Raw genomic sequence first — 72,089 nt, forward strand, 5'->3', positions numbered from 1 at the left:
TAGTCGCTACTGCAACCTCACCACTTTACCCCTTCCTTTCCCATTAAGCTTTGCTAGTCTTGAAACCCATGGTAATGGGATTACTGAGTCCTCGTGGCTCACAGATTACTACAACAACAGTTGCAGGTACAGGTTATGCGATGATCATGACGCGAGAGCGATGTTTACTTGTTTTGGAGTTCTTCTTCTGCTTCTTCTTTGATCAGGGGATAGGTTCTAGGTCGGCAGCCTGGGCTAGCAGGGTGGATGTCGTTTGTTCTTCTGTTTGTGTTTCATCCGTAGTCGGATGTTGATCTTATGTATGATGTATTGTTGTACCCTTGCGGCATTGGTATGCCTTGTATGTATCCCCAACTATTATGTAATGATATCCACCTTGCAGAAGCATCTTCAAGATGCGCTTCTATCCTTGGTGGGACCTTCGAGTTCCTTTAGGATAGGGTCGTATCTTGGGCGTGACAAGTAAGGATGCAGATGTGGTCTTGTGGTGAGAGACCGCTTCTCCACCATCTCCATGCTAGCCAAGTTATTGCATCTACCTCCATCGATGATGACGTGAATAGAACGTTCCTTCACAGCTCCCTTTGTATGGAACAAATTGTGCCTCTAGTTTTGCTGAGCTTGTGTACCTGCACACTTGCTACGTCTTGAGCTTGTGTTGGTTTTCCTCGAAGAGGAGAGGGTGATGCAGCAAGTGTAGCGTAAGTATTTCCCTCAGTTTTGAGAACCAAGGTATCAATCCAGTAGGAGGCTCCTCAAAAGTCCTATGCACCTACACAAACAAACTGAGAACTCGCAACCAACGCAATAAAGGCGTTGTCAATCCCTTCACGGCCACTTGAGAAAGTGAGGTCTAATAAAGATAGTATGATAAGATAAATATATTTTTGGTATTTTATAAGATAGATGCAAAAAGTAAAGATGCAAATAAAAGTAGATTGAAAGCAAATATGATAAGAGATAGACCCGGGGGCCATAGGTTTCACTAGAGGCTTCTCTCAAGATAGCATAAATATTACGGTGGGTGAACAAATTACTGTCGAGCAATTGATAGAAAAGCGCATAGTTATGAGATTATCTAGGCATGATCATGTATATAGGCATCACGTCCATAACAAGTAGACCGACTCCTGCCTGCATCTACTACTATTACTCCACACATCGACCGCTATCTAGCATGCATCTAGAGTATTAAGTTCATAAGAACATGGTAACGCATTAAGCAAGATGACATGATGTAGAGGGATAAACTCATGCAATATGATATAAACCCCATCTTGTTATCCTCGATGGCAACATTACAATACGTGCCTTGCAACCCTTTCTGTCTCTGGGTAAGGACACCGCAAGATTGAACCCAAAGCTAAGCACTTCTCCCATGGCAAGAAAGACCAATCTAGTAGGCCAAACCAAACTGATAATTCGAAGAGACTTGCAAAGATAACTCAATCATACATAAAAGAATTTAGATAAGATTCAAATATTATTCATAGATAAACTTGATCACAAACCCACAATTCATCGAATCTCGACAAACACACTGCAAAAAGAGTTACATCGAATAGATCTCCACAACAAAGGGGGAGAACATTGTATTGAGATCCAAAAAGAGAGAAGAAGCCATCTAGCTAATAACTATGGACCCGTACGTCTGTGGTAAACTACTCACAACTCATCAGAGGGGCAAGGATGTTGATGTAGAGGCCCTCCATGGTCGATTCCCCCTCCGGCAGAGTGCTGACGAAGGCTCCAAGATGGGATCTCACGGATACAGAAGGTTACGACGGTGGAAATTATGTTTCGTGGTGCTCCTGGATGTTTTCGGGGTACGTAGGTATATATAGGAGGAAGAAGTATGTCGGTGGCCGCCCAAGGGGCCCACGAGATATGGGGCACGACCTCCTGTCTCATGGCTTCCTCGGAAGCTTCTTGACTTGCACTCCAAGCTCTCTGGATCATGTTCGTTCCAAATATCACGCTCCCGAAGGTTTCATTCCGTTTGGACTCCATTTGATATTCCTTTTCTTTGAAATACTGAAATAGGCAAAAAAACAGCAATACGGGCTGGGCCTCCGGTTAGTAGGTTAGTCCTAAAAATGATATAAATATGTAAAATAAAGCCCATAGACATCCAAAAGGGGTAATATAAACAATAAAAAATTATAGATACGTTGGAGACGTATCAACACTCAAAACACATTGAGCAACTAAACTTTCATACATGTGAGCGACTTCAGCAGCCATGTATTGCATCTCCTGTTCAGAATCATCTCCACCATGTTCTTCACTTATAATAAGAGCCAAAGTCTCCTCATCATAGTCACTAGCAGACTCATACCCACCATCCTCAGTAGCAATCATCGCTTAGATGGGCATTCTCTCGCATAATGACCTCCACCCTTGCAACGATGACAAATAATATCATGTGTTTGCCCTGTTGATGCCATGGATGAAGGAGAGCTTTGTGCAGGCCCGAAAGGTGTGCTCTTGGCAGATAGTGGTGGTTGTGTCTACTTTCTTGTATCACGGTTGGAGGTGGCAGCTGATGGAGGTGTCAGCGTAGCAGAACAAGTGGAACTAGAGGATGCACACGGTGTCCATGATGAAATTCGACCTGCAGAAAAGTTAGTCCGCGCCAATGCTTGTCGATCCTGCACTTCACGTTCAGCTTTGCAAGCAAGATGGAATAAACGAGTGATATTGTTATAGTCCCTGTACTCTAAAATAGTCTGAATCTCTCTATTTAATCCACTAATAAAACATGCAAGCATAGCTTCTTTATCCTCAACAATACCACATCTAATCATGCCAGTTTCTAATCCGTGATAATATTCCTCTATAGAGTTTTTTTCCTTGTCTTAAACGCTGCAATTTTTGAAGTAATTCACGTTGATAATATGGTGGAACCCAATGAGTACGCGTAGCAGTTTTCAAAGCAGCCCAAGTAGCTGGAATAGAATATAATCTACAACGTTCAGACCATCAAACAGAAGAAAAACTAGTGATTCACAAACAACAACAGCAACACGTCTCTCCTCAGGATATTGTAAGCATGTGAAACATTGTTTAGTTTCTAACTCCGAGGTAAGATAGACATTAGGAATGTATCTACCCTCAAACGGGGGAATATTCAATTTCAGTTTAGGAATATGGTCATAATCTCGTACCTGAGGTGGTGGTGCAGCCCTACCGTTGCGATTATATGCATGAGGACGACCTGGTGGTGCTGGTGCTGGTGGGACATAGTTCTAATTTTGATCAACCCCATCCTCATAATTTTCCTCCTCCTCTCACTACAAAAAAAGACACATCCGTGACATTTTGGCCCAAATGAACAAACATATGTCATGCTTATGACACTTCTATGTTGATAATTGTGACAAAACCCGGTATCATCATAGATGTGGTGGGCTCCTACTTCTATGACAACAAATCATGACAAAAAATGGGCTTTTCATCCTGGGCGGGCAGGAGATTCACCTGCATGACATTCTTTGGGCCGTCCATGACAGAAAAAATCATGGTAGAAGCGAGGGCGAGGAAAATTCCGGGGATTTCCCGGTTATGGTGGGGTGGTCGGGGCCGAGCGATGCACGGAGGTTTGCGCGTTTCTCTCATATACGGAGGTTTGCGCGTTTCTAACTGAACCCGAGCGAGGCGTTCACTTACTAAACCCGAGCGATTGCACTAGCTATGTTACCGAACCCGAGCGATCGATCCCTTAGCTGTTCACAAAAACCGAGCGATTCCTTCGTTACTGCTGCTAACTGAACCCAAGCGATGATCGCTGCTGCTACTGCTTACTGAAGCCGATTGAACCTGCTACCTCTTGATGAACAGTGAACATGGGGGTTGGTTGAACGAGTCGAGACGTACGTGGTTGGGGTTGGATGAACTGTTCCAGGTGGGGGTTGGATGAACATGACCCCGTGGTAGTAGGTCGTTGCCGCTGGATGAACAGGACCCCGAGAGGAGGCCGCCACAGTTGAGATGGTTGGGGTGGATGAACAGGACCCCATGGAGGGCTGGTTGAATAGTAGCCGGTGGAGGACATGATGAACAGTTGCCCGTTGATGAACAGTAGTTGGCGGAGGCAGGAAGAAGACGCGGTGGATGAACAGTGCAGGTGGAGGTTGAAGGAAGCCGACAGTGGGTGAACAGTAGCCCGTGGAGTCCCGTTTTGTGGTACGCCGCACCCCACCTGATGAATAGGGCCCTCGTTTCGACCGTAGTGCTCCAACACAGGTCCATTTCCTCCGTTTTGCGGTACGCCACACCCCTCCTGATCAACAGTACCCCGTTTCAACCGTAGGAGCTCAAACACAAGTCTGTTTCCTTCGTATTGCGGTACGCCTGATCCCGTTTCGGCTGTTTCGTCCAAGCCGGTTGGCTCCCGTTGAACAGGACGCATTTCGACCCAGTCTGTTGCCTCCCAATTGACAGGATGTTGTCTCTCTGTTCTGACCCAGCCGGTTGGCTGTCCGATGAATAGGACCCCATTAATGTTGTCCTTTGCCTCTCCATGTACACAAGTCCTGGCCATACATATGTGCAAGTAGGCGTTCGAGACCCCACCTGTATGTACATACATGGCCGTATTTTTTGCATCTCGCTATATGTACGTGTACACGTTTTGACTGGACTGCCTGAACTGCTACGTCGGGGGCTCTACTACTACACATGCCACTGCTTGCTCGGCCATGGTTCATTGTTGCAGAGAGACCGATTGACCAGTATGTACGTATACATTCATGACCAGACAGACAACCCTATGTACGGTTTAACCGGGTGGGTCCCAGCTATCAGGGACGATAAGGAGGCACTTCCTTGCATGCGAAGATATAATTTGTGGGTCTCAGCTGTCAAGGGGAAATGTTTTTCGGCAAAATATAGAGGCCCTTCCGGTGGATCCCCGCTGTCAGGTGGAGGAATAATTATTTTACGCATAATAAAGAGGCACTTACTTGCTGCGGGCCGTGGACCCAGCTGTCAGCCTCTCCATGTACAGTCCTCTTCCGATGGAAGTCATTCCTTGACCACATTGACCATGCCGCACCGAGAGCACCAATGCGGTGGACGACGGCAAGGCCTAAGAAGGGGACGACATGGAGCTGGGGAAGACGAGGTAGTGCATGCCCACGCGGGGGGGGGGGGGAGTATGAGGGTTGACTGGTTCAGCTGTGGTGTGAGGCTGCCGTCACTGCAGAATAACGGGGTTTGTGGGTGAGTAGAGCAATGGCCTGGCCAGTGGTTGAAGTAGGAGGGGTCAGTGAGGCCTGTGCGGCAGCACAGCCGGCCACAGGAGGCAGGAGCAGGCGACATGGCCTGGGATGGTTTGGGCGGCTGGAGTAAGAAGACCAGAGGTTGAAGAAGCATGACGACTGTTCGATGGACATCATACGGTCATCGCAGCTAGAATCATTTATATTGACTAAGTTGACAAAACCCTGCGTCCGCGTCAACTTAGTAGGCCGACAAGTCAGCCTCCAAATATGGTGGGTCCCACCTAACAGCGGGGTTATTCATTTTTTCCGTAATAAGGAGGCACTTCCTTGCGTGCGAAGATATAGCTGGTGGGTCCGAGCTGTCAGCGGGAGGAACTTTTTTTCGTGAAATACAGAGGCGCTTGCAATGGGTCCCTGCTATCAGGTGGAGGAATCATTATTTTGTGTGTAATAAGGAGGCACTTCCTTGCGTGCAGCCGTGGACCCAGCTGTCATCCTCTCCACATTTGACCACGCCGCGTCGAGAGCACTAGGACGGTGGATGATACGTCTGCAACGTATTTATAATTTTTGATTGTTCCATGCTGTTATATTATCATTCTTGGATGTTTTACAATCATTTTATAGTCATTTTATATCATTTCTTGGTACTAACCTATTAACATAGTGCCTAGTGCCAGTTATTGTTTTTTGCATGTTTTTTACATCGCAAGAAATCAATATCAAATAGAGTAAAACGTGGCGAAACTTTATGTGGATTTTTTTTTGGACCAGAAGACGTCCAGTGGGCCAGGAATGCACCTGAGGGGTGCTCCGAGGGGAGCACAAAACACCAGGGTGTGCCTGGGGGCCCAGGCACACCCCGGTGAGTTGTGCCCTCCTTGTTGGCCTCCTGCACCGCCTCTTTGCTCTATAAATACCCCAATATTCCAGAAACCCTGATGGATTCGATGAAAATCAATTCCAGCCGCCGCAAGTTCCAGAAACACCAAATCCAATCTAGACACCATCATGCAGGGGTTCATCATGTCCATTGGTGCCTCTCCGATGATGCGGGAGTAGTTCTTTGTACACCTACGGGTCTGTAGTTAGTAGCTAGATGGCTTTCTCTCTCTCTTGATTATCAATACAATGGTATCTTGGAGATCCATATGATGTAAGTCTTTTTGCGGTGTGTTTGTTGGGATCCGATGAACTTTGAGTTTATGATCAGATCTATGTTTTTATCCATGAAAGTTATTTGAGTCTTCTTTGATCTCTTATATGCGTGATTGATTATAGCCTCATATTTCTTCTCCGATATTTGGGTTTTAATTGGCCAACTTGATCTATTTATCTTGTAATGGGAAGAGGTGCTTTGCGATGGGTTCGATCTTACGGCGCTTGATCCCAGTGACAGAAGGGGAAACGACACGTATTTATCATTGCTATTAAGGATAACAAGATGGGGTCTATTTCTACATAAATAGATCTTGTCTACATCATGTCATCATTCTTATTGCATTACTCCATTTTTTCATGAACTTAATAGACTAGATGCATGCTGGATAGCGGTCGATTTGTGGAGTAATAGTAGTAGATGCAGGCAGGAGTCGGTCTACTAATCTTGGACGTGATGCCTATATAATGATCATTGCCTGGATATCGTCATGATTATTTGAAGTTCTATCAATTGCCCAACAGTAATTGTTTTCCCACCATTTGCTATTTTTCTCGAGAGAAGCCACTAGTGAAACCTACGGCCCCCGGCTCTCTTCTCATCATATCTGCCTTTGCGATCTATTTTCCCTTGCTTTTATTTCTAGATCTATTAAACCAAAAATACGAAGATACCTTGGTGCAATTTATTCATTCCGCGATATATTTATCCTATCTACCACAATTATCTCACATTATCTTGCCTACTTGAGGCGCCGTACCCGAAAGGGATATACAACCCCTTTAACACGTCGGGTTGCGAGTATTTGTTATTTGTGTACAGTTGTTGTTTACGTGGTGTTAGGAGGTTCTCCTACTGGTTCGATAACCTTGATCTCATCACTGAGGGAAATACCTATTGTCGCTATACTGCATCATCCCTTCCTCTTTGGGGAAATACCGACGTAGTTTTAGCGGACATCAAAAGGAATTTCTAGCGCCGTTTTCGGGAAGGATCTTCAACATCAAGCAGGTTCTAATCACAAATCTCATCTCCTCGCAATTTATATTATTTGCTATTTGCCTCTCTTTTCCTCTCCCCACTTCACAAAAAATTGTTGTTTTATTCGCCTTCTTTTTCATTTGCCATTTTCTCGTCAGATCTGTTTTTGAATGCAATCTTGTTGTGAAGTCATCATACTCAAGAGAACACCAAGTTGTGTGATTTCTCCAATACCAACAACAATGATTTTATCAGCACTCTGATTGCTCCTCCCGCCACTAGTGCGGAGTCTTGTGATATGAATATTGCTTTGCTGAATCTTGTTATGAAAGATCAATTTGTCGGTACTCCTAATGAGGATGTCGCGTCCCATCTTAACACATTCGTGGAATTATGTGATATGCAAAATAAAAAAGATGTGGACAATGATGTTGTGAAGTTGAAATTATCCCCATTTTCTTTGCGAGATCGTGCAAAAAATGGTTTTCTTCTTTGCCTCGCAATAGTATCTATTTCCCTTAGAACACAGATCATGAATTTCAAGCAACTTGAACATGAGCATGTTGCACAATCTTGGGAAAGGATGAAATTGATGCTAAGGAATTGCCCAACTCATGGGTTAAATCTTTGGATGATCATACAACATTTTTATATGGGATTGACTTTTGTTTCTCGTAATCTTTTAGATTCCTCTGCGGAGGATACTTTTATGGTAATTACTTTTGGTGAAGCTACTAAATTGCTAGACAATATTTTGGAAAATTACTCACAATGAATACTTTTATTGAAGAATGCACTTTAAATCTGCACTTGGCGGATTCTACTATTAAAAATCCTATGGGAAGAATTAATGATGTTCTTATTCTTGCAAATAGGAATTATGTGCCCATAGATTTTATTGTTCTTGATATTGATTACAATCTGTCTTGTTCAATTATACTTGGTAGACCATTTTTACGTACTATTGGTGTCGTGATTGATATGAAAGGAGGCAATATTAAATTTTAATTTCCACTAAGGAATGGTATGGAACACTTACCTAAAACAAGAATTAGGCCACCATGTGAATCAATCATGAGGGCATCATATGGATCTAGAACTAAAGATGACAAAACTGAGATCCAACACGTTATGCCTAGCTAGGGGCGTGAAACGATAACGCTTGTTGGGAGGCAACCCAACTTGTATCTTTTTGCTTTTTGGTTTTCTTGCTGTTTTCAATAAAATACCCAGTTATACCTCTGGGTAGATGTGTTTTTGTGGTTTAAATTAGTGTTTATTCCAAGCAATGCCTTTGGGATGATGTGGGTGAAAGTTGATTTGATCTTGCTGAAAAACAGAAACTTTTGCGCTCACGTAATTATTTTTCATTTTTATCAGAAGAGTGCTTGTGAGTTTATTCTTTTTGCAGAAGATTAATAAAAAAATTATTCACATCTTCCTAATTTTTCAGAATTTTTGCAGTTGCAGAAGTACTCAAAGTAGTCAGATTGCTACAGACTGTTCTGTTTTTGACATATTCTGTTTTCTTTGCGTTGTGTGCTTGTTTTGATGATTCTACAGTTTTTGTTGATGAGTTTTTGCCATAGAAATGTTGTAATACAGTATATATAATGCAAAAATAAAATACGAATAGTTTTTCAACAGTACTTATAGTAGTGGTTTGCTTTCTTATACTAACGGTTCTCATGAAGGTTTTGTTGAGTTTTGTGTGATTGAAGTTTTCAATTTTTGGGTGATCTTACGATGGATGTAGGAATACGGATTAGCAAAAGGCTAAGCTTGGGGATGCCCGAGGCAGCCCAAGATAATATTCAAGAATTAGCAAGCAACTAAGCTTGGGGATGCCCCCGAGTGGCTTCCCCTCTTTCTTCTAACAACCATCAGTATTTCACTTGGAACTATACTTTTATTCGTCACATATTATGAGTTTTGCTTGGAGCGTCTTGTATGATATGAGTCTTTGCTTGATTTGCTTTGTGTTTTAGGTCTTGAATCCTTGTTGGATACACCTTTTCGAGAGAACAAAAAATTATGCTATGCTTGCTCCTATGCTTCGCTTAAATTTCTAGAGCCATGGAATTGCTCTAGTGCTTCACTTATATCTTTTTGAGCACAGTGTGCTTTGTTATTTTTGAAGAAATGCTCTCATGCTTCATTTAGATTTATTGGGAGTTAGTAAAATTGTAAGAAAGTCTCTCTTGCTTCACTTAGATTATTTTTGAGAGAAAGAAAGAAAAAATGTGCTCATGTTCTTCAGTTAAATTTATTTGAGCTTATCAAAAGCAACATATGAAAATAGTCCCAAAGTGATAGATATCCAAGGAGGATATAATGAAAACTTTCATGAAGATCATTGGACAAAATAAACTTGATTCTTAGTAATGGTTTTGAGATATGACGATATGATATGTGAGTCATGTTGATGAGTAATTGTGCTTTAGTAATAATATTGATTTTAAGGTTTGTGATTCCCTATGCAAGCACGAAAGTCAATAGTTATGCAATGAAATTTATATCCTACTTGTGGTACATTATTCGGTGTTACTTATGCTTAATGCTTGATTATGAGATTTTTCGCTTTTTGGTTGGTCGCTTCTCAATCTTTTTGCTAGCCTTCATTTTTCACTAAGTATGATCACTACTTGTGCATCCAAAACCCTTTAAACCACTTCTGCCATACGAGTCCACTATACCTACCTATTGTTGGAAATATGCCCTAGAGGCAATAATAAAAGTGTTATTATTATATTTCTTTGTTCATGATAATAGTCTTTTATTCATGCTATAACTGTATTATCCAAAAATCGTAATACACGTGTGAATACATAGACCACAATATGTCCCTAGTGAGTCTCTAGTTGACTAGATCGTTGTGATCAACAGATAGTCATGGTTTCCTGGCTATGGACATTGGATGTCGTTGATAACGGGATCACATCATTAGGAGAATGATGTGATGGACAAGACCCAATAATAAGCATAGCACAAGATCGTGTAGTTCGTTTTGCTAGAGCTTTTTCAATGTCAAGTATCTCTTCCTTAGACCATGAGATCGTGTAACTCCCAGATACCGTAAGAGTGCTTTGGGTGTACCAAACGTCACAACGTAACTGGGTGACTATAAAGGTGCATTACAGGTATCTCCGAAAGTGTCTGTTGGGTTGACACGGATCGAGACTGGGATTTGTCACTCCGTATGACGGAGAGGTATCTCTGGGCCCACTCGGTAATGCATCATCATAATGAGCTCAAGGTGACCAAGTGTTTGATCACGGGATCATGCATTGCGGTACGAGTAAAGTGACTTGCCGGTAACGAGACTGAACGAGGTATTGGGATACCGACGATCGAGTCTCGGGCATGTAACGCACCGATTGACAAAGGGAATTGCATACGGGGTTTGATCGAATCCTCAACATCGTGGTTCATCCGATTACAACATCGAGGAGCATGTGGGAGCCAACATGGGTATCCAGATCCCGCTGTTGGTTATTGACCTGAGGTCGTCTCGGTCATGTCTGCATGTCTCCCGAACCCGTAGGGTCTTCACACTTAAGGTACGGTGACGCTAGGGTTATCAGGAAGACAAGTATGTGATTACCGAATGTTGTTCGGAGTCCAGGATGAGATCCCGGACGTCACGAGGAGTTCTGGAATGGTCTGGAGGTAAAGATTTATATAAGGAAAGTTGTTAAACGGACACCGGAAAGTTTCGGTGGCATACCAGTATTGTACCGGGGCCACTGGAAGGGTTCCGGGGTCCACCGGGTGGGGCCACCCCTCCCCGGGGGGCCACATGGGCTGTGTGGGAGAGCGAGCCAGCCCCTAGTGGGCTGGGCGCGCCTCCCCACCTAGGCCCATGCGGCTAGGGCAAGGGGAGGGGAAACCCTAAAGGGGGCGCCCCCCTAGCTTGGGGGGCAAGCCACCCTTTTTCCCTCTCCCTTTGTCCGCCGCCCCCCTCTAGGGTTTCCCCTAGAGGGCCGGCCCCCTTGCCCCTCTCCTCCTATATATAGAGGGGTGAGGGGAGGGCTGCTGAACACAAGCCAAGGCGCAGGCCCTCCCCTCCCCAACACCTCTCCTCCTCCGTACGTGCTTGGCGAAGCTCTGTCGGAGTACTGCTGCACCAACAACACCACGCCGTCGTGCTGCCGTTGGAGCTGTCTTCCTCAACCTCTCCTTCCTCCTTGCTGGATCAAGAGGAAGGAGACGTCGCCCGTACCGTACGTGTGTTGAACACGGAGGTGCTGTCCGTTTAGCACTTGGTCATCGGTGATCCGAATCACATCGAGTACGACTCCATCATCACCAACCCCTTGAACGCTTCCGCACTCGATCTACAAGTGGTATGTAGATGCAAACTCACTCCCTTGACTCGTTGCTTAGATGAACTCATAGATGGATCTTGGTGAAATCATAGGAAAAAATTTAATTTTCTGCAACGTTCCCCAATAGTGGCATCATGAGCTAGGTCTGTGCGTAGTTCTCTTTGCACGAGTAGAACACAATTTTGTTGTGGGCGTAGATCTTGTCAACTTGCTTGCCGCTACTAGTCTTATCTTGCTTCAGCGGTATTGTGGGATGAAGCGGCCCGGACCAACCTTACACGTATGCTTACGTGAGACCGGTTCCACCGACCAACATGCACTAGTTGCATAAGGTGGCTGGCGGGTGTCTGTCTCTCCCACTTTAGTTGAAGTGGATTCGATGAAAAGGGTCCTTATGAAGGGTAAATAGAAGTTGACAAGATCACGTTGTGGTCATTCGTAGGTAAGAAAACGTTCTTGCTAGAACCCAATTGCAGCCACGTAAAAGATGCAACAACAATTAGAGGACGTCTAACTTGTTTTTGCAGCAATTGTCATGTGATGTGATATGGCCAGAAGTTGTGATGAATGATGAATGATATATTGTGATGTATGAGATCATGTTCTTGTAATAGGAATCACGACTTGCATGTCAATGAGTATGACAACCGGCAGGAGCCATAGGAGTTGTCTTTATTTTTTGTATGACCTGCGTGTCATTGAAGAACGCCATGTAAACTACTTTACTTTATTGCTAAACGCGTTAGTCATAGAAGTAGAAGTAGTCGTTGGCGTGACAACTTCATGAAGACACGATGATGGAGATCATGATGATGGAGATCATGGTGTCATGCCGGTGACAAGATGATCATGGAGCCCCGAAGATGAAGATCAAAGGAGCTATATGATATTGGCCATATCATGTCACTACTTTATGTAATTGCATGTGATGTTTATTATGTTTTATGCATCTTGTTTACTTAGAACGACGGTAGTAAATAAGATGATCCCTTACAACAATTTCAAGAAGTGTTCTCCCCTAACTGTGCACCGTTGCTAAAGTTCGTCGTTTCGAAGCACCACATGATGATCGGGTGTGATAGATCCTTACGTTCACATACAATGGGTGTAAGACAGTTTTACACATGCAAAACACTTAGGGTTAACTTGACGAGCCTAGCATGTACAGACATGGCCTCGGAACACGGAGACCGAAAGGTCGAACACGAGTCATATGGAAGATACGATCAACTTGAGAATGTTCACCGACAATGACTAGTCCGTCTCACGTGATGATCGGACACGGCCTAGTCGACTCGGATCGTGTAACACTTAGATGACTAGAGGGATGTCAAATCTGAGTGGGAGTTCATTCAATAATTTGATTAGATGAACTTAATTATCATGAACTTAGTCTAAAACCTTTTGCAAATATGTCTTGTAGATCAAATGGCCAACGCTCATGTCAACTTGAACTTCAACGCGTTCCTAGAGAAAACCAAGCTGAAAGATGATGGCAGCAACTATACGGACTGGGTCCGGAACCTGAGGATCATCCTCATAGCTACCAGGAAACAATATGTCCTAGAAGGACCGCTAGGTGACGCTCCCGTCCCAGAGAACCAAGACATTATGAATGCTTGGCAGTCTCGTGCTGATGATTACTCCCTCGTTCAGTGCGGCATGCTTTACAGCTTAGAACCGGGGCTCCAAAAGCGTTTTGAACATCACGGAGCATATGAGATGTTCGAAGAGCTGAAACTAGTTTTCCAAGCTCACGCCCGGGTCGAGAGATATGACATCTCCGACAAGTTCTATAGTTGTAAGATGGAGGAAAATAGTTCTGTCAGTGAGCACATACTCAAGATGTCTGGGTTGCACAACCGTATGACCCAGCTGAATATTAACCTCCCTGATGAGGCAGTCATTGACAGAATCCTTCAGTTGCTCCCACCAAGCTACAAGAGCTTTGTGATGAACTACAATATGCAGGGGATGGTAAAGACCATTCCTGAAGTATTTTCTATGCTGAAGTCAGCAGAGGGTGAAATCAAGAAAGAACATCAAGTGTTGATGGTCAATAAGACCACTAAGTTCAAGAAGGGCAAGGGTAAGAAGAACTTCAAGAAGGACGGAAAGGAGGTTGCCGCGCCCGGTAAGCCAGTTGCCGGGAAGAAGTGAAAGAATGGACCCAAGCCTGAGACTGAGTGCTTTTATTGCAAGGGGAAGGGTCACTGGAAGCGGAACTGCCCCAAATACTTAGCGGGTAAGAAGGCCGGAAACACTAAAGGTATATTTGATATACATGTAATTGATGTGTACCTTACCAGTACTCATAGTAACTCCTGGGTATTTGATACCGGTGTCGTTGCTCATATTTGTAACTCACAGCAGGAGCTGCGGAATAAGCAGAGACTGGCGAAGGACGAGGTGACGATGCGCGTCGGGAACGGTTCCAAGGTCAATGTGATCGCAGTCGGCACGCTACCTCTACATTTACCTACGGGATTAGTTATAAACCTTAATAATTGTTATTTTGTACCAAGTTTGAGCATGAACATTGTATCTGGATCTCGTTTGATACGAGATGGCTACTCATTTAAATCCGAGAATAATGGTTGTTCCATTTATATGAGAGATACGTTTTATGGTCATGCCCCTATGGTCAATGGTTTATTCATAATGAATCTCGAGCGTAATGTTACACATATTCATAGTGTGAATACCAAAAGATGTAAAGTTGATAACGATAGTCCCACATACTTGTGGCACTGCTGCCTTGGTCACATTGGTGTCAAGCGCATGAAGAAACTCCATGCTGATGGACTTTTGGAGGCTCTCGGTTATGAATCGTTTGACACATGCGAACCATGCCTCATGGGCAAGATGACCAAGACTCCGTTCTCCGGAACAATGGAGCGAGCAACCAACTTGTTGGAAATCATACATACCGATGTGTGCGGTCCAATGAGCGTTGAGGCTCGCGGAGGATATCGTTATGTTCTCACTCTCACTGATGACTTGAGTAGATATGGGTATGTCTACTTAATGAAACACAAGTCTGAGACCTTTGAAAAGTTCAAGGAATTTCAGAATGAGGTAGAGAATCAACGTGACCGAAAGATAAAATTCCTACGATCAGATCATGGAGGAGAATACTTAAGTCACGAATTTGGTACACACTTAAGGAAATGTGGAATCGTTTCACAACTAACGCCGCCTGGAACACCTCAGCGTAACGGTGTGTCCGAACGTCGTAATCGCACTCTATTAGATATGGTGCGATCTATGATGTCTCTTACCGATTTACCACTATCATTTTGGGGATACGCTCTAGAGACAGCTACATTCACTTTAAATAGGGCACCGTCTAAATCCGTTGAGACGACACCGTATGAATTGTGGTTTGGGAAGAAACCTAAGCTGTCGTTTCTAAAAGTTTGGGGATGTGATGCTTATGTCAAGAAACTTCAACCTGAAAAGCTCGAACCCAAGTCGGAAAAATGCGTCTTCATAGGATACCCTAAAGAAACCATTGGGTATACCTTCTACTTAAGATCCGAGGGCAAGATCTTTGTTGCCAAGAACGGATCCTTTCTGGAAAAAGAGTTTCTCTCGAAAGAAGTAAGTGGGAGGAAAGTAGAACTCGATGAAGTACTACCTCTTGAACGGGAAAGTAGTGCAGCTCAAGAAAATGTTCCTGTGATGCCTACACCAACTGAAGAGGAAAATAATGATGATGATCAAGGTACTTCAGATCAAGTTGCTACTGAACTTCGTAGGTCCACAAGGACACGTTCCGCACCAGAGTGGTACGGCAACCCTGTCCTAGAAATCATGTTGTTAGACAACGGTGAACCTTCGAACTATGAAGAAGCGATGGCGGGCCCAGATTCCAACAAATGGCTAGAAGCCATGAAATCCGAGATATAATCCATGTATGAAAACAAAGTATGGACTTTGACTGACTTGCCCGATGATCGGCGAGCGATAGAAAACAAATGGATCTTTAAGAAGAAGACGGACGCGGATGGTAATGTCACCATCTATAAAGCTCGACTTGTCGCTAAGGGTTATCGGCAAGTTCAAGGGATTGACTACGATGAGACTTTCTCTCCCGTAGCGAAGCTTAAGTCCGTCCGAATCATGTTAGCAATTGCCACATACTATGATTATGAGATATGGCAGATGGACGTCAAAATGGCATTCCTTAACGGTTATCTTAAGGAAGAACTGTATATGATGCAGCCAGAAGGTTTTGTCGATCCTAAGAACGCTAACAAAGTATGCAAGCTCCAGCGATCCATTTATGGGCTGGTGCAAGCATCTCGGAGTTGGAATATTCGCTTTGATGAGATGATCAAAGCGTTTGGGTTTATGCAGACTGATGGAGAAGCCTGCGTTTACAAGAAAGTGAGTGGGAGCTCTGTAGCATTTCTCATATTATATGTAGATGACATACTCTTGATGGGAAATGATATGGAACTTTTTGACAGCATTAAGGCCTACTTGAATAAGTGTTTTTCAATGAAGGACCTTGGAGAAGCTGCTTATATATTAGGCATCAAGATCTATAGAAATATATCGAGACGCCTCATAGGTCTTTCACAAAGCACATACCTTGATAAAATTTTGAAGAAGTTCAAAATGGATCAGTCCAAGAAAGGGTTCTTGCCTGTATTGCAAGGTGTGAGATTGAGCTCGGCTCAATGCCCGACCACGGCAAAAGATATAGAAGAGATGAGTGTCATCCCCTATGCTTCAGCCATAGGATCTATTATGTATGCCATGCTGTGTACCAGACCTGATGTAAACCTTGCCGTAAGTTTGGTAGGAAGGTACCAAAGTAATCCCGGCAAGGAACACTGGACAATGGTCAAGAATATCCTAAAGTACCTGAAAAGGACAAAGGACATGTTTCTCGTTTATGGAGGTAACGAAGAGCTCGTCGTAAAGGGTTACGTCGGCGCTAGCTTTGACACAGATCTAGATGACTCTAAGTCACAAACCGGATACGTGTATATGTTGAATGGTGGAGCAGTAAGCTGGTGCAGCTGCAAGCAGAGCGTCGTGGCGGGATCTACATGTGAAGCGGAGTACATGGCAGCCTCGGATGCAGCGCATGAAGCTATTTGGGTGAAGGAGTTCATCACCGACCTAGGAGTCATACCCAATGCGTCGGGGCCGATCAAACTTTTCTGTGACAATACTGGAGCTATTGCCCTTGCGAAGGAGCCCAGATTTCACAAGAAGACCAGGCACATCAAGCGTCGTTTCAACTCCATCTATGAGAATGTTCAAGATGGAGACATAGAAATTTGCAAAGTACATACGGATCTGAATGTCGCAGATCCGTTGACTAAACCTCTCTCGCGAGCGAAACATGATCAACACCAGAACTCTATGGGTGTTCGATTCATCACAATGTAACTAGATTATTGACTCTAGTGCAAGTGGGAGACTGTTGGAAATATGCCCTAGAGGCAATAATAAAAGTGTTATTATTATATTTCTTTGTTCATGATAATAGTCTTTTATTCATGCTATAACTGTATTATCCGAAAATCGTAATACACGCGTGAATACATAGACCACAATATGTCCCTAGTGAGTCTCTAGTTGACTAGCTCGTTGTGATCAACAGATAGTCATGGTTTCCTGGCTATGGACATTGGATGTCGTTGATAACGGGATCACATCATTAGGAGAATGATGTGATGGACAAGACCCAATATTAAGCATAGCACAAGATCGTGTAGTTCGTTTTGCTAGAGCTTTTTCAATGTCAAGTATCTCTTCCTTAGACCATGAGATCGTGTAACTCCCGGATACCGTAAGAGTGCTTTGGGTGTACCAAACGTCACAACGTAACTGGGTGACTATAAAGGTGCATTACAGGTATCTCCGAAAGTGTCTATTGGGTTGACACGGATCGAGACTGGGATTTGTCACTCCGTATGACGGAGAGGTATCTCTGGGCCCACTCGGTAATGCATCATCATAATGAGCTCAAGGTGACCAAGTGTTTGATCACGGGATCATGCATTGCGGTACGAGTAAAGTGACTTGCCGGTAACGAGACTGAACGAGGTATTGGGATACCGACGATCGAGTCTCGGGCATGTAACGTACCGATTGACAAAGGGAATTGCATACGGGGTTTGATCGAATCCTCGACATCGTGGTTCATCCGATTACAACATCGAGGAGCATGTGGGAGCCAACATGGGTATCCAGATCCCGCTGTTGGTTATTGACCTGAGGTCGTCTCGGTCATGTCTGCATGTCTCCCGAACCCGTAGGGTCTACACACTTAAGGTTCGGTGACGCTAGGGTTATCAGGAAGACAAGTATGTGATTACCGAATGTTGTTCGGAGTCCAGGATGAGATCCCGGACGTCACGAGGAGTTCCGGAATGGTCTGGAGGTAAAGATTTATATAAGGAAAGTTGTTAAACGGACACCGGAAAGTTTCGGTGGCATACCGGTATTGTACCAGGGCCACCGGAAGGGTTCCGGGGGTCCACCGGGTGGGGCCACCCCGCCCGGGGGGGGCACATGGGCTGTGTGGGAGAGGAAGCCAACCCCTAGTGGGCTGGGCGCGCCTCCCCACCTAGGCCCATGCGGCTAGGGCAAGGGGAGGGGAAACCCTAAAGGGGGCGCCCCCCTAGCTTGGGGGGCAAGCCACCCTTTTTCCCTCTCCCTTTGGCCGCCGCCCCCCTCTAGGGTTTCCCCTAGAGGGCCGGCCCCCTTGCCCATCTCCTCCTATATATAGAGGGGTGAGGGGAGGGCTGCTGAACACAAGCCAAGGCGCAGCCCCTCCCCTCCCCAACACCTCTCCTCCTCCGTACGTGCTTGGCGAAGCTCTGTCGGAGTACTGCTGCACGAACAACACCACGCCGTCGTGCTGCCGTTGGAGCTGTCTTCCTCAACCTTTCCTTCCTCCTTGCTGGATCAAGACGGAGGAGACGTCGCCCGTACCGTACGTGTGTTGAACGCGGAGGTGCTGTCCGTTCAGCACTTGGTCATCGGTGATCCGAATCACGTCGAGTACGACTCCATCATCACCAACCCCTTGAACGCTTCCGCACTCGATCTACAAGTGGTATGTAGATGCAAACTCACTCCCTTGACTCGTTGCTTAGATGAACTCATAGATGGATCTTAGTGAAATCGTAGGAAAAATTTTAATTTTCTGTAACGTTCCCCAACACCTATATGCGGTATTTCCGTGCCGTTCTAAGCAAATTTGCATGCGCCATCTCTAATTTTCAAAATAAATTTCTCTTTTGTGTGCTCGTACCGCTCACGAGGCGGTGAGGGGTGGACAATATTTTCCATGCTAGATGTGTTATTCTCACGATGAGTGTTTATTCACTTGTCATTGCACGAGAGTATGGCAAAGGTATTAGGGATGCCCAGTCCCGAAATGAAAAATGAATTTACTTTATGTTATCAAATAATAAATTCCTTGGAAAGTGTTGGTATGGAGGGCACCCGTGGATACGGTTAGCCATGGAAAGTGAAAGTAATGGTGGAAAAATGAATAAACTTTATTTTCGGTTTGGGAACCGCCTATGATGTATCTAGCATGGAAAGTGTTGGGAGCTCTCAGTCATTTTCGTTGGTGGGAAAAGTATGCCTTCCAAAATGTTTTTATCTCTCAATTTTCGCTTTGAGCTCTAGCACCTCTGCAAATCCCTACTTCCCTGTGCGAAGCGCCTTTCTTTTACTTTATGCGATTTTTATTTTGAATTTGAGTCTCCATCTTCTCTCATAAAGCACCAACTAAGGGGCACTATGATCGTATTTGAGCATTGGGTGTAGCTAATATTCGAGTGTGTTTCATGAATGGATCAATGGTTGAGCATAATGGGCTAGGGATAACTTGCTTTAGTGTTAATATTTTGAAAGACATGGATGCTTGTCGGTATGCTTGAGTATTAAAGCCTTCATGTCAAAGCTAGACTATTGCTTTGAACCATATAAAAGTCCAAATGTCCATGCTACCAAGAAAACAAAATGTGATGAACATGTTAGGCAGCATTCCACATCAAAAATTCTGTTTTTATAATTTACCTACTCAAGGAGGAGCAGGAATTAAGCTAGGGGATGCTGATACGTCTCCAACGTATCTATAATATTTTATTGTTCCATGATGTTATATTATCATTCTTGGATGTTTTACAATCATTTTATAGTCATTTCATATCATTTTTCGGTACTAACCTCTTGACATAGTGCCCAGTGCTAGTTGTTGTTTTCTGCATGTTTTTTACATCGCAGGAAATCAATACCAAATGGAGTCCAAACGCAGTGAAATCTTTTGTGGATTTTTTGTGGACCAGAAGACATCTAGTGGGCTAGGAACGCACCTGAGGGGAGCTCTGAGGGGATCACAACCCACCACGGCGCGCCTGGTGGCCCAGGCGCGACCCGGTGGGTTGTTCCCTCCTTGTTGGCCTCCCGCACCACCTCTTTGCTCTATAAATACCCCAATATTCCAAAAACCCTAGGGGAGTCTATGAAAATCAATTCCAGCCGCCGCAAGTTCCAGAAACACCAGATCTAGTCTAAACACCATCACGGAGGGGTTCATCATGTCGATTGGTGCCTCTCCGATGATGCGTGAGTAGTTCTTTGTAGTCCTACGGGTCCGTAGTTAGTAGGTAGATGGCTTCCTCTCTCTCTCTCTCTTGATTATCAATACAATGGTCTCTTGGAGATCCATATGATGTATGTTGGCCCAGAACCGACGCCGAGTACATTCCAGCAACGGTGATGACCGACAACGAACGACGAAGCAAAACCACGCTGGCCACTAAACCGCTCCCGATCAATCCTGCCACTGGCCGGTGCACGTATACGGCAAAAGCAGCACACCTGATTGATTATTCCGGCGGAACACTTTACGTCCGTGGCTAACCTAAGGTAGCTACAAATCGACTTGATCGATTCTGATAAAAGGAGGTCACGCACGCACACAATACTTTGGATTGATAGCTAACAGGATTGTGTCGAGCCTGTGGCTTTCTTTATTGCTTTTCCAGCTCACGGTACAAAGTACAGGGGTAGGCTACATATATATACTACTATCAGCTAGCCTATACATGTCCTAATCGGTGATTGAGTCCTGGTCCGAGCCGTCTTAGGAGACTATGTTTAATTCCAACAATGTAAGTCTTTTTGCAGTGTGTTTGTTGGGATCCGATGAACTTTGAGTTTATGATAAGAGCTATGTTTTTATCTATGAAAGTTATTTGAGTCTTCTTTGATATCTTATATGCATGATTGATTATAGCCTCGTATTTCTTCTCCGATATTTGGGTTTTCTTTGGCCAACTTGATCTATTTATCTTGCAATGGGAAGAGGTGCTTTGTGATGGGTTCGATCTTACGGTGCTTGATCCCAGTGACAGAAGGGGAAACGACACGTCTGTATTGTTGCTATTAAGGATAACAAGATGGGGTCTATTTCTACATAAATAGATCTTGTCTACATCATGTCATCGTTCTTATTGCATTGCTTCGATGTTTCCATGAACTTAATACACTAGATGCATGCTGGATAGCGGTCGGTGTGCGGAGTAATAGTAGTAGATGCAGGCAGGAGTCGGTCTACTAATCTTGGATGTGATGCATATATAATGAACATTGCCTGGATATCGTGATGAGTATTTAGAATGATGATATCCTGGAAGAGCTCAGAATGTTGATGATGATCACGACACATTTGTCGAGAGATTTCATGAAAATGTAATCGATCGACGATGACATCAAGTCAAAGGAATGATGAGGCGAAGGGTTATTGGAACCGCGGGTATGACACAAACTCGAAATCAAACTTGTTGTTCAAGGTGAAATGATATGACAAGGAAGATCAATATAAGCTTAGCTCATCGTTCAAAATTGTGCTCCGGGACCAAGGACCAAATAGCACAGTTAAAATTTAGCACGATAATTATATAGACGATCAGGCTAGGAATGACTTGAAGGATTATTAAACTCATAAGCAACGGAAATTATTTATAGTTATTGAATCGGAGTGCGGGATCGATTCACTTATCAGAGTGATCGGTTGACAAACAACCCAGAACCCATGAAGTGACAATGACAGGGAAAGGTAGTCTGCATCAAAAGTTCATAAGATATGGTGCAATGGCATGATATCCTTGAGATACCCGGGGTAATACTCGAAGGTAGATCATATTAGAGGATGGACATGTGTATTGATATGCAGAAGGCAAGTACTTCATCTTGTCCGAGAAGTGGGATTAAAGAAGAACAATCTTGGTTGGAACCATGATTGCAAAGCACCAAACTACAGTTACAAGATGAACTTATAAGAAGGGGGTAGTTATTTTTATGAGAAGCTTCCATGATAAGATCTGGATCGTGTCCATGGGCATGAACACAAAGTTCAAGGTCGACTCCCACTTCTCCAATACACAACTTTTCATCCACTTCTCGATTTCGAAGAATTTGTAGTGTTGAAATTTTATTTGACGAAACGCTAGTAGAGTATAACCTGCATAATCTTCGGGTTCACACAGGTTAGGGAAGGAATAGGTTCAACCCATCGTAGCATCTTAGGAACATACACCACAATCTTCAAGAGTAATTAACACAAGCTCGAAGGTAGAGCAGGGTTGTCAAGAGAAACGGATACAAACTGCCAAAGGCATTATGTATCACGGGAAGAATTCGTAAAGGGTTCGGAAATACGAAGGGATTATCAGATCGTAACCCACCAAAGGATTAGGTGGTCAATGATAACCCACAAGTATAGGGGATCGCAACAGCTTTCGAGGGTAGAGTATTCAACCCAAATTTATTGATTCGACACAAGGGGAGCCAAAGAATATTCTTGAGTATTAGCAGTTGAGTTGTCAATTCAACCACACCTGGATAACTTAGTATCTGCAGCAAAGTGTTTAGTAGCAAAAGTTGTATGATAGTAATAGTAACGGTAGCAAAAGTAAAGATAAATGTTTTTGGGTTTTTGTAGTAGTTGTAACAGTAGCAACGGAAAAGTAAATGAGCGAAGAACAATATATGAAAAGCTCGTAGGCAATAGATCAGTGATGGATAATTATGCCGGATGCGATTCCTCATGCAATAGTTATAACATAGGGTAATATAGAACTAGCTCCAATTCATCAATGTAATGTAGGCATGTATTCCATAAACAATCATACGTGCTTATGGAAAAGAACTTGTATGACATCTTTTGTCCTACCCTCCCGTTGCAGCAGGGTCCTTACGGAAACTAAGGGATATTAAGGCATCCTTTTAATAGAGAACCGGAACAAAGCATTAACACATAGTGAATACATGAAGTCCTCAAACTACGGTCATCATCGAGAAGTATCCCGATTATTGTCACTTCGGGGTTGTCGGATCATAACACATAATAGATGACTATAGACTTGCAAGATAGGATCAAGAACACACATATATTCATGAAAACATAATAGGTTCAGATCTGAAATCATGGCACTCGGGCCCTAGTGACAAGCATTAAGCATAGCAAAGTCATAGCAACATCAATCTCAGAACATAGTGGATACTAGGGATCAAATCCTAACAAAACTAACTTGATTACATGGTAAATCTCATACAACCCATCACCGTCCAGCAAGCCTACGATGGAATTACTCACGCACGACGGTGAGCATCATGAAATTGGTGATGGAGGATGGTTGGTGATGACGACGGCGATGAATCCCCCTCTCCGGAGCCCCGAACGGACTCCAGATCAACCCTTCTGAGAGAGATTAGGACTTGGTGGCGGCTCCGAGTCATGAAAAGCGATGAAACTTTCTCCTTGATTTTTTTCTCCCCGAGACGGTATATATGGAGTTGGAGTTGAGGTCGGAGGGTGTCCAGGGGGCCCACGAGATAGGGGGCCGCGCCCTAGGGGGGCGCCCCCCTGTCTCGTGGACAGGCCATGGGCCCCCTGGCACTAATTCTTTCGCCAAAAAAATTCTTATTAAATCTGAAAAGTGCCTCCGTTGATTTCCAGGACATTCCGAGAACTTTTCTTTTCTACACATAAAACAACATCATGGTAGTTCTGCTGAAAACAACGTCAGTCCGGGTTAGTTTCATTCAAATCATGCAAGTTAGAGTCCAAAACAAGGGCAAAAGTGTTTGGAAAAGTAGATACGTTGAAGACGTATCAACTCCCTCAAGCTTAAACCTTTGCTTCTCCTCAAGCAATTCAGTTGATAAACTGAAAGTGATAAAGAAAAACTTTTACAAACTTTGTTTGCTCTTGTTGTTGTAACATGAAAAGCCGGCATTCAAGTTTCAGCAAATATTATGAACTAACCATACTCACAATAACACATAGGTCTCACAATTACTCATATCTATGGAATAATTAGCTAGCGAGCCATAATAATAAAACTCGGATGACAACACTTTCTCAAAATAATCATAGCATGATATAACAAAATGGTATCTCGCTAGCCCTTTCTGAGACCGCAAAACATAAATGCAGAGCACCTTTAAAGATCAAGGACTGACTAAACATTGTAATTCATTGTAAAAGAGATCCAGTCAAGTCATACCCAATATAAACCAATAATAATGAATGCAAATGACAGTGTGCTCTCCAGCGGGTGCTTATAATAAGAAGGATGATGACTCAACATAAAAGTAAATAGATAGGCCCTTCGCAGAGGGAAGCAGGGATTTGTAGAGGTGCCAGAGCTCGATTTTAAAATAGAGGTTGAATAACATTTTGAGCGGCATACTTTTGCTGTCAACGCAACAACTATGAGATGGCTGTATCTTCCATACTACATGCATTATAGGCAGTTCCCAAACAGAATGGTAAAGGTTTATACTCCTCCAACCACCAACAGGCATCAATCCATGGCTTGCTCGAAACAAACGAGTGCCCAACATACAACAGCACTGGGGGAGTTTTGTTTAATTATTTTGATTTGCTTTGATCTTTTTGGATCATGGGACTGGGCATCCCAGTTACCGGCCCTTTCTCATGAATGAGGAGCGGAGTCCACTCCTCTTGAAAATAACCCACCTAGCATGGAAGATAAAGGCAGCCCTAGTTGAAACATGAGCTGCTCGAGCATACAAAACAGAATTTCATTTGAAGGTTTGGAGTTTGGCACATACAAATTTACTTGGAACGGCAGGTAAATACCGCTTATAGGAAGGTATAGTGGACTCATATGGAACAACTTTGGGGTTTAAGGAGTTTGGATGCACAAGCAGTATTCCCGCTTAGTACAGGTGAAGGCTAGCAAAAGACTGGGAAGCGACCAACTGAGAGAGCGACAACAGTCGTAAACATGCATTAAAATTAATTTACACCGAGTACAAGCATGAGTAGGATATAATCTACCATGAACATAAATATCATGAAGGCTATGTTGATTTGATTCAACTACATGCGTGAACATGTGCCAAGTCAAGTCACTTGATACATTCAAAGGAGGATACCATCCCATCATACCACATCATAATCATTCTAATAGCATGTTACCCATACAACAGTGTTTGGATAAGTGATCAAGAAACATTTAGCATTGCGCCTCTAATGTTTTTAATGATGGTCGGAGTACCATAGTCATGCTTTGGGATAGTATTGACATGGTCATCAGGTAAAGGTTGGACCTTGGGAATACAAAGGATCCATTGGGAATTTCTAGAACATCTCATGCAATTTTATCAGGAAAAAGATGAGGATGTGGCCAATGGGTTCAACAGCAATCCATCAACAAGTCAAAAAGGACGTATTTCTAGAATTATATGAACAAGTTTGAGTTGGGGGGAGGCAAGAATGTTGTCGATGATAACACCAATCATTGAGGGGCAAGGATGGTATTTCTCATTAGGAATTTGATTGATATCATGGAAGAGCTCAGAATGTTGAAATGTAATCGATCGGTGATGACATCAAGTCAAAGGAATGATGAAGCGAAGGGTTATTGGAACCACGGGTACGACACAAACTTGAAATCAAACTTGTTGTTCAAGGTGAATTGATATGACAAGGAAGATCAACGTAAGCTTAGCTCATCATCAAAAATTGTGCTCCGGGACCAAGGACCAAATAGCACAGTTAAAATTTAGCACGATAATTATATAGCCGATCAGGCTAGGAATGACTTGAAGGATTATTAAACTCATAAGCAATGGAGATTACTTAGAGTTATTGAATCGGAGTGCAGGATCGATTCACTTATCAGAGTGATCGGTTGACAAACAACCCAGAACCCATGAAGTGACAATGACAGGGAAAGGTAGTCTGCATCAAAAGTTCATAAGATATGGTGCAATGGCATGATATCCTCGAGATACCAGGGGTAATACTCGAAGGTAGATCATATTAGAGGATGGACATGTGTATTGATATGCAGAAGGCAAGTACTTCATCTTGTACGAGAAGTGGGATCAAAGAAGAACAATCTTAGTTGGAACCATGATTGCGAAGCACCAAACTACAGTTACAAGATGAACTTATAAGAAGGGGGTAGTTATTTTTATGAGAAGCCTCCATGATCAGATCCGCATCGTGTCCATGGGCATGAATACAAAGTTCAAGGTCGACTCCCACTTCTCCAATACACAACTTTTCATCCACTTCTCAATTTTGAAGAATTTGTAGTGTTGAAATTTTATCTGGCAAAATGCTAGTAGTATAACCTGCATATCCTTCTGGTTCACACAGGTTAGGGAAGGCATATGTTCAACCCATCGAAGCATCTTGGGAACATACACCACAATCTTCAAGAGTAATTAACACAAGCTCGAAAGTAGAGCAGGGTTGTCAAGAGAAAAGGATACAAACTGCCAAAGGCATTATGTATCACGGGAATAATTCGTAAAGGGTTCGGAATTACGAAGGGACTATCAGGTCATAACCCACCAAAGGATCAGGTGGTTAATAAAGGATCTGAGGGGAGTATCGGTACTCAACTAGAGGAAGAAAGAATGTGAAGTCATCGGATTATGAAAACATCTGACCAATTCAACGCTTTAATCCAAAATAATTATGATTTCCATAACGGAGGATCAGAAGCAGACGTTGTGATCAAGGATTTATAAGTTGAATAGACTTAGGGGCACAATTTGATGGCAATTTGATTGGCGAGAACCATCTCATGTTTGGTAAGACGTCTGAGCCGAAGGGAAGAATTCAAGTTGTGACTGATCATTCCGAGCCCTCACGAACACATCAAATCAAATGCTCAATATGACAATGACAAAGGATGCCAACGAAGATTACTAAGACATAAGGAATTAACCATAAAGTAGGAAGGCAAGAACTTCAGGAGCAATAGGCTGCTTAGGATTTCCATAATACCAAATAGTATTTTGAAGACCATTGTGAAATGCCTGAACAACTGGGGATGAATGGATCACCGGTACGTGTGAGGAATTATTCATAGGTGTATTCATGTGAAAAGGAGCTGAAAGACTAAGGCACAATGGATTTTCAGAATATTCGGAATATCGGACAGTACTTTAGGGTATCTTGTAACAACAAGAGCAACTGGGGGTGAATGTAAGAATGCAAAGTGTATGTAGTTATTCACAAGTACTTATCGGAGGTAGGGAATTGCAAAGGCGACAGGGACAAAGTCTCGAGAGAACATCGGAGAGTTCTGGAATCTTCTGGTGCACCAAGCAATCATCTGGAGTGAGGGGCTCTCCGGGAAGAAGTATTTACGAGAACACAATGTTAGAGTTTGCAAAATCATTTAACCCGAATAGAAGAGAGATTAGAATCCCAGAGTAAAGGCGAGGAGTAAAATATCCTAACACCACCCAATGGCAACGTGGGCACATAAGTCGCACAGCCATGTTAGTAAAAGCTTTTCAGTGACTAGACTCAACTTTGGCCAAGGAGTTGGAAAGTGGGCTACCTACAGGCAGTCGGCTCTGATACCAACTTGTGACGCCCCCGGTTCAATCATACACTAATCATACACGCAAATGTGTACGATCAAGATTAGGGACTCGCGGGAAGATATCACAACACAACTCTAGACACAAATTAAAATAATACAAGCTTTATATTATAAGCCAGGGGCCTCGAGGGCTCTAATACATAAGCTCGAATACAAACGAGTTAGCGGAAGCAACAATATCTGAGTATAGACATAAGTTAGACAAGTTTGCCTTAAGAAGGCTAGCACAAAAGCAACATCGATTGAAAAGGCAAGGCCTCCTGCTCGGGAGCCTCCTAAGTACTCATGGTCGCCGGCGTCCGTCTCGCGGTAGTAGTCACCCTCGGGGTAGTAGTAGTCGTCGGCGGTGGCAGCGGTCTCAGGGGCTCCGTCATCTGGTTGCATCAAATGGATATGGGAGGAAAAGAAAGCAAAGAAAACGTGAGTACTCATCCGAAGTACTCGGCAAGCAAGGATCTACACTACATATGCAACATTATCAAAGGAAGGCTGTATATGTGGACTGGGCTGCAGAAATGCGAGAATAGAGGGGAGAGCCTATTCCTATCGAAGACTAGCATCTTCAGCATCTTCAGCGGTCTTGCAGCATTAGAAGAGTAAAGTAGTAGTAGTATCATCAACTTTGCCAAGAGATCCTTCCTTGATTTCCTGCGAGAAAGCAATCCCAGAGCCATACTATCCATTTCTCATCCCAAGTATCCAGTTCTAGTTTTATCGATCGGGATACAACTCCGAATGTCCGTTACCGTAGGACAAGCTATCGATAGATGTTTTCTTCCCTGCAGGGGTGCACCAACTTGCCCACCACCCTCGATTAACTCCGTCCGGACACACTTTTCTGGGTCATGCCCGGCCTCAGCCAAACGATACCCCGCAATCCGACCTAGGCCTAATAGAGAGGTCAGCATGCCGGACTAAACATATGCCCCCAGGGGTCTTGGGCCATCACCCGGGAACTCCTGCACGTTGTGTGGGCGGCCGGTGAGCAGACCTAGCCCCCCTTATACAAGGCGAGGTGTTCCCGTCCAACCGGGCACGCACCGCTCAGTCGCTGACATCTATTGAGCTTCGGTTGATGCATACGGTGCAAAACGCCCATACTATGCCCACGTGATGGTTAGTGCTATCAAGCCAAAGGCCCCTCGGATCAAATATCCAAATTAGTGGATTAGGAGCGCGCGGTAACAAGAAGAGACTCACGATCGATGTGACCCCGTCTCCCCGTCTTGTGGACCTGCGGCAAGGACTAAGAACGCCCGACCACGCCACATAGTTATCTCGCGGGCACCTTCCAGGTCAACCCGACTCCACATCACTCGCATCACATGCTCGCGCGGGTACCCCTCAGGGCCAACCTGTCTTTATCCACTTTAATCAGTAACAATAGTAATGTAAAGACAATCTGGGTGGCTACCACATCAAGAAGGAACCCGAGGCATCACCCTCATTGGATTCCCACCTGATGTAAACATCAAGGTGAACATAAGAGGAAATCACCCTCGAGGTTCACACTTGAGGTGTTGCATGAGAGCATCGTTATCGGAAGTGGAAAAGGAGGAATCACCCTCGATGACCACGACCGGGTAACTACGCCACATAGTTAGCATCAGAAGTGTTAACGAGGTATCACCCTCAGCACTCGATAGTAACGTTGGGGCATCATACACCTAAAGGGAGTGTTGTGCGGTGCCGGGGCCTGGTCTTCAATCCCGTTGATCGGGTCTTTTGATAATCCAGCGGGGCAGTTGGGTCAACATGTGGTCTCTGATGGGTCTCTAACCAGCCTATACTAAGCAGTTTAGGATAAACAGGTAGGTAACAATAACAGGTTACAAGATCAGGCCATGCATCAGAATAGGTAAAGCAGTAGCAGCAGCAACTTCTAATGCAAGCATAAGAGAGAAGAAAATAGGCGATATCGGAATGTTCAAAGGGGGGTGCTTTCCTGGAAGCTCTGTTGCAAAGTAAGAAGAGTCATCGGTGACATAGTCAATCATAGGGGCAACATCGATCTCGGGGTCTACTAGAGATAAGAGGGGGAAGAAACAATAAATATAAAGCAAACAAAGCATCATAAAGCATGACATGACAAAAAGCAGAACGAGGGTCGACCTAACAAAGTGATGCACGATATAGGTGAAGGGGGAATTCAACCGGGAATGTTTTCTCGGTTCCAAACCTGTGTGAGACAGATGACCGGAGGGGGACTATTCCATGTTCAGCATGCTAGGGGCATGTGATGGATGAACTGACCGCGTATTAGGATTCGTTGGATTTATCGGAGCAACTTTCATATATAAATTATTTTTATCCGAGTTATAAATTATTTTATATGAACTTCTAAAAGTTTTATTGATTTTTTTGGATTTAATATTAACTCGATAACAAACTGGATATGCCATGGGTACACCAGAGTGGGGGGTATGGCAAGTGGGCCAATCAACAACTCAAAGTTGAATGGGTCTACTAGTGAACAGTGTTTGTGGGTCCACATGTCACATGCTATACCTATATCAACAAATAGATAAAACAAAGCTAATTAATGGAGGACCAAACGTCATCTGATATTAGAATAATTTAGCACTAACAAACCTATCTCTAATAAGCAAGGGCCATCCTAATTGCATAACCAACCTCACGGGTGTGCACACAAACGCACCCATGCTTGGGCGGGGCAAGCTCTCTGTACTCTCATGGGTTTCTTCACCTTATAAGCCAGTTCAGTTTCATCAGATATATTTCTTCAGCAAATAACTTTGCAACTACGGCCAGAGCGACAGCAAACAGCAGCAGCAACAGCTAAGGAATAGCAGCAGCAGCAGCAGTAGGAAGAAGCAGCAGCGGAGCGGGAGGAGTAAAGCAGCCAAGCACACGGGCGTGCGAATGCGCACGCATGCACGGGCGATACAGCGGCGCAGCGGGTGGGGCGAGGCCAGCCGGTAGGAGCTGCTCCAGGAAGTGGCGAGCGGGAGGGGGGCGACGCGCCGTGGTGCGTGCTAGACGCGGCCTGACCGCGGGGCACACAGGGAGCAGCTGCGCACAGCAGCACGTCAGAGGATGGCCGGCACACAGCACGCACATGGGGAGGCATGGGAGGATGCTCATGAGCAAATACAGGACTGCGGGGGCGTTCGCAGGTGCGACCTCGTCCAGTGGAGCCCACGAGCGAGGCAGACAGGTCCTAGACGAGCACGGCTAGGTCCAGTTCACGGCCATGGCGGGCGGTAGCTACGGTTATGAGCGGACGTGCTAAGGGCCCGGATCTGATAGGGGAAAAGGGTGGAAACGTACGAGGGCCTCACCACGAGTCTCCTGTAGTGGACGGCAAGCTCGGGAATGCACTGGTTGCGGTGAATCTGAGGCGGCGGTGGTCGGCTCCGAAGGTTGAAGACGATGAAGCTGGCGACGAACCAGCGCTTCCCATCTCGCGTTCTTTCGCGGAGAGATGAAGTGGAGCACGGCGGACCTTCTGTCCCGAATAGCATACAACCCGAAATTTCTAGCCAGATTCAAATTAATTTAAAAAATAAACATACCTTAATGTAAAATCCAATGAAATTTTATCCGCACAACAACAATGAAATTTAAAATATCAAAATCACAAAGAAAAAATTAATTTGGAACTCATTGTCTATTCGCTGTATTTTTCATTTTACAACCCATTTCTTATTACTTATAGCCCATTTTTCTGGGCAAGCCAAATGCATCCCTCCTCGTCTTGAAAGATTTTAGGCCCAGCAGGGCGTAGAAAAGCAAGTAGGCCTCCATTGGTTATTCTGCAAAAAACAAAATAGTTGGGCTAGCCATTTTTAGAAAGAAAAAAAATTGGGTTGGTCATGTGGTAAACATATATTTTTTAGAGGATGTGGTAAACATATATGAAATAAAAGCCTAGGCTAGACGGGCCACAACTCCCGCACAACCCAGTTCATACCCTGCTCCGTCCCGAAAACTAAAAAATAATAATGCGCGAGCTGCTGGGTCCCGGGTGTCAGCCGCTCCTTGTGCAGTTATCTCGCTTATTGACTATGCTGACAGTGGTGTGCGATCTAGATGTCAGGAAACCATCAGGGGGAACCATTTTTTCTTGTAATAAAGGAGGCACTTGCTTGCCTACTGCCATGATCCTGGTGAGTCCCTACTGTCATCCTCACCATGTACAGTTATCTCCTTATTCCTCTCATTTGTTGACCATGTTGACAACACCAGAGGGCGTCACCGCGGCGAGTGAACCAAGGAGGAGGACGATGGTGAGGCCTAAGATGGGAACGAATAGGAGCCATGGAAGATGCGCAGAGTTTTAGGGTGCGATGTGGCCGCGCTGCATGCGCGGCAGCACAGCCAGTCGTGGGAGATGGGAGCAGGTAGTCCCGCCGGTGCTAGTTTGGCTTTGGCGGCTGGAGGAAGAATAGACTGAAGAAACATGATAGACGTTGAATGTCAATCCAACAGTCAAGGTTGGCACAATCATTTGTTGACTAAGCGAACACCACATAGCATACTTTTTTATAGGAAGAAAAGAAAATTTGGGCTCGTTCTCGAGAAAACATTCCTGAAACTGCCACCGTTTGATCTTGTGTCGCAACTAAAACTGCCAGGAAAATGCGTTCTTTTGCCGTCCTTCTCCCAGGGAACGTTCGCCACATAACATTCCCGAAAATGAAAGACTTGAGAAGGCGTATAGAACAAACTAGTGTACCAGTAAAGAGACATTGCAAAGTTTTAGAAAAAAGAGAGACGTGCTCCTATGGCTGGTTCGAATCCAAAACTAGACTATGACTATAAATAGTGCTATGCTACTCTGGAACTATGAAACTGACATATCCAACATTCGCTTGTCCTCTTCTCTAGTTACTCTCCCTAGCATCAAAAGCTCCGGCTGCAACAACCATGTCCGCTGCGGCTCGACTACCTGCTCTTCAGTAGGCAACAACCAGATATGCGCCAAGTCGCCACCCGTACCATCCCCTTGGGTCTCAACACACCCCCGCCGACACACTCACCGCAACCGGTTGCTCATCGCAACCCGTTGTAGTTGGTGTGGTGCCACTGCTGCAAATCACACAGAGCCATCCGTCGCATCTCAACTACAATCCACAACCTTGGCCGAGTCTTCTACAAATGCCTGAATCATGGGGTAATAATATGTTTAAGTGTTTTTCGCCTACTTTCAGTTGCTGATTGTTTAAATAGTTTCGTTGATGATCTTCCAATTTGATTCGTGTAGAAAAGGGGAGATTTGTGTGATTTGTATTTTTGGGAAGTTGCTGATGTGGGGGAATGGAACTACGCTGATTATTTGGTTAGCTGAGGAATCCCAATACCAGCAGGTTGGGTTGTTGGACAATTAAAGCAATGGCAAAAAAGGAAGATGCAGAGCAGAAGGTTAAAGATGTAGTTCATCTGATCATGGCCAAGCAACAGCTACTGAACGACCTTGACAGCAATGAGAAGATGAAAGAGCTTGTGAAGATAATGGGCAAGATTATTGTGCTCTGTAGGATGATTATCTCTCTATTTGCAGTCTATGTAGCACTCATGATGTATTTTAGTGGCTATGACATGAGCACTTTGCTGAAACTAGTAATGAATGAAACCTGTTTAGCAGGCTGGGCATAGTGTTATGAACATTTAATGATTTCTATTAACGGAAATCGGGGGGTATCCCCTTTTACTCATAAATAAATAAATAGCAGAGGCCCTTTTGCTAATAAATAAAGAAATTAGCAAAGGCCCTGTCGCGCTAGCTTTGTTCCCATTCGAAGATGTCGAGCAAATTGCAGTCCAACAGCAAACTTTGTCATCAAATACAAGTTTCACAGCCAAATATGAGTACAACTAAACAACAATGTCATCATGTTTTAGTCCACATACAATCACCAAACACAAATCAACATACATAATAAGTGATGTTCTCACAACAAAATACTAAACAACAACTTCATCAGGTCTCAGTTGTCATAGCAAACACAATTTCACATAGTAGATAAAAATTCGTCTTCTCACAGGCAAATATGACAAAAGCAATCTAATCATCATCCGCAGCAGCAGCGTCAACATCTTCGCCATGTGTATCACTCGGAATCGTAATTCCCCCCAGTGTCATCTTCTTCTTCATCCTCAATGTCCTCAAACGTTGGCGTCTTATTGATCAACTCTCGTATGTCCACAGCTCGATAGGCAATCTTTTTGCTAGCATCATTGACGTGATTGTTCTCAAAGATATTAGGAACATCTGTGGAATCTTCTACATCAGGAGCAGCGTAAGCATCATCTTGTTGTGCAACTTCATTAAACTTTCCTCTGCTCAAACCTTTGCAATACTGTACAGTCATCGCTACATGCATATGTATCTTCCAACAAAAATATCTGTGTTGCTTGATTTGCCAAAATAAAAGGCTCGTCGGTCTGGTACGCTGCCTTGACATTGATGGATTTGAAATAATCATCAGCTCTGGGTTTTGCGACCCTGGAAAACAGGTTATACCAATGACAGCACAACAAAACCACACACCGATGAACCTCGAAACTGGAGATATACTGCAACTGGACAATGTCTATTATGTTAGCATAAATTTCAGTTGTCTCTTTGTTGTACGTATCCGTGCTCATGATGGCACTATTTTGTGCCTTCTTGCCTTCGTCGTGTGCAAGGGTGTTGTAGCACACATCTCCAACAACGCAAGATTCATAATGTCTTACCCGAGTATCAGGACCCATTGCTAGTGCGTAAATGGGCAACATTAACTGCTTACCCATCCTCCCACATCTTCTTAATCTATGGTTAGAGAATAGACAAGCTGATCATCTTATGTACTCAATATATTAAAAAAACTGGCAGTGCAATTCAAAAGCTTACATGGCTCTTGAACCATTTCGCAAATCCTACCATATCCACTTTGTCAATGTTTCTTGGATTTTGCGGCAGTAACTCCTTTTTGTAGACGTTGCACAACATAGTGATCGTGTCAAACATCTAAATATATAATAATGTGCTGCAAGTTTAGTAGATTACAATGTATAAGTTGCAATACTTAGCACTTACTCAATATAAGGTAGAATCTCAGGTTAGTTATTCAACACATACCAAACCATTTTGTCCAAATCTTTAGGTGTATCATCTTGCCGACTCTTCCCTGTAACTCAACAAAAAATCAAACACATTGAACTGGGGATTGTCTTCACCCACATCTTTGCTAAGGTGATCAGTTGTTTCAATGTATTTTGAGAAGAATGTCAACGCTTCTGTAGCAATGTAGGCCTCTGCAATGGAACCCTCAGGTCTAGCTATGTTCCTAACATAGCCATTGAAAGTGCGTAGCCACCTTTCAATAGGGTACATCCAGCCATACTGTACTGGACCTCTAAGTAGTGCCTCATCAAGTAGATGAATAGCCAAACTCACCATCACATCAAACAAGGTTGGTGGATATATCTTCTCAAGGTCGCATAGGATAGTTAGTATCGTCTCCAAGACGCTCCAAAGCAACTATCCTGCTATTTCTACTGCAGAGTTCCCTGAAGAATTGTCCCAACTCTGCAACTGCTCTGTATAAGTCAGGGTGGCCCAATCCTCTAAGGATAACAGGTAAAACCCTTTGAAGTAGGACGTGGCAGTCATGAGTTTTCAACCCTTGTACCTTGTTTCTATCTTCACTGGCTCTCCTTTCATGGTTGGGAGTAAATCCATGTGGGAATCTCACACGTGACAAGATCTTGCAAAATTCTTTTCTTTTTACCTTATACAAGCACTACTGCAGGATGCTACTAACATGACACTCCGATTAGAGACCCTTCAAGAAACTGTGTGCGATGCAATAATCGCAAACGGTGGTGTAAGAAAACCGTAAAAAATCTGCAAAACGTTTGCGATGACGGATGAATCAAACACGGTTCAGATTTTAGTTGCGTGTGTGATGCAGGGCATACAGTTCAGTTTAATTAAATGTTTGCGATGAGGAGGAACAAAAGAAATGGGCAGCCAGATGAAGGCGTGTGCGATACACAACATATGGTTCACTCGGATGAACTTTTTGTGATTAGGCAACACAAAAGAAACGGTCAGCCAGATCAAGGTGTGTGTGATATATAGCATGTGGTTTACTCGAATGAACTGTTTGTGTTGAGACAAGAGAACAGAAACGGTTCAATATAACAAGATGTGTGTGATACGCGGCAAATAGGTCTGTAATCAGAAATGTGTGCGAAGACCGATAATAACATAGACGGTTGCTGCTAATATGACGTGTGTGTATTGTGTGGTGGGATTGCATACAGAACAACAACACACACACACACACACACACACACACACACACTTATAAGAACATGGTTACATAACCAAATTAAACATCCAATTACATAGGTGGCTACTACAAACATGGCATTCACACACACCAAAGTAAACTATTACATACATAATTTCACAGGTGGCTACTACACACATGACACTTCCACAACCAATAAAGTAAACTATATATTACATGCATGATTAACTAGCATAAACGATCATCTGATCATCATCTAATTCTTATGATGCTTGCTCTGCTTGTGGCTTGATCCGAGCTCATCGATTTGGGTAACGAGGCACTTCCTCATGTCAACAATCCGCTCGTGCATCTCGTAGCATATATACATGTTCTTGGATGCGAACCTGAGGTGAGGTTCATCCATTTGCCACATCAAGGCCCTGTGCCAGGATACAGGACTTCTCTGGTCGTCCCGCTTCATCTTTTCGTAGTAGGGGTCGATGATGTATGAGGTGTGTTCAACCAGGGAGTCCTTCTTTGTGCTGCCCCAGACCCTGTAGTGCTCACGGATTTCGACAAGGTTCTTGCAGGCTAAGCCCGTAACTATGAGCGCTTTTACATCGTCGGTGGTTTCCACCATGGCAAACTTGTAGTCGATGCTGTTGACAAACCTGTTGAAACGGTCGCAAGGCTCTATGGCCATGTAGTAGTGGTAGATGAGGACATGATGGTGCACACACAACTGCGCACAGCAACCTTTTGATCTATGCTAGGACTATAGGCGGTGTACAGGAGGTCGATGGCAACCACCTTGTACTTGCCTCAAGCAAGCAATTGCTCAATGCTGTTTGATGTAGTCGTCCACCATGGCCGAGTCGATGGTGTACACCACCGAGAGATCTGTCTCCCTCGTGTGGGTCTCCACTCTATGCTCGCCGAACTCCATTGGAGCGCCGCTAGACATCCCCTCTCTATGTGTCGTCGTGGGTGTGCTTGTTGTGTTGTGGGGCGCGATCGAAAGGTTGAAGAGACTAAGGTTATAATGGCCGCCAGAATTAAAGGGGAAGCCGGACAGCCTAGAATATCGATCGGCATGCCCTGATGGCAGTTCTAATTTGCAGCGCGTAACTCCATCATGCCACACATAACTGCATCACGCGGCAACGCGCGCGACGCAACCGCATGCATATGGGGCCCCCGACGTGATCATGCGCAGGCCCAACCGCTGGCAGAGCACGTGCGGAGGGACGCGAGCAGAGCGCTCCGTGGTCGCCTCAACGGTGAGCAACCATATATATATATATATATATATATATATATATATATATATATATATATATATAGCAGTTGAACACGCAAGGAAAAGTTGTCCACAACCCGAGCGGGCCAACGGACGCGAGTAGAGCGCGCCATGGCGCCTAACAGCGAGCAACCATATATATATATGCATATAACAGTTGAACTGTTTGTATAAAATAAGCATGACTGCTTAATCTATGAATGAAATCTATGCTTAATTACTAAATTTTAGTTGCAAAAATTAGGTAGTGCTATTGATTTTTAGCTGCATATGTTGACAAATCACAATGTTACAAGGATTGACAAACGACAATGTTACTAGATCAACAAATGTCAATCTTTCCAGTTTGACAGATGGCAATATACCCAATATGACATATGCAAATCTTACCAAATTGTCTGTACGTGGTTGCACATGGGTCATCCGAAAAAACTGTTTGCGTTGAAGGAAGGTAGAAATCCTGCTTGCCAAATTTTCTCTTGGCTTAGCACCGAAATCTCGCTTTGCATACCTTATTCAATCTGAAGCGTTTGCGTTGAAGAGATGCACAAATCCTGTGCAACAAATTTTCCCTTGGCTTACTGCGAAAGACCATAGCTTTCACTTTGCATACAGGTGTTCTATCTAAAACGTTTGTGATGAAGAGCTGCACACATCCTGCTCGGCACATTTTCCCTTGGCTTACTTGGGAAGTTGTCAATGTACATACGGGTGTTCTATCTAAAACGTTTGTGATGTTAGAGTGGCAGCTAGTTGTTTCAAAATGACTTTGTTGACTGCTATTCGAGTGCACCTTCTCTCAAAATGAACACGAAAATTACCATAGCATGTCGGGTGCCATTCCATGATAGCATGCCAAGTTTCATGAATTTCAGACGAGTTTTGGATCTACTAGAATTTAAAAAGAAAGTGTCTCAACGTTTTGCCGGCAGTCAATAGTGCCCTGGTGTTTGAAATTCATTCCCATTTCTTGCATGGGACCTAAGCATGCACCCAAGGACACATATTTGATTTTTTAACCAATTTATATGCACTGGAGCATGTGCATGTAGTTCAAATTTGAATTATGCACATAAAATGCCTAGAAAACACAGTTAATATATAAAAAATATCCAAACGAACCCCGAAAAATTCCAAAATTTAACACAACACTCTTGTTGTTCTATGTTGACACTAGAAAGTTTTTGAAAGCAATAACAGGCAATGGGTATCGTTTCGTCCCCAAAGGTGGCATGTTCCCTACCGAAACCATCAAGCTTGTTGTGAGAAGCTCTGATTTGTGAGAATACCCAAAACTGCCCCAAATGGGACAAAAAGTTTACCATGGCATGTCGGGTGCCATTTCATGATATCATGCCAGGTTTCATGAATTTCGGACGAGTTTTGGATTTACTAGAATTTAAAAACCAGGTATCTCAATGTTTGCGGCCGAGCGACGGTGGCAGGGTGTTTGACATTCATTCCCATTTCCTGCATGGGACCTTAGCATGCAACCAAGGACACATATTTGAATTTTCAACCAATTTATATGCATTAGAGCATGTGCATGTAGTTCAAATTTGAATTATGCACATAATTGCGTTGAAAACTTAATTAGTGCATAAGAAATGTGCTAACAAACCCAGAAAATTTCCAAAATTTGACACAACACTCATGTTGTTCTATGTTGACACTAGAGAAAAAATTGAAATCAAGAAGAGGCAACGGCTATCATTTCGTCTAGAAAGGTGAAACGTTCCCTACCGAAACCATCAGGCTTGTTGTGAGAAGCTTATACCCAAACCTGCCCCAAATGGGACAAAAAAATTACCACGACATGTCAGGTGCCATTCCATGATAGCATGCCATGTTTCATGAATTTCAGACGAGTTTTGGATTTACTAGAATTCCAGTGAGGCCAAGCGTCCGGGTGCATCAATAAGTCACCGGAGTTGGTTCCTCGGGCAGGGAACCTACTTAATGACGCACTTGAATTTTATTGCCAGCTTTCAGTTCATAACACTTAGACATTTTTCTCCAAAGGTCCGCATTAAAATAGGAGTGACCATCTTTATCAAGTTTTACGCAAACCGTCATTGTAAGTCCATGTTGCGTTGTCAATATGACATCCTAGGAGTCATCAACAAATTAAAGCCTAAGATTTCCTTCTACTCCTGTTCTTGCAAAGCAAGGGATGTACTGCTTGAAATGAAAATTAAGATCATAAATTAGATATATTGAAATAACATAGCAAGATGCAAATGTGGGAGTAACTGATAGAACAAATCAATATATAGATGAAAGCAAAGTAGAAAAGTATATAATTAAAAATAGATAACATAACAAAGATTTGATGCAAATATATAGATAATGTAGCAACGGACGGTATATGTTCACATATTTAGGCCATGTCGATCGTGGTAGGTTGAGATTGAACATACTGAGCGCTCCTTGAAGTCATCTGGAATGGTGAGATAGAACTTCGTTTCCGACTGGCCGCGACCACACTTACCGATTTGTGCTTGCACTATGGACACATGAATGAACACCCACAAATCAGCTAGAACAAAAATGATTCCACGGCAACTTTCGCCGGTTGATTAACAGTGACAGACTGATTGCAATAAGAGATGACTGAATGTTTCACTAATTTCATTACCTTATCCATGAGAAAAATCCCCGGGCCAATCCTGCAGAAAACCCCAGTCCACCAGAGTCTAGAATGTCGGTGCAGATAGGCGATGGAAAGCGGTAGGGGCGAAATCCCGTGCCATTGGAGCGCGACCTCCGCCCGCTGACAATGGTGCCATTGAGCTTAGGGTGGCCGCCACGATAGAAGTTGGTGAGGTGCAGAGTTGCGGAGGAGCCCGCGGCGAGTGGGTGGGGATGAAGGGGGCGAGGGTTTTATTTTTCCTTTTTCATGTGTGAGTGAACGCACACGATTCGTAGAGGCGACGGAGATGAATCATGTGCAATAGTAAATCACCGAGAGTGAATGGGAATCCAAATTTCCTTTGTCCTTTGTCCATCATTTTTTTCTACAATGAACATAAACCCTGCTAATCATGGTGTTCAAATTTGGCACTTTTGCGGGTTCATTTACAATATTTAGGGGATTATGTGTATTTTCTACGAATTAATGCACATAATTCAAATTCAAACAATCGGAAAAGTTGCACGAGAACGGTCTAGAAAACCATGGTCGTGCTATTTAGTAATTTGTCATGCCTTTTACAAGGAATGGGTAGTTATTTCAAGGAAATGTGTGGCCTCACCATGCCCTGGTAAAAAACTTGAGAATGTTTGTCTTACGTCGCCATGCACGCCATTCATAAATCAAACCATCACCTAGGAAATTTCATGGTTTTGAAGGGAATCAGCAAGATTGAAGGGGCCGAGAATCCAAATTTCCTTCCTAGCTTGTTATTAAGATTTTTCTACAATCAACATACCCCCTCGAATGCAATGTGCTCAAATTTGGCCTTTTTCCGGGCTCATTTACCATATTAGGGGATTATGTTCATTTTCTAGGCATTAATCCACACAATTCAAATTCAAACAATCGATGCATGATATGGTGCACATGAACGGTCTGACAAAAACCATACTCGTGGTATTTAGTGAATTCTCAATCCTTTTACAGGGAACGGGCAGAGATTTTAAGGGAATGTGTGTCAATAGTCAACCAAAATGCTTCATTTACTGGGTTAGCCACTATAGAAAAATGAAATACGTGCTTGAAAAGCATGACGCCTAGCATGGTGCCATCATGGTATGGCCTCACCGTGCCCTGGTTAAAAGCTGAGAAGGTTTGATTAATGTCGTCATGCACGCCCTTCACAAATCGAACCATCACCGAGGAAGTTCCATGCTTTCGAGAGGAAAATCACCAAGATTGAAGGGGAATCCAAATTTCCGTCCTAGTTTGTCATTCAGTTTTTTCCAATGATCAACATACTGCCTCAGATGCAACGTGTTCAAATTTGATATTTTTTCAGGCTCATTTACCATATTTAGGGGATTATTTGCATTTTCCAGGTATTAATGCACATAATTCAAATTCGAACAATCGGGGTGCATGAAAAGGTGCACAAGAACAGTCTGGAAAACCATCCTCGTGCTATTTTGTACACTCTCATGCCTTTTACAAGGAATGGGTAGATATTTCATGGAAATGTGTGGCAATAGTCAACCAGAAATGCGTCGTTTACTAGGTTAACAACTATACAAAAATGAAATACATGCTTGGAAAACATGATGCCTAGCGTGGTGGCATGGTATGGCCTCACCATGCCCTGGTAAAAATTTGAGAATGTTTTTCTTATGTCGTCATGCACGCCTTTCATAAATCGAACCATCACCGAGGATGTTCCATGGTTTCGAGGGGGAAATCACCAATATTGAAGGGGGATCCAAATTTCCTTGGTCCTTTGTCCATGAGTTTTTTTCTACGATGAACATATACCCTGCAAATCACCATGTTCAAATTTGACACTTTTCCATGTTCATTTACCATATTTAGGGGATTATTTGCATTCTCTAGGCATTAATGCACATAATTCCAATTCGAACAATCGGTGCATGAAAAGGTGCACAAGAACGGTCTGGAAAACCATCCTCGTGCCATTTAGTAAAGTCTCATGCCTTTTACAAGGAATGGACAGATATTTCGAGGAAATGTGTGGCAATAGTCAACCATAAACGCGTCATTTAATGGGTAACAACTATACAAAAAATGAATTAAATGCTTGAAGAACATGACGCCTAGCGTGGTGCCATGGTATGGCCTCACCATGCCCTGGTAAAAATTTGAGAATGTTATCCTTATGTTGTCATGCACGCCTTTCATAAATCGAACCATCACCAAGGAAGTTTCATGGTTTCGAGAGGGAAATCACCAAGATTGAAGGGGGATCCAAATTTGCTTTGTCCTTTGTCCATGAGTTTTTTCCTAAGATGAACATACACCCTGCAAATCACCACGTTCAAAATTGACACTTTTCCAGGTTCATTTACAATATTTAGGGGATTATCTGCATTTTCTAGGCATTAATTCACATAATTCCAGTTCAAACAATTGGTGCATGAAAGGGTGCACAAGAACGATCTGGAAAACGATGCTCGTGCCATTTAGTAAATTCTCAAGCCTTTTACAAGGAATGGAAAGATATTTCGATGAAATGTGTGGCAATAGTCAACCACAAACGTTTGTTTATTGTGTTTTCAATTATAGAAAAAATGAAATAAATGATTGAAAAACATGATGCCTGGCATGGTTCCATGGTATGACCTCACCATGCCCTGGTGAAAATTTGTGAAGGTTTGGCTTATGTGGTCATGCACGCCCTTCATAAATCGAACCATCACCAGGGAAGTTCCATGCTTTCGAGAGGGAAATCACCAGAATTGAAAGGGAATCCAAATTTTCTTTGTTCTTTGCCCTGGAGTTTTTTTCTATGTAGAACATACACCCTACAAATCACCGTGTCCAAATTTGGCATTTTTTCAGGCTCAGTTACCATATTTAAGGGATTATGTGCATTTTCTAGGCATTTGGCGCATATAAATCCAATCCAGCTATAGCTGCACGGATGTGATGTGAGGGACGTGGATTGTCATTTGATCGCGGCGCATCCTACGATGCACACGCGCGATCCGCGTGGCTGGGATTCCAGCCAATCATAACGCAACACACAATAGGCTGAGCGCACACTGTTTCCGGAAGCGACCGAGATGAACCGTGTGCGATAAGCAAAGAGCAAAATTGTAAGGGAAGCCAAATTTCCTTTGTCGTTTGTAGTTGAGATCTTAAAAACCACCGCACTGTACGGCCGCCCGGCCCCTCCGTCCCAGAGATCTCTCCAAGCGTCATTCATGGCACTGCGGAGCATAGTAATTGGTAAGGAAGCGATGGCATCCCACGGCGCCGCGTTCCTCGCTGCCCTCGACCACACACCTGGTAAGGAAGTGATGCATCTCGCCGTGCCGAGTTCATCGCCACCAGCGTCACACAGTTATGTGGGAGGACTTTGAGGCTGCCATGGCTGAATGGGCGGTGGATCTAGAGGTGGCCAAAGCCGCACAAGAGGATCGGAAAAGGCAGAAAGCAGTCCAAAAAAGAGTGCCGCCGCAAGAAAGAAGAGGCCGCACACTGTGATGAGGAGAGCTTGGCAGAGATTGAAGCACCGTTGACTGCCGCCTACAAGGCCGGGAAGGAGAACGCCAGCGTCTGGCCAACATGCCCCAATGGCAGCATGTGAGAAGTAGTTTAAGTTTGTAGTATTAGAGCAAATTACCAGTAGTACTTTAAGTTTGTAGTATTAACGTACAATGTCAGTAAGAGCATCCTTTGAGGGCTTTGAGCGTTGATTAGCATGTGTGACCGTGTGCGCTTTTTTGTGTTAATCATTAGATCACAAAACACACGGTTTCTATGCCGTACCCATGTGCGTTTTTTTGCATTAATGATCCATAAGTCTATTACCTGTGCGATGGTTCCTAATAAAACAGGCGTACCATTGACCGAAAAAAAATCAACTACACATGTACATTTTTTTGGAGACGAGAACTGCAAATTTTCTATTTTCTCGCACATGAGTATTTTACGCGCTTCGTCTCTGTTGTGTGTTTCCCCCGCCCAAGTTTCAAGTTTCGCAGCGAAATTTTCATTAGGCGCATTTTTTTGGAGACGGGAACTGCCAACTTTCTGTTTACTCGCACACGAGTATTTTTATGCGCTTCATCTCCATTGTGTGTTTCCCCGCCCAAGTTTCAAGTTTCGGAGCGAAATTTTCATTAGGCCGCGATTTCAGAATTTATTCCTCCAACCACATCCCACCCATCAAATTTCCTCAGTATCCCCCCACCCCCTACCTCCCCGCCCCCCCCGCCCCCCCTACCGGCAGCTCAAACCGCCGCCGCCGCAACCACATCTTCAACCACATCTACGTTCTGCTCGGATCCAGTCAGGTAACCCACTGATCTCTATCATGGCCCCAGCCTGATTGCTTAAATGGCGCCTACGAAACATCCTCATGCCTCCAAATCCCCACTGTCTCTACCTCTAGAGCATCAGCACGCAAGCCCAACCACATATCACGTGGAGGTCGAGGAGCTGATGGCTTTCCATGGCGCGATGGCCGCTGTGCGTGTTGACCCGGAGGAACACCTCGCCTCCGCCACCGCCGACATGGTGCTGGCTCTGGCCCAGAAGATGTGCCCCGGCAACTACCCCCCAGGACTAAACAGGTATGATATGACCAGCTAAATCTTACCAATACCACTTGCAATGCCTATGTTTTGTATGGTTGATGTATTAAGCAAGTTCGTGCCTTGTTTATTAAAGTACTACACACTATGTGATGTTCAAGTATTAACTGTTCAGTTCAATTTCACCAATACCAGCAACAAACTTTCCTACCATGCTACTCTCCGCAATGAAGATATACTAGAGATGCCGCCCATTTGCTATTTTTGGTGGATGCAAAACCTGTTGTACTTAACATGCCTATCCATGTACTTACACAGGGTCATAACGGGTGATGTTGTTGTTTGCCATTGAGGTTAGCTGCATCCCATGTCTTACAGTATTTTAGATCATTTGTGCAATTGCAGTTTGGCTTCTAAAATTTACTTGCTTCTTGTAGGTACACATGTCGGGGGCACTGATCCACGCTTCAACCCGGAGGAAGAGCTCGCCTCCGCCGCCGTTGACTTTGTGCGGGCTCTGTCCAAGATGAAGTGCCCCAGCAACTACCTCTCAGGACTTACCAAGTATGAACTCACGAGTTCAATCTTACCAATACCAGTTGCAATTAATGGCTATGTTTTGTACGGTCGTTGTCTTAAGCATCTTGTAGTAAACATGTCTAACACGTTTTAGCTATTTTCCCTACCTTTTTATAGACAACTGGGCCATTATCTACTCTGGCAGCACCTGCCTTGTGATGTTTAACTCTGTCAATTGCATTTTTATCAGTACCGATTTCAATGGCCATTAAGCCTGTTGCAATTAACAGTTGTATCCATTTTTAAACAGTTGTATTTCAATGGCTACAAACTTACAAAACATGAATTAGGATGCTGTTAAGCCTGTTGCAATTAACAGTTGTATCCATTTGTTAATCCGTTCCTTTGCTACCGTGCTACTCCTTTTCAATGAAGATATCACTATAGATGTTGTCGTTTTATTACCATTTGCTATTTTTGGTGGATGTTAACCCTGTTGTAGTTAAGATTGGCTTTCCATGTACTTACACAGGGCTACAATGGGGATGCTGTTGTTTGCCGTCGAGGTTAGCTGCATCCCATGTCTTATACACCATCTATTCCTAAATTTAAGTATTTTTAGAGATTTCAATATAGACTACATAAGGAGCAAAATGAGTGAATCTAGATTCTAATCTAAACTATATCTATAATTCTATATACATCCGTATGTAGTTCATATTGAAATCTCTAAAAATACTTGTACTTAGGAATGTAGGTAGTTGTATTTTACATCATTTTTGCAATCCCATTTAGCTACTAACATTTACTAGTTGCTTGTAGGTACGTATATGAGCAGTACTGACCCACGCTTCGATCCCTTTTGCGTATGAGGCAATGAGATATTCATGAACAAGCGTCAAGTGAGGAAACTAAGAAAGATTGTTAGGCGAAAGAAACGTGTGATGGGAATTAAGCTCTTTATTTACACTTTGTCCAAGACATCAGTGATCTCTAGGATGGTAAGTAATCTGTTGCCTTTTCCCCTTGCCCACAACAAGTTACTCTATTAGACCTCATGATCTGATATTTTTCCCTTTTCAGTGGTTTCTGAAGCTATTTACTGATGATTACCTTGCAAACTACATGACCGGAGTGGAGGCAACTAAGGTTAAAGTATATAATTCATGATACCATGATAATGCTCTAGAAGTCTTCTTGAAGGCGGTGAAGGATGAACGGGCGGTCGTCACAAGGGGTTGGACAAAAGTTGTGCGTGCTTATGGCATGTAGGAAAGCACATTATGGGCATTCCGCTTCTTCAACAACATCGGCAGTCAAAATGGTTCATCATTGTTAATTGTTGTCTAATCCTGTAATTACTGAACATATTGTACTGACAATTTTCTTTATGGATTCATTGTTGAACCATTGTGCTGAGAATTTGAATTGCACGTTGCATATTTCAAAATTTCCAATTTGAACAATAAATTACGGCCAAAAATTTGTACGGGAGCGAATAAAAAATTGTGCACACGGTTAGAAAGAAAACAACATGTGTGATGAAAAAAGAAAACAGACGGTTCTTTGACATGAAACTTTTGCGATGCCCTTCAGACGCACACACAGTTTCATCTCATGTGCGTGTGCGATTCATGGTAATACAACAAACATTTCAAACTAGTGTGCGAGTGTGATAGGAATACCAATCGCACATAGTTACGAAAATGTACATGTTGGCGTTAGTACAGGCACCGCACACATTTTACATTCTTGAACCGTGTGCGATAACGTACCTATCAGAAACATATCGACAGATTAAATGTTGATGTCCACCTTTTTCACACAACTATAGCGGCCTAATCGTTTGGGGTGTACATACAAACGGAAACGTTTTCCCTGGATTGACTGTGTGGGAAGTATATACGAACAAAAACATTTTCCCTTGATTCACTGTGTGGGATGGACATAAGAACGGAAACATACTCCTTAGATTGACTGTGTGTGATATACATACGAACGGAAATGTTTTTCTGGGACTCACCGTGTGGGATGTACATACAAACGGAAACAATTGGGTTTCGATGCCTTGCCCGATTGCACACGAGCCAGCTTGTGTGCTAGGAGGGCCTATCCCCGACGGTTTCTGGGTCGTGTGGGAAGGACCCCCTATCGCCCACACTCATTTGGCGACGGTTCCAAATGTCGTCGCGGAAAGGGGTTAAAAACAGTTTGTATAGCACGGACGCGTACCAGTGACCATCTCATCGAAACATTGGGACACCTTCGCCTCTATCACTAATGCCACGTGTTGATGGTCCTTTTAAGGTCTTAGAGAAAATAAATGATAATTCATATAAACTTGAGCTGCCTACAAATTTTGGGGTTAGTCCCACTTTTAACATTGGTGATTTGAAGCCATATTTGGGTGAGGAAGATGAGCTTCCGTCGAGGACGTCTTCATTTCAAGAAGGGGGGGGGATGATGAGGACATCAATACCATTGTTACACCCACAACCCCTGTAGCTACAGATACTGGAGCAATCACTAGAGCTCATGCACGTTAATTAAATTATCAGGTACTTTCGTTTCTTGGTAATGATTCTAATGTTTATAAAATATGATGCTGCCTAAATTGGATAAATTTGTTTTGCTTACAAATGAAGGGCCTATCTTGGACAAGAAGGATGAACATTGGAGCAAGGACAAGCATGGAGATGATGGCATGCACAAGGGGAACAAGAACGGAGTTTCATGTGATGATTTTAGGACTTTGAAGCCAACATAATAAGTGCATGAAGGCTTCGACGAAATATACAAGATGCTATTATAGGTGCCATGTCACCTTATTATTGGCTAGACACATGTAATGTTGAAATACTTCAGTATAGGCTATTTTTAGAGTCCGTATGTGTGGGGAAACAGAGTTAGGTTGGTTTCGGACCCCTCCTCCAAGGAGTAATGAAATCCCCCTCTATTCCTCCATATATACAGCTATTAGGTCATCGCGTAGACTTTGGATTTTGTTTAGATTAAAGTTTTCCATAGCTGCAAATCACATACTTCGTTTGTGTCCAATGACCAGACAAAGACGTCACAGAACCCCACTTTCATTAATAAAGCTTTCCTCTTATATTCACAATATCCAGACTGCAATCTCAGATCCTAGCTTGTTATTCATTTTCTCGTAGGAAATAGACCATCATCATCAAGTTGATCGTGCTCTGACGTGGTCAATAACCCTTGTAAGTTTGTTTAGTGATTGCTAAGGCGCGCCCTCTCGTCCGTTTGTAGTCGGATCGTCAAAGTCGACTCTCACAGAAAAGGATAGCTATCTCATCAAAACGTCATGACACCTTCGCCTCTATCATGAACTGTTATGTACTCCCTCCGTCCCACAATATTAAGACGTTTTTGCAAGCTAAAACATCTTATATTATGGGACGGAGTAGTACTTTATAATCCAGGAATAATGCATCTACCGGTGAAAAAGTGAGGGTGGTAGCAGGATGGGTGATAGAGCATGTAAAGCACGAATTCTTGGGTTTCGATGCAATTAAGAGCCTCCTTCTTTTGTCCAGATTGAGCCTATAGTTAGTCTGGTTCTTAAATGGGAGGATGGTGCATTGTCTGGTACGTTGTCCATATATCTGTCCATGGGTGAGCTCATGGAAGGGTGGTAGAGGGTGGCAGAGTACAACCAAAAATAAAATCACTTGAAACTCAATTTTGCTAGCCGGTTCTGGCTTCAAAAATGTTGTCTTAGCCAACGAAGTGGGTGATGGATGCATACAACATTTCATTGTGATCGTTCTGGGGCGCCACGGAGCTCAAACAAAAGTTTGTATGGCAAATTGTGGTCTTTTTATGGAAACAACATCGGGGGACATACCATGATTACAACTTTCAGAGTAAGTTGATCACGCCTGTCAGGACCCCGACTCGATGTCACATCGATCTAGCTGGTAACACCTCATATCACTTTGCGGCCTCACGCACGGTATCCCCACGGGTGTCGCCTTACCTTTGCCCGGGACCGTTTGCGCCTTTTGGCTCATGTATATGATAGTGTCGCTAGCATCCATATGATAAGGAGCCCGGGCTGACATGACTAGTCGTAAACCTAAAGTGGCACAGACTTACAGGGACAGGCATCCATGACCCAGCTTCGAACGTGTCGGTCATCAGCAAGTGGGTCCGGGCTGTAGCACTGGGCTAGCAGGACTCCGGTAAACCGGGCTGTAGCGGGCTAACAGGACTCCGGTACTCAAAGCGTGACATTTCCCCGAAGGGACAGACACAGGAACGAAGAAGGACACATGCCGGCCAGCCTAAGTGTTCCAGAGCAGTAGCAAGCTACCATGGCTCAGCGGTAACACTAGGAGACATTTCCCGGTAAGAGAGGCTACTAAAGATAAACAACTAGATAGTCAGATCCCACATACCAGCATTCAATCATACACATATGCTCGATATGTGCAAATACAACGAAGCATCACAACATGACTCTACGACACAAGTACTTTATTTAAGGCTCAGGGAGCCATACATAACATACACAAAGGTACGGGTCTCACGACCCAACATTCAAGTCATACAGTCATACAAACCAGCAGCGGAAGTAACTTGTCTGAGTACAGACAACTAGTAAAATAAAAGAGGCTTGGAAAGCCTAGCTATACTACGTGGTCCTTCACAAGCTCAGGGTCACCACCTGGGTCTTTAGCCTACTCGTTGATGTCAACGTCTACATAGAACCCATCAGAAGGGGTTGCAGCGTCTTCTGTAAAAATGTAAATTATAGCAACATGAGTACAAAGGTACTCAGCAAGACTTACATCAGATCCTACATACATGCATATTATCAAGAAGGGTTGGTGGAGTTATTGCAGCAAGCCAGCTTTGACTCTTGGCTAGACTATCCTACGATACTCCAACTTGAAATGGTTTTGCGCACACGAGTCCACTACTCACCACTTCAATACACTACCGAGGATCCGCCTCCGTCTTCCTACGGAAGAGCCATCCTCGGCACTCACACTTATCTTGAGGCTTTTAGTAGTTTCCATTTACTTGTCTATGAACTGTATAGGCAACCAAGTAGTCCTTTACCGCGGACGCGGCTATTCGAATAGATCATGATAACCCTGCAGGGGTGTACTTCTTCATACATGTTTCCACCACTTAGCGTCTGCACACGACATGTGCTCGGCAGACTTCAAGCGAAAGCCGACGTGGGTGTAGACCACGACCTACCTAAACACTTAAGCCTCTAGTCCAGGTTTATCGCCTATCCAGGTTCCATCCGCAGGGAGTCCGGCCGAGGTTTCCCATACGGCCCCGAACGATGTGAACAGGGTTCCCGAGATACCTAACGGGTATTCGGTACACCCGGCCACGTACCTACCGCATCACAGCCCACCCCTACGGTCAGCGCTGTCCACGGCCTCCAGTAGACTACAAACACCAGAAACTACTTGCAACTCCTGGACAGAGAGCTAGGGTGAATAAGAAGTCGAGCGGGGTCATATTTCAGGGCCCAATGCATGGTAGTAGCTGTATCTTCAATCACACATACAGATCTCAGTGCTTAAGGTCGGCTTCAATGAAACAACCCACCATGTACTCCTACATGGCCTCTCATCGATACCTTTACCAAATCGTGTTCACCACACCACTCTCATTACCAACATAAACATTTCACTCTAGCCCATCACCCAGATGAACCAGACCTGACGCGACTCTAAGCATAGCAGGCATAGCAAGGTAGGAACAACACATACATATGGCTCAATCAACTCCTACACATGCTAGTGGGTTTCATCTAGTTACTATGGCAATGACAGGTCATGCAGAGGAAATGGGTTCAACTACCGTAGCACACAGCAGTTTGAAACGCGTTGTCTTAATGCAGTGAAAGAGAGCAGGAGCGAGAACATGGATTGTATCGATATGATCAAATGGTTGGTTGCTTGCCTGATGGTTCGATGCACTGATACGGTTCTTCGTTAGGGTAATCACGGTACTCCTCGGAGGCAGAACCTGTCGTAAAGGACACCGATACACAACCATCACCAAACAATGTGCAACAATATGATGCATGCATGAAACATGGCAATATGAGTGTGTTGGGCTAATGCAACTAAAACCAGAAGGGTTTGAACAAATTTGAATCAAAGATTCAAATTTCAAACTCAAACATGGCCTTTCAAAGTGCTTTTCCTTGTTCTGCATTTAACATCAATTTAACTTGTTTGATCATGCATGAAAATAGTACAGATGGATAGATTGGATTTTTCTGATCATTTTTCATATATAATTTGTCTGATTTGGAGTTACAGAATACAAGTTATGAATTTTTGAAGTTTAAATAATATTCTGGAATTTCCTGATTTAAATTAAATCCAGAAATATAAATATTGCGCCAGCATGACGTCAGCATGACGTCAGTGGTCAACTGCGGCTGGCTGGGGTCAAACCTGACGTGTGGGGGCCACACGTCAGTGACAGGGGGGTTTAACAGGGTTAAATTAATCCTAATTAGGGATTAGTGGCGCTGGGGCCCATTGTCAGTGTCAGGGGGGGGGGGTAGTTAGTTTAACTAATTCGGTTAGTGCTAATCCTAATTAGCTAATAGGGCTGGGCCCACCTGTCAGGGACACAGGGGGGGTCCTGACGTGGTCAAGGTGGGTCAAACCCACCGGCGACATGATGCCGGCGAGGCCCGAGACGGCGGCGTGACACGGAAACGCGCTACAGGGCACGGGCGAGGCCGTGCTTGGGCTCCTTGGAGAGCCCTTGCTCCCGCGCGTCGAACGGTGATGGTGGCCGTGCCTGAGGTGGCCGGTACCGGCGACGGCGACGACCGTGGCGGCTGCCGGAGCTCGGTTGAGCTCGGGGTCGAGGCTACAACGGCTGCGGAGATGCGGGGTTGGCACCTACGGCTTCTACGCGGTGCGGTGAGGACGTGGGTGTGCTCGGTTGGGCGCTACGGTGACTGTGGCCACGACGGCGACATTGCCGGCGGCATGGAGTTCTCGGCCAAGACGGGGCTAAGGCCTAGAGGTCGAAAGAGACCAGGGGAGAAGGGGAAGACGACTCGGGGGCTCACCGTGAATCCGTTTGGAGGGTCAGTGGGCTCGAGGGCGGCCGGAGTGCAGCGAATCGACGGCGATGATCTCCGGTGGCCGAGGAGGGGAAAGGCGACGTGGGCGGTGATGCAGGGCTTCCGGAGGGGCTTGGCTGGGTGGGGAGGAAGAGGGGGTTGCGGCGGAGCTCCTGAGCTCAGCGGAGGGCGAGGGGTGGCCGGTGACGGCTGCTATGGCGAACGGCGGCGATGGTGGTGTTCGGCCGTGAGAGAGAGAGCGAGGGAGAGGAGGGGAAGAACCGAGGGAGAGTGAGAGAGAGAGCAGGGGAGGGCGTGGCGTCGTCCGGGGCATCGAGAGGAGGAGGGGAGGGGCAGGTAGGCAGGCGAGCAGGTGGCGTGGCGCGGTGGCGCGCGCGCGCGCCGGCCACACTCCCCTCCCTCTGTCGAGGACGAAGACGACAGAGGAGGGAGGCGGCTGGGCCGCCTGTTGGCTGGGCCGGCCAGCTGGCTGGGCTGCACAGGGAGGAGCCCAGGTAAGCTCCTCCTTTTATTTATTTCTGTTTTCTAATTTCTGACATTTGTTTTGATTTAAATAAAATATTCAATCATTTATTTACCTTATGCCAATTTTTGCAGGAGCTAGATATATTATTCCAGAGCTCCTTTATAATTGGCATAATATTTGGACATATATTAATATATATAACTAATATATTTCCAATGCAAATATTTATGCATTAATTCCAAATGCCCAAAATAAATACCTATGAGCTCTTGAAAATATTGGTTTGATTTTTTTATCTCTGTCCAATATTTTCAGAGAGCAACATGAGCATTTTCTTGGACCCTTTTGGAGAAATTTTTATTTGGGTCATTTTTCAGAAATGATTCTGAGGGTTTCACAAATCCCCATTTCAAATTAAATGGAATTTTTAAACATGATGCACACACTCTGATGCATGACTAGCTAGGGTGTGACAACTCACCCCCACTCAAAAGAATCTTGTCCCGAGATTTGGGTTCCTCCGGGAAGAAGGCGGGATATTCAAGTCGAAGACGATCCTCCCTTTCCCAAGTTGCTTCATCCTCAGAATGGTGCGACCATTGTACTTTGAGAAACTTGATGTTATGACGTCGGGTGGTACGTTCGGCCTGATCGAGGATACGAACGGGGTACTCTCGATATGTAAGATTATCTTGGAGATCAAGCGTTTCGTGGTCCACTCCACGGATAGGATCCGAGAAGCAACGCCTGAGTTGAGAAACGTGGAAAACATCGTGGACTCTGGAGAGGTGCGGAGGTAGTTCCAACTGGTAGGCAACTTCTCCTCGTTTGGCAAGAATGCGAAAAGGTCCAATGTAACGAGGAGCCAATTTGCCTTTGATACCGAAACGATGGGTTCCCTTCAGAGGGGTGACCCGAAGATAAGCCTTCTCGTCAACCTCGAAAGTCATAGCCTTATGTTTTCGGTCATATTGACTCTTTTGACGAGATTGGGCTGTTTTCAACTTTTCACGAACGATACGAACTTGTTCTTCTGCTTCCTGAATCATGTCCGGGCCAAAGATTTGTCTTTCCCCGGTCTCTGACCAGTTAAGGGGTGTTCGACATCGTCGTCCATAGAGAACTTCAAAAGGGGCTTTACCCAAGCTAGATTGATAGCTGTTGTTGTAAGCGAATTCGGCAAATGGAAGGCACTTCTCCCAGTCCATTCCGAATGAGATAACAGAGGCTCGAAGCATGTCTTCTAGAATCTGGTTGACGCATTCCACTTGACCACTCGACTGAGGGTGGAAAGCGGTGCTAAAAGAGAGACGGGTCCCCATAGCATTTTGGAAGCTTTCCCAAAATCGAGAGGTGAAAAGACTTCCTCGATCCGAGTTAATTTCCAAAGGAACACCATGGAGGGACACTATTCGGGAGATGTATAAGTCTGCCAGCTGACTAGCGGTTATACTCTCACGAACAGGTAAGAAATGGGCTACTTTGGAAAGACGATCGACAACGACGAAGATAGCATTATTCCCTCTCTTGGTCCTGGGAAAACCGGTAATGAAATCCATACCAATTTTATCCCATTTCCATTCAGGAATAGCTAAGGGTTGAAGGGTGCCAGCAGGCCGTTGATGCTCCGCTTTTACACGACGACAGACGTCGCAATTAGCAATATACTGAGCAATTTCTCTCTTCATCCTAGTCCACCAGAACCTCTGGCGTAGGTCCTGATACATCTTAGTACTACTGGGATGAATGGTGAGAGGAGATTCATGAGCCTCCTTAAGGATCAACTGCCGTAGATGCTGGTTCTTGGGAACCACTAGACGGTTCTCAAAGTACACAACACCACGATCATTTGTGGAGAAACAACTAGCACCTCCGCTAGCAATGTTCTCTTTGATTTTAGATATTCCCTTATCTCGTTTTTGGGCAGCGATGATTTGATCCGTAAGAGTAGGTTTTTCTACCAAGGTGGAAAGAAAACCTTGAGGTACAATGTGAAGGTTAAGCTTCCGAAATTCCTCATGGAGAAACGGTTGACTTTGTTGTAACATCAGGTTGTTACAATAAGATTTACGACTTAGCGCATCAGCCATGACGTTGGCTTTCCCTGGGGTGTAGGTTATTCCTAAGTCGAAGTCTGTGATCAACTCAACCCAACGTCTTTGCCTGAGATTCAGATCCGGTTGGGTGAAAATGTACTTCAGACTTTGGTGATCAGTGAATATTTCGCAACGATTACCGAGGAGGTAATGTCGCCAGGTCTTAAGTGCATAGACTACGGCTGCAAGCTCTAGATCATGAGTAGGATAATTCTCCTCATGTGGGTGCAATTGCCGTGAAGCGTAGGCAATTACGTGTCGATCTTGCATGAGAATGCAACCTAGTCCTTGTCGCGAGGCGTCCCAGTAGATAACAAAGTCCTTGGAGAAGTCTGGCGGTACCAGTACGGGAGCAGAAGTCAGGCATCTTTTCAGTTCCTGAAAGCTGTGCTCACATTGTGGAGTCCATTCGAACTTCTTATCTTTCTTGAGGAGTTCTGTTAGAGGTTTAGCAACCTTGGAGAAGTTCTCGACAAAGCGACGACAATAGCTCGCTAAGCCCAGAAAACTCCGAACTTGCTTGACCGATTCAGGTGGAGTCCAATTAAGGACGGCTTGAACTCGCTCAGGGTTAACAGCAATACCTTTACCAGATATTACATGACCCAGATAGGTCACTTCTGACAACCAGAATTCACATTTAGAAAATTTGGCATAAAGGCGATGCTCTCGAAGTTTCTTCAACACTAGCCTTAAATGTTCGGCATGTTCTTCCTCGTTCTTGGAGTAGATGAGTATATCATCGAGATAAATTACGACGAATTTATCCAAATACTCCATGAAGATTGAGTTCATTAACCGAGAAAAGGTGGCTGGAGCGTTGGTTAAACCGAAGGACATGACGGTGTACTCGTATTGGCCATAACGAGTAACAAAGGCCGTTTTAGGAATGTCCCCGTTTCTGATTTTGATTTGATGGTAGCCCAACCTCAAATCCATCTTGGAGAAGATTGAGGATCCAGCGAGCTGATCATACAGGTTGTTGATCCTGGGAAGCGGATATTTGTTCTTGATTGTGACCAAATTGACAGGTCGATAATCCACAACCATCCGGTCCGTAATATCCTTCTTCTTGACGAATAGGACGGGGCAAGCCCACGGAGATGAACTAGGGCGGATGAAACCCTTTTTCAAGGACTCATCGAGTTGTTTCTTAAGCTCGGCTAGTTCTAGGGGTGCCATCTTATAAGGTCTTCTAGCAATCGGAACGGTTCCTGGAATGAGGTCTATTACGAACTCAACATCCCTGTCAGGTGGAACACCTGGCAATTCTTCTGGAAAGACATCCGGGAAGTCACGGACTACCGGAATGTCCTCAAGGTCTGGCAAAGGGCTGGCGTTAAGAGAATATAACTGTCGCTTGGCTAATCGGGTCAAGACATTGACTATCTTCCCCGAAGGATGGGTGAGTTGAACAGTCCTAGAGAAGCAATCAATTTTGGCTTGATGAGCCGACATCTAGTCCATACCCAGAATGATATCAATATCTGAAGATTTAAGGGCTATCAAAGACGCGAGGAAAACAAGTCTGTTGACTTGGATTTCATTTCCATAACTTACCCTAGAGGTCTGCCATCTAGACCCGGGAGTAGAAATTTCCATAGTGGATGGCATGTCACAGAATGCAACGTTATGCAAACGAGCATAATTTTCGGATATAAAAGAATGAGAGGCTCCTGTATCGAAAAGAACAGATGCCGGGTGGCAATTAACAAGAAGCGTACCGAGAACGATGTTGGGATCCTCTTGAGCTTCTTCGGCCGAGATACAGTTGACATGGCCACGTGAAGCGGTGACCGGCTTGGCGTGGAACACTTTCCCTGTCGGCTTGCCACGGCCAACAGCTTTAGCAGACTGGTTGGGGTTGGTCTGGGGACACTCACGCATATAGTGGCCAGATTCCCCACACTTGAAACAAGTCACGGAACTGGTACGTGGAGGAGCATTGTTGGTTGGACCCCCATAGGGCTTGGCCGGTGCAGACTGTTGAACAGGGCGAGGCGCCTGGAAAGATGGCCTCGGTGTGAACCTGGGTGGCAGGGCGGTGTTGGCACCCACACGCGGCGCTTCTGAGGACCAGCACTGGATGAGGAACCCATGTCACGGCCATGCTTGCGTGTTGCGTCATAGTCAGTCTGACCAGTTTCAGCACTGATGGCTTTGTTGACAAGTTTCTGAAAAGATGTGCACTCATGCAGACGGAGGTCGCGGCGAAGCTCAGGACTAAGTCCCTTACGGAACCTTGCCTGTTTCTTGGCGTCAGTAGAAACTTCCTCGGTTGCATATCGTGCGAGGTTACAAAACTCCCTGCTGTAAGCATCCACAGAAAGTCGGCCTTGGGTGAAACTGCAAAATTCCTCACGTTTACGGTCCATGAGACCCTCCGGAATGTGATGTTCACGGAAAGCCTCGCTGAATTCAGCCCAAGTAGTGACATGGCCTGCTGGGCGCATAGCTCCATAATTCTCCCACCATAGACTGGCGGGGCCTTCAAGATGATATGCAGCAAAGGTGACCTTGTCAGCCTCCGCTACCAGCGCGGAACGCAGTTTGTGAGCGATACTGCGAAGCCAGTCATCAGCGTCGAGAGGCTCGACGGAGTGGTGGAACATGGGTGGATGTAATTTGATAAAATCACTGAGTGACACCACGTTAGTCCTCTGATGGTGTGCTGTGTTCTGTTCAATACGCTCCAACAAACGGTTGGTCTCCCGCTTGTTTCTCTCAGCTTCCATCATAACCTCGGCTAGGGAAGGAGGATGAGGCAGATTTGCATCCCTGACTTCACTGCCTTTGGCCTGCTCTTGAGGAGCAGGGTTAGTGCGCGTGTTGACCATCCTAGGTAAACAAGACAATGACTTAGTCAGGATGATAAAATTCCGACATAGGATATAAAATGTAAGGAATAACTCGAAATGCAAGATGATCATCCGTATGACATGGTAAATACAGAAACTGCTTCTTTATTCCATCGTCATACACACCATACAGGGTTTAGTACAAGACCAAACAAAGTACTATTACGGTGAAAAGAGGATTACATCTCATCGGAGGCATCCCAAGCTCCTATACATTATTTTTCTACACCTCCGGAAAGAGTACAAACTAGGTCATATCCCACGAGTCACGCGGGACGATAGATGACACAGCTAGTGCGAACTAGTGATACTACCACTAACTCAGACCGATCCGTAGTAGTCCTCGTAGAAGTCACCTCCATAGCCTGGAAGCTCAACATGATCATCCGGAAACAGATGATCTCGCGGAGCTTGTGGACCATAGGGGCTAGGATGAGGTCTTGGACCAACAGACGGTGGCCTGCGGGGACCGCGAGGTGGGGTGATGCCTCCTACATCACGCCAACCCATCACGTCTGGCAGAGCAGATCTCACAGGATAGAGATCGCGCATATCTGAAAATCCAGCTTGCACCGCCGGTGCGAACCGAGTCAAAGTGGCCCAGTGGTCAGCACGGGTATTGAAGAGCTCTAACCTCAAGGCCTGATTTTCACGGTCCTTATCCTCGAGCATCTCAGCAGTGGTGCGAGTCCGTGAATCCTCCTGGGTGGGGTCAGCATAGATAGCCTGGAGATACCCTTGTGCTCCCGGAAGTGATCCTGGCAAATACCGGAAATCAGAGTCCCGAAATAGTCCAGATCTGACTCGCATAATGGTCATCATAGAGTAGGCGGCGTCCTGCACAGCCATCTCAATGGTAACCCCGAGTCCATAGAAGCAGTGAAGGGGCTCGGTGGATCCAGGATAAGATGGAAATATCCTGACAGTGCAGAGATACTGGCTTTGATTGAAGTCCCGAAATTGCTCTTCTACCGTGTACTCAGGATACCAGCGGTATCCAGCCTCAGTCATTACCCTGACCAACTTGGCAGTATGGCCGGTTACATCTAGGCATCGAGTCAGGCGAACCACTTGATTGAGGTCGCGAGTGGCCATCTGAAAGCACAATCATAATGCAAATGCATTAGAATTTCTAGCAAAATTTCGGCAGCATAACAGCTGTAAATGCTCAAGAAGGATTTGAGACATTTGAGAAAGGATTACATACACACTCAATATCATCATATCAAAGTTCTGAGACCATCCTAGCAACATAATGTGGTAAAAGAACTGAACTAGGCTTGTATCCATCATAACTATAAGGTACTACTGATTAGTAACACGTGATCCTGATAGAGAGAACAGATCCTAATTCCTTAACCCCCGGTGGAAGAATAGACTGACTCAGATCAGAATGTCATTAGATAAGGAGTAAAAAGAGCCTTACGTTCCATCCCACAAACAATTCCCCTACATATAACTAAAGAATTTCTAGACTCAACATCGACCAGTTTGGCTTGGAGAACCTACAGGCAGTCCGGCTCTGATACCAACGCTGTCAGGACCCCGACTCGATGTCACATCGATCTAGCTAGTAACACCTCATATCACTTTGCGGCCTCACGCACGGTATCCCCACGGGTGTCGCCTTACCTTTGCCCGGGACCGTTTGCGCCTTTTGGCTCACGTATATGATAGTGTCGCTAGCATCCATATGATAAGGAGCCCGGGCTGACATGACTAGTCGTAAACCTAAAGTGGCACAGACTTACAGGGACAGGCATCCATGACCCAGCTTCGAACGTGTCGGTCATCAGCAAGTGGGTCCGGGCTGTAGCACTGGGCTAGCAGGACTCCGGTAAACCGGGCTGTAGCGGGCTAACAGGACTCCGATACTCAAAGCGTGACATTTCCCCGAAGGGACAGACACAGGAACGAAGAAGGACACATGCCGGCCAGCCTAAGTGTTCCAGAGCAGTAGCAAGCTACCATGGCTCAGTGGTAACACTAGGAGACATTTCCCGGTAAGAGAGGCTACTAAAGATAAACAACTAGGTAGTCAGATCCCACACATACCAAGCATTTCAATCATACACACAATATGCTCGATATGTGCAAATACAACGAAGCATCACAACATGACTCTACGACACAAGTACTTTATTTAAGGCTCAGGGAGCCATACATAACATACACAAAGGTACGGGTCTCACGACCCAACATACAAGTCATACAGTCATACAAACCAGCAGCGGAAGTACATTGTCTGAGTACAGACAACTAGTAAAATAAAAGAGGCTTGGAAAGCCTAGCTATACTACGTGGACCTTCACAAGCTCAGGGTCACCACCAGGGTCTTTAGCCTACTCGTTGATGTCAACGTCTACATAGAACCCATCAGAAGGGGTTGCAGCGTCTTCTGTAAAAATGTAAATTATAGCAACATGAGTACAAAGGTACTCAGCAAGACTTACATCAGATCCTACATACATGCATATTATCAAGAAGGGTTGGTGGAGTTATTGCAGCAAGCCAGCTTTGACTCTTGGCTAGACTATCCTACGATACTCCAACTTGAAATGGTTTTGCGCACACGAGTCCACTAGTCACCACTTCAATACACTACCGAGGATCCGCCTCCGTCTTCCTACGGAAGAGCCATCCTCGGCACTCACACTTATCTTGAGGCTTTTAGTAGTTTCCATTTACTTGTCTATGAACTGTATAGGCAACCAAGTAGTCCTTTACCGCGGACGCGGCTATTCGAATAGATCATGATAACCCTGCAGGGGTGTACTTCTTCATACATGTTTCCACCACTTAGCGTCTGCACACGACATGTGCTCGGCAGACTTCAAGCGAAAGCCGACGTGGGTGTAGACCACGACCTACCTAAACACTTAAGCCTCTAGTCCAGGTTTATCGCCTATCCAGGTTCCATCCGCAGGGAGTCCGGCCGAGGTTTCCCATACGGCCCCGAACGATGTGAACAGGGTTCCCGAGATACCTAACGGGTATTCGGTATATCCGGCCACGTACCTACCGCATCACAGCCCACCCCTACGGTCAGCGCTGTCCACAGCCTCTAGTAGACTACAAACACCAGAAACTACTTGCAACTCCTGGATAGAGAGCTAGGGTGAATAAGAAGTCGAGCGGGGTCATATTTCAGGGCCCAATGCATGGTAGTAGCTGTATCTTCAATCACACATACAGATCTCAGTGCTTAAGGTCGGCTTCAATGAAACAACCCACCATGTACTCCTACATGGCCTCTCATCGATACCTTTACCAAATCGTGTTCACCACACCACTCTCATTACCGACATAAACATTTCACTCTAGCCCATCACCCAGATGAACCAGACTTGACGCGACTCTAAGCATAGCAGGCATAGCAAGGTAGGAACAACACATACATATGGCTCAATCAACTCCTACACATGCTAGTGGGTTTCATCTAGTTACTGTGGCAATGACAGGTCATGCAGAGGAAATGGGTTCAACTACCGTAGCACACAGCAGTTTGAAACGCGTTGTCTTAATGCAGTAAAAGAGAGCAGGAGCGAGAACATGGGATTGTATCGATATGATCAAATGGTTGGTTGCTTGCCTGATGGTTCGATGCACTGATACGGTTCTTCGTTAGGGTAATCACGGTACTCCTCGGAGGCAGAACCTGTCGTAAAGGACACCGATACACAACCATCACCAAACAATGTGCAACAATATGATGCATGCATGAAACATGGCAATATGAGTGTGTTGGGCTAATGCAACTAAAACCAGAAGGGTTTGAACAAATTTGAATCAAAGATTCAAATTTCAAACTCAAACATGGCCTTTCAAAGTGCTTTTCCTTGTTCTGCATTTAACATCAATTTAACTTGTTTGATCATGCATGAAAATAGTACAGATGGATAGATTGGATTTTTCTGATCATTTTTCATATATAATTTGTCTGATTTGGAGTTACAGAATAAAAGTTATGAATTTTTGAAGTTTAAATAATATTCTGGAATTTCCTAATTTAAATTAAATCCAGAAATATAAATATTGCACCAGCATGACGTCAGCATGACGTCAGTGGTCAACTGCGGCTGGCTGGGGTCAAACCTGACGTGTGGGGGCCACACGTCAGTGACAGGGGGGTTTAACAGGGTTAAATTAATCCTAATTAGGGATTAGTGGCGCTGGGGCCCATTGTCAGTGTCAGGGGGGGTAGTTAGTTTAACTAATTCGGTTAGTGCTAATCCTAATTAGCTAACAGGGCTGGGCCCACCTGTCAGGGACACAGGGGGGGTCCTGTCGTGGTCAAGGTGGGTCAAACCCACCGGCGACATGACGCCGGCGAGGCCCGAGACGGCGGCGTGACACGGAAACGCGCTACAGGGCACGGGCGAGGCCGTGCTTGGGCTCGTTGGAGAGCCCTTGCTCCCGCGCGTCGAACGGTGGTGGTGGCCGTGCCTGAGGTGGCCGGTACCGACGACGGCGACGACCGTGGCGGCTGCCGGAGCTCGGTTGAGCTCGGGGTCGAGGCTACAACGGCTGCGGAGATGCGGGGTTGGCACCTACGGCTTCTACGCGGTGCGGTGAGGACGTGGGTGTGCTCGGTTGGGCGCTACGGTGACTGTGGCCACGACGGCGACATTGCCGGCGGCGTGGAGTTCTCGGCCAAGACGGGGCTAAGGCCTAGAGGTCGAAAGAGACCAGGGGAGAAGGGGAAGACGACTCGGGGGCTCACCGTGAATCCGTTTGGAGGGTCAGTGGGCTCGAGGGCGGCCGGAGTGCAGCGAATCGACGGCGATGATCTCCGGTGGACGAGGAGGGGAACGGCGACGTGGGCGGCGATGCAGGGCTTCCGGAGGGGCTTGGCTGGGTGGGGAGGAAGAGGGGGTCGCGGCGGAGCTCCTGAGCTCAGCGGAGGGGCGAGGGGTGGCCGGTGACGGCTGCTATGGCGAACGGCGGCGATGGTGGTGTTCGGTCGTGAGAGAGAGAGCGAGGGAGAGGAGGGGAAGAACCGAGGGAGAGTGAGAGAGAGCAGGGGAGGGCGTGGCGTCGTCCGGGGCATCGAGAGGAGGAGGGGAGGGGCAGGCAGGCAGGCGAGCAGGTGGCGTGGCGCGGTGGTGCGCGCGCGCCCCGGCCACACTCCCCTCCCTCTGTCGAGGACGAAGACGACAGAGGAGGGAGGCGGCTGGGCCGCCTGCTGGCTGGGCCGGCCAGCTGGCTGGGCTGCACAGGGAGGAGCCCAGGTAAGCTCCTCCTTTTATTTATTTCTGTTTTCTAATTTCTGACATTTGTTTTGATTTATATAAAATATTAAATCATTTATTTACCTTATGCCAATTTTTGCAGGAGCTAGATATATTATTCCAGAGCTCCTTTATAATTGGCATAATATTTGGACATATATTAATATATATAACTAATATATTTCCAATGCAAATATTTATGCATTAATTCCAAATGCCCAAAATAAATACCTATGAGCTCTTGAAAATATTGGTTTGATTTTTTTATCTCTGTCCAATATTTTCAGAGAGCAACATGAGCATTTTCTTGGACCCTTTTGGAGAAATTTTTATTTGGGTCATTTTTCAGAAATGATTCTGAGGGTTTCACAAATCCCCATTTCAAATTAAATGGAATTTTTAAACATGATGCACACACTCTGATGCATGACTAGCTAGGGTGTGACAACGCCAATGAGCAATCTTGCACCGTTCAGAATGAGCTATATTTTTTGTGTGCATGAATAGAATGAAAATGAGCTGCTATACTTTATCATCCAAGAATAATGCATCTGCCGGTGAAAATGTGAGGGTGGTAGCAGGATGGGTGATAGACCATATAAAGCACGAATTCTTCGGTTTGGATGCAGCGAAGAGCCTCCTCCTTCTGTCCAGACTGAGCATGTAGTCTTTCTAGTTCTTAAATGGAAGGACGGTGCATTGCTTGTTACGTTATGTCCATATATCTTTCCGTGGGTGAGCTCCATGATGGGTGGCAGAGTACATGCCAAAACTAAAATAATAGGAAACTCAATTTACTAGACGGAACTGGCTTCCAAAATGTTGTGTTAACCGACAAAGTGGGTGATGGATGCATAAAACTTTTCATTGTTATTGTTTTGGCGCACCATGGAGGTTAAACAAAAGTTTATATGGCAAAATTCTAGTTTTTTTACGGAAACAACATCGGGGACATACCATGATTACAACTTTAGGGGTAAGTTGATAGCGTCGACAAGCCATTTTATACCATTCAGAATGAACTATAATTTTTTGTGCATGAACAAAATGACATTGATCTGTTATGTACTATATCATACAAGAGTAATGCATCTTCTAGTGAAAAAGAGAGGGTGGTAGCGGGATGGGTGCTAGACCATGTAAACCATGAATTCTTCGGTTTCAATGCAGTAAAGAGCCTCCTCCTTCTATCCAGGCTGAGCCTGTAGTCTTTCTAGTTCTTAAATGGAAGGACGGTGCATTGTTTGGCATGTTACTATCCATATATGCATCCGTGGTTGAGCTCACGGAATGGTGGTAGAGGGTGGCAGAGTACACGCCAAAGAAAAATCATCTGAAACTCAATTTTATTAGCCAGATATGGCTTCTGCAATGTTGTGTTAACCGGCGAAGTGGGTGATGGATGCACACAACCTTCAATTGTGATCATTTTGGCGCACCATGGAGCTCAAACAAAAGTTTGTAAGGCCAAATTGTGGTCGTTTTATGGATACAACATTGGGGGACAGGCCATGATTACAACTTTCAGGGTAAGTTGATCGCGCTGACGAGCCATTTTGCACCATTCGCAATGAGCTATAATTCCTTGTGTGCATGAACAGAATGACAACAAGCTAATATGTACATTATCATCCAACAATAATGCATCGTCCTGTGAAAAAGTGAGGGTGGTTGCAGGATGGGTGATAGACAATGTAAAGCACGAATTCTTTAGCTTCGATGCAACAAAGAGCCTCCTCCTTCTGCCTAGACTAACCCTATAGTATTTCTAGTTCTTAATGGAAGGGTAGTGCAATGTTCGGTACGCTATTTTCCATATATCTGTCCATGGGTGACTTCACGAAAGGGTGGTAGAGGGTGGTAGAGTACACGCCAAAGAAAAAATCATGAGAAACTCAATTTTACTAGCCGGATATGGCTTCTGAAATATTGTCTTAACCGACGAAGTGGGTGATGGATGCAGATAACCTTTCATTGTGATCGCATTGGCGCACCATGGAGCTGAAACAAAAGTTTGTATGGCCAAATTGTGGCCGTTTTACGGATACAACATCAGGGGACAAACCATGATTACAACTTTTGGGGTAAGTCGATTGCGTCGAGGAGCCAACTTGCACCATTCGAAATGAGCTATAAGTTTTTTTGTGCATGAACGGAATGACAATGAGCTGTTTTGTAGGTTAGCTTCCCAGAATAATGCATCTGCCAATGAATAAGTGAGGGTGGTCGTGGGATGGGTGATAGACCATGTAAAGAACGAATTCTTCGGTTTCGATGCAACTAAGTGCCTCCTCTTTCCAGAATGAGAATATAGTCTTTCTAGGTCTTAAATGGAAGGATGGTGCGTTGTTCAATACATTATTGTCCATATATCTATTCATGGGTGAGCTCACAAAAGGTTGGTAGAGGGTGGCAAAGTACTTGCCAGAGATTAAATGATAAGGACATCACTAGTAGTGTTACACCCACAACATATGTTGTTACTTACATGGGTCCAACTACTAAAGCTTGTGCACGCCAATTAAATTACAAGTTACTTTCCTTTATTGGTAATGATTCTAATGTTCATGAGAATATGATGCTGCCTAAATTGGATACATTTGTTTTGCTTACAAATAAAGGGCCTATCTTGGACACGAAGGATCAACATTGGAGCCCGATCAAGCAAGGAGATGATGGCATGTGCAAGGAGAACAAGAACAAAGTTTCTGTTGGGGTTTTTAGCACTTCTGAGATAACATGATGACATACAAGGACACAGACGAAATATACAAGATGCCCTTTATAAATTTCGTCCATATCTTAATATAGGTGCTACGCAACCTTATTCTTTGGCCAGGCCCATGTAATTTTGAAATACTACTTATATGCTATTTTTTGAGTCCATATTGTAGGGGAAGAGACACACGAGGTGGTTTAGTCCCACCTTGCTAAGGGGGGATGAAATCCCCTCTCTCCCCCCCCTACAAATACAGCCCTTAAGGCACCGCTTAGACTTTGGGTTTTTGTTTAGATTAAAGTTCTCCATAGCTACAACTCGCGTACTTCGTTTGTGTTCAATGACCAGACAAAGACGCCATAGAACCCTACTTTGTTCAATAAAGCTTTCCTCTTAAATTTGCAGTATCCAGATTGCAATCTCAGTTTCTTGCTTTGTAGGATCGGAAGTATTTCTAGAGGGGGATGATTAGACTACTTGACAAAATAAAAATCTAGCCTTTTTCCAATTTTAAGTCTTGGCAGATTTTAGCAACTTAACACTAGTCAAGCAAACAACCTACACATGCAATTCTAGAGTATAGTAGTGGAGTGTAAATCATTGCATATGAAGGTAAAGGGGAGGAGTTTGGAGGGAGCAGACGAAATGTAGACACGGAGACTTTTCGTGTGGTTCCGATAGGTGGTGCTATCGTACATCCACGTTAATGTAGACTTCAACCCACGAAGGGTAACGGTTGCGCAAGTCGACGGAGGGATCCACCCATGAAGGGTCCACGAAGAAGCAACCTTGTTTATCCCACCATTGGCATCGCCCATGAAGGACTTGCCTCACTTGGGTAGATCTTCACGAAGTAGAAAATCTCCTTGCCCTCACAAACTCCTTGGTTCAACTCCACAATCTTGACAGAGGCTCCCAAGATACACCTAACCAATCTAGGAGACATCACTCTCCAAAAGGTAATAGATGGTGTGTTGATGATGAACTCCTTGCTCGTGTGCTTCAAATGATAGTCTCCCCAACACTCAACTATCTCTCTCTCACACAGATTTGGCTATGGTGGAAAGATGTTTTGAGTGGAAAGCAACTTCTGGAAGGCTAGAGATCAAGATTCTTGTGGTTGGATTGGAATGTCTTGGTGTCAACACATGAGTAGGTGGTTCTCTCTCAGAAAATGAGTAGTGGAAATGTAGGCACGTTCTGATGGCTCTCACTCGAATGGAGAAGGGGGTGGAGGGGTATATATAGCCTCCACACAAAATCTAACCGTTACACGCAATTTACCAAACTCGGTGGGACCGAATAGTGAAACTCGGTGAGACCGACTTGGTTCAAAATGTGAATGTTAGGCTTTTCGGTGGGACCGACAACATCAACTCGGTGAGACTGATGCGCTAGGGTTAGGACAAAACCTCATCTCGGTGGTACCGATCACATTGACCCGGTGAGATCGATTTCAGTAATAAGCAAACAGAGACTTGGTCAGCCAAACTCGGTGGGACCGATCGCTCATTTTGGTTAGATCGAAACGTGACGAAAAGGAAATAGAGAGTTTGCACTGCAGACTCGGTGGAACTGATCGCTCATCTCAGTTATACCTAAATGTTACGAAGGGAAACTGTGGCACCCCGGCTCAGAGAAACCGGAACGCACCCGTATTCCATCCCAATGATCGAGGTGAAGTCTTCTGGAATACATCACTACCTAGCATAGAACAAACTAGCTCTGTATTACAACATGAATATGTATACAAGGTCTCCGATATTACAATGAATAACACTGGCACGATGACACTACGCCAACCACAGTTGCTCTATGCAAGCAGCATAACAACTCGAGGTAGCGGAACCTCTACTGGCAGCGGAACAACGAACGGTGATGATGGACTCCAATCCGCAGGGACTCTGGCTGGAATGTTTATCCTGGCTCACAAACACAGGAACCACACCAAACAAGCAAACAATCTAGGCACGACCTGCGAACTAGCATGACACGCCAGGTCAGTACATTGAATGTACTTGCAAGCTCACAATAAACCAAAAGCAGTCAAGACAAACAACAACATGTCATTAGCAGGTTAAATCAATCATGAGCATGATACTCGCAGAACAACATGGCATGCACAACTGAACATGATAAAACTTTAGCACGACATGAACATATGAACATGATGATACTACATGCAATAGGTTAACATTCACATGCACCAACTGAATCTGCTCGGGTTACCTCGTAACCAACACATGCTTAAACTTACGAACATCGGTATCCACGATACCACGGTGATCCTCTCACGATCACAAATATCCAACAAACTTTGGTATCGACGATACCACGGTGATCCTCTAATGATCATAACCAACATCTATCTCATCATCAACCCGGGGTTATTATTAATCAGGTTATCATTATTGTTGGCTCATAGTTTGACCGACTCCGAACTGGGCCCATATCCGCGCGCGCGGCTATCGATATATTTAACACAGACTCTGCAGAGGTTCGTACACTGTACCCACACCATGGAACCCAAGGCCTCGCACTCCCATTCGGGTGGACCAATGACATTCTGACAAAACCGCTCTATTGTCCATGACACTCTCCCGGCAACTCCGACCAACTCCCCTCTAGGCTATGTCATGGGTGGCCGCATGCCTACCAAAGGCATCAACAACCACCATCGTGGCAAAACATAAATGGTCCCAAACGGGGACAAGGGTCCATACAACAACAACGGGCACACAAGGTTCATGTCCGCCTACCTGATCAGGGTAGCGCGCGCCCATAACCTTCCCTTGTTGGAGGCACCGGCGAGAGGCATGATAATAGACCCAGTTAGGTCCTTCCCATAAAGGCAAATATGGTTGCACTAGTCAGCTCGATTCAGTGGCACCATGACTCAGCCAACAGTTGTTCAAGTTCATTATTATCCGGTTAAACTTGAATGCAATTAGTTGAGCCATGATAAACTAACATGATGCAACAACGATGCATGAACATGATATCAACATAAGCATGGAGGTGCAACATAATCATCGAGCATAACCACAATGAAACATATAACCAGCTGAGCATGGCATACTCACGAGCATGATCATAACACTACACAGGATCATAGCATGACTACTAGCATCATGAATAAATACCATGCAAGAACATAGCAAGAACACTATCAAGTAAGCATGTAACCAACTGGGTGCAAACTAACATGCATAGTAACGATACTTGATAATATACGGTAAACAAGCATCAGAAGGAACACCACTGCTAACATCATATACTACTACTATCAAGCATAACATGTGACAATGATACTAGCAAGTAGCACAAGATAACAAGATGCATCAGAACATATCATGAAGGTGAACATGAAACCACGAGCATAACCGAAACAACGACAACAGTAGCAAACAAGCAGACAGATAACGGGCAAACTTTTATTAAATATTCAAGTAGAAACCATGGCTACTGCATGGCTATCATGAAAGTGGCTATTGTGGCTTGCTTGGGGGTGACGGAGACTCCGAAAGAAGTGCGGTGAAGCCGCGGAAACGAAACGCCGGACGATTCTCTCCCAAAGGGGGCTGATTAGAGGCAAGGGCAAAAACGTCATTTTCACTATGGGACCACCTAGTGAAAATATTGCCAACAGAAATAGCTCGACGAGACGAAGAAGTGAGCGTTGGTTTCACCTCAATCGGAGTTACGGTTGAAAAGTAGTGTGGGGTGAAAGCACAGGGACCAATATGCAAATATTTTCTCCACAAACAAGTCCCTGAGCTAAAAAACAGAAAGCACCTTCGGCCGAATTTGCTTTCTGTAAAAGAAAGCGTATTTTTAGCTGTAGTTAAAGGAAATACGCTTTCCAGAAGTGTAAGCGCATTTTGGATAATGAAAAGGTAGAATATGCTTTCACAATATAAAAACGTATTTTATAAAAACCACATCCACTTATGTTTTTTTTGAGGGTAACATCCACTTATGTGACGTGGCAGCAAGTGCCACTTACGGGCAGGCCCAGGAGGCAAGGAGGGCCCACTGACAGGGGGGCCGAGCCACGCTCGTCCTCTTCCTCGCGCGACCCCGACCAAGGCAGAGCATGCAGGAAGTAGGGCGAGACAGAGGCGACCACCGGCGAGGGGCCCAGGCGGCTCTGGCCGTCTCCCGCCCGGCCGAGGCCACCGGCGGGTGCGGCGGCACCTGGCGCATCGATCCAGAGGGGAGGCGGCCATCGGGGAGGCACGGGGAGGAGGGGACGCTGCGGCCACGAGAGACGATAGAGGCGGCGGTGGTTGTGATGATCTTCAGAGAAACAACAGCTCCGACGAGGTTGAGTGGGTTGAGGTGTGGCACCAGAGTGAGAGAAAGATGGTGGAGCTGATGGGAGGTTGAGTGGGTTGAGGCAATGGCCGGACTTGGGGCACGCACCCAGCGTGGATTTCCGCGAGGGGCAAGTGGGTGGGGAGGACCGCAAGGACGAGAGGAATCCGTATGACAACTTGGGAGGAGCGGAGAGGGACTAGGCTCGCTGGAACCAAGGAGGAACCAAGGCGGCCATGGCGATCTCAGCAAAAAGAAGAGGCGGCCGAGGACTCCGGTGAGAAAATGAGGCAAGGGAGGGGCTTGGGAGCTGACGGAAGACTCGAGGGCATCTTATATAGGCGTGGGGGAGGCTTCTCGAGCTCACGCCAAGATCTAATAGAGGACAGTGGCTGGGCGCGGCGCGGGCATGGAGCAAGCAGTGCATTTATGGCGAACCACGACGAGGCAGCAACGCAGGGAGATGCATTCGATCATGGGGAAGCTCCAAGACATGGTTTGACGTCGAGACGAGGAGGGAGCGGACGAGCACAGGGGCAAGAACACGCCAGAGCTTGCAATCTGCATGACGCAAGCGTGATCACCACGCGCACTCGAGCAAACTGCAAGTTTTGGCTAGGCCGACCATGTCTAGTGGATAGGTCATAGTGCCCTTAGTATAACTGAAGAAAGAATTTGGTCCAGGGGCAAAGAAGAGATTTGCAGATGGCCCCAAAGCATACCAACAACCAAGTGTTTGTGTCGTGAAGTGGGTGCACCAACTTGGGAATGAAGGAAATGATTTGTCTGGTGATGATCACATACTAAGATGATCATCTTTGCGAATTTGCAGCTCATTAGGATGAAGATAAATGGTACCTGCTATAGAAACCACCATAATGGCAAGAATTAAATATTTGGATGATGCACTCACATGGAGATGCAAGTTGAGCTGAAATTGGGCATGGCCCAATGATTTGGAGATATAAAGCTACTCAAAAAGTTTTAGGCCATTTGGATGAACCAAACTAGCACTTGCTTCACAATGCTTGATTTTGACGAGAAACTTGTAAACATTCCACAGGGCAAATGGAGTAATGGATTGATCCAAAACTTGGTGGTGGGAGTTTATATGGATAAGATAATGTCCTGGTAAATTGGTTGCTTAAATGAAGCAACATAAAATATAGTTGCTTCACAAACTGAAAATCTGACCAGAAACCAAGATTTGGAGCTGTGCTCACATAGAAAGGTTACATGAGCTCAAATTTAGTGGAGAGGCATGAATTGATCATATGAAGGACCTTGCAAAATTTCAACTCATTTGGATATGCCTAGCTAGCACTTCCTTCACAATGTCTTCTCTCAGACAAGAACTTTGAAAAATTGCTCAGGATTATTTACTAAGCAAATTGAGTTAAATTTTGGAATGGGGCAATTATTTGGCCAGGAAAAGGTGTCCATGAAGTTTGGAGTCAATTGGGAAAAGGTAAATAGCACTTGCTTCACAAAGTGCCATTTAGGGCAGAATAGGAAAAGAATCATTGGAAGATTTTTATTGAACATGGCAATGAAAAGTTTTGCAATATTTGAGCAAGATATGAGCCAAACAATTTATGAGAATTATTTGGAGATTTTAGGAGTGACAGAAAGATGGGTTGTCTTCACAACCTCGGGCAAATAGGATAATTCCTTTATTAGAAAAGGAATATTCCAAATAAAAAGAATATTGGGATTGGGGTTAGGATGGAAATGACATGAGCTAGAGATGGTTTTGGGGAGGACAAGCCACTACAAAACCTAGGAATACATGTCCTTCCCAAGTTTTGGTACCACATAGCCACAGAAAAGCAATTCAAATCAATAAATCCAAGAAAATCAAAGGAAAAAGAAAAGGGCAAAATCCGGGTTGTTACAAACCTTCCCCCCTTAAAGAAATCTCGTCCTCGAGATTTGGTTGCTCAGGGATAAATACGTTTTCTGACTTGAAGAAACTGTTTCCAACTCAGGTTTCTTCTATATAATATTCCCACTAAATTGGATCTGACTGACTGTCTTGATCTGGGGTGGTTTGCTTCTCCGCATCTAACATTCTGATAGGGCTTACGTCATATTTTCCTGTTCATACTGACTCAAAATTTTCCCTTCACATCTGCTGGCTTAGCTGAGGTCTGAAAGATTATCATTACCGTCATACATGTCCTTCTCGATACCGATCCTTGTTGAAGAAGTTATCATTGTATCGAGTACCGAGACTATTCCACGGAGTTGGGAACGCATCTTGCCGTTGAACTAGGAATCTCTTCTGTCCAGGCTTCGGACTACTTGAATATATGCGTACCTTCTGGGTTCAAAACAGGGATAGGCATCTGACAAATTTCTCGTTTCACATGAGTTTCTGACTTATCTTGACTGGCCTTACTGTCTTTCATATCCAACTTGT

This window comes from Triticum aestivum, chromosome 1B (assembly GCF_018294505.1).
Source record: "Triticum aestivum cultivar Chinese Spring chromosome 1B, IWGSC CS RefSeq v2.1, whole genome shotgun sequence".
Taxonomy (NCBI): Eukaryota; Viridiplantae; Streptophyta; class Magnoliopsida; order Poales; family Poaceae; genus Triticum; species Triticum aestivum.